Source organism: Apodemus sylvaticus, chromosome 5, assembly GCF_947179515.1.
Source record: "Apodemus sylvaticus chromosome 5, mApoSyl1.1, whole genome shotgun sequence".
NCBI classification, from domain to species: domain Eukaryota; kingdom Metazoa; phylum Chordata; class Mammalia; order Rodentia; family Muridae; genus Apodemus; species Apodemus sylvaticus.
In genome coordinates, this window is record NC_067476.1 from 112,100,770 (window position 1) to 112,172,395 (window position 71,626).

Sequence of the window (71,626 nt, forward strand, 5' to 3'; positions counted from 1 at the left end):
CTTCCCTAGGGACCCCACCTAAGCGTCTTGGGGTTCACGCTCACTCTATGCTTCCCTAAAGCCTTTCCTCCTCACCCACTGGGCACAGACTCAGGGGCCGTGCTCTCACGCAGGTGCACACACAGCCCATGGGTGTCCCCTCCCTCCTCTCCCCACTCTGGCTCCCACTCCTCATGCGCTGTATCCCCTGGTGTTCTGTGTCCCTTCCCAGATGGGCCCGAGGCAGGTTATACTCTCTCCTCTCCTGGATCATGTTGCTATTTTTGTAGCAGGAGCTTTGGAGCTGTTATGGGCTACAAGCCATCAACTCCACTAAAAAAGAGATGTTAACTGCTATGTAGTGGGTGAGGAGGGGGTAAACTAGAGAGGAGATGAGCTAGCCTTCCCTAGCCTGTCTAGATCTGTGGGTGAGGAGAGGTAAGCCAGAGAGGAGATGAGCTAGACTTCTCTAGCCTGCCTAAATCTGTTTTGTCTCCGTTCGTGCCCAACCATTTGATTTTCCCCAGCTTTGGCTAAGTGCCTCCTGACCTTGTCTTACAGCGCCCTCTGCTGGATATTCCACTGAATGACGGTAGTATGCTCTAGTGGAAGGGTTGCAATCAAGTATTTCTTGCCTCTGGCCCCTCAGTCCTCACCATGAATGCTCTCCAGATATGCCTGACTGCTGGACTGAGCCTCATGCGGCTGACTAGATAGATAGCTGTTATGGATGTCTGGGGTCAATGGAGAAGGAGCCTGAGAAGATGGGATTCTGGGTCAGTGACCTGATGGGTCTTGGGAAAAAAGAAAAGAAAACATTCCCCTGTAGCAGACTGAGCAGTGAACCTGGGAGATTCCCACAGACCATTCCAGCCAAGAGTTACAGAAAACTATGACAATCTCAGGCTCAGCTGGATCTTGGCAGAGGTTTATAACGCTTAAGGTGACTGGCATGTAGCCATCTGAGTGGTCCCTTGGTCTGGTCAGGCCGGCTGGTAGGATCTCAGAGTTTTACAGATGAGGTCTAGAGATAGGAAAACTGTTCTGAGCCAGCTCTCTAATCTGAAAACAGGATTTAGAGGAGTCTGGGGCAGCGACTGTAGGGCTGGGCCTGTGGACCTTGCCTGGTCCTCCACAGTCTCAGCCACGGCTGATGACTCTTTTGAGCCAGGCAGGTTACACCGGCGGAAGGCTGGAGCAGAGCCTGTGTGAAGTGGAGCAACACAGGAGGCTTGTCTAGCATGTCTGACGTCCTGGGTGCCCGCCCAGTACCAAAAATAAAAACTATAGAATGAGCCCTGGTTATGATGCACAGGCCTGGGATCCTATCACAGAGTGCTGAGGCAGGAGAATCACAAGTTCTAAGCTAGCCTGGACTACATAATTGAGATCCTATCTCAAAACAAATACCCAAAGAAACAAACCAACCAGTCAACCAACCAGTCAACCAACCCCAAATACCCAAACTACTTGTATGCAGCCTGTGGTTTAAAAAGAGGCAGCTTCTTTCCTGCAGGGATCAGTCCCCAGAGGGCTTGGACACTGGCAGCTCTGACTTGTCCCCATCAGGGGGTCACCCTCAGGGTGCATGCTCATTGGCACAGGTGGTACAGGAGGGCCTGTTTTAGCTCAGACTTCCCTAGTGACCCCCACTGAAGCCTCTTGGTGGTCATGCTCACTCTGTGCCTCCTTGAAGCCTTTCCTCCTAACCCACAGGGCACAGCCCACGGGTGTGCCCCCTCCATCCTCCCCCCTCTGGCTTCCAACTCCTCACGCACTGGGCTGGGATCTGTATTCATGTTTCCCTCTGGCCAGAGGGTAGCCAGGGAACTGGACCTGTGCTACATCTCCAGGGGCAGCCTTCCACTGTGGCCTCCTCCAGACCCTCTTCTCCAGTCAGCTGATGCCCTGTGCAGACCTTCAAACCACCACCAGCCTCAACTTCCTCACGTTGCACTCGGCTTCCTGTTTCGAGCAGTCCCTGAGCTGCTGACGAGTCGCTGCTGCATCTCTCTTAGCAGCTCTGACTCTCCACCCAAGTAGGACAAACTGGTTTCCCACTCACCCCCTCAGGACTTCCCAAGGTCCTCAGGCCCATTAACCAATGGGGTTAGACATCATGGGGTCTTAAGATGTTTGCTCACAACTCTAAAAACAAACACAAGAACAACAACCAGGAGTTAGGATTGTACAGAGAAGGCGCTGCTACGTAGCAAGGCTGAGAAGTCCAGGACATTTTGTTAGGTGTCATTGCATAAGGCAAAGCCAGGTCTAAGTGACAAGGGGACAATGAAAGAAATCTGACCTCTTGGCCTGGGGATTTTGAGGAAACGAAGCGGCCAGAACCTTCCTTGTTCAGTGCACTCTGGCTCCTTCTACAGCAGATGTGGCCAGGAACCAAGCGCTCTCTCTCTCTCTCTCTCTCTCTCTCTCTCTCTCTCTCTCTCTCTGAGTGGGGGGTGGGGTGGGTTGGGGGGGTGAGGAGGGAGACTGCATATCTTAGAAGCCTTGGGGGTTCATCTACATCCATGTTCTTCCCAACAGATGCCTCATGATTTGCTTGTGGAATAAGAATGGGCTAGCCTGGTCTCTGCCTCCTGATTCCTCCCCTACAGTCAGAAGGTGAGTGCCTGGAGTGCTGTGGGCTTTGCTTTTTGTAGCAGAGCTGGGAGGAGCCATTCACGGTGGCTGAGAAACTCTGTGGCTCTATGGGGGAGAGCAGTAGGGACCCACACAGAGGCACTGGGAAATTCACAGACATTTTATTTCCAAGTACAGTAATCCATATTTCTGTAGAAATGCATACAACTATGAATTGTCTTTATTTTTAATTTCCCTGTTTGATTTTGATCAATCAGGGTGTGAGAATTGTTTTGAGTTTTAAAATTATGGAGATAACGATATTGTTCATGAATTCCAATTCAGGTTAGTCTTGGGACTTTGTTTTCAAAATTAGGGACATTTGGGTTTTTGGTTCCACAGGATCTGCTCAACAGCTAACTGTTGGTGTCCTGTTACACCATACAGATACAGTTACAGATAGCTGTTGGTTGGTTCATCATCCAAATCCATCAACTGCACTCTGCAGGAGAGGGCAGAGAATTCACTCTCCTGAGTGGGAGTCTTTGGATACCAAAGGTCAAGGAGGAGGTGATCCTTTGACCTCATGGCTGAGACGCCCCCACCCCCGCTGTCATGAGGGGCCTTATTTCCACCTTGATACTTGTTGCACTTGCTTGTTAAAATGTCCTGTCAGGTCCTCCTCTGCTGGGCGTGAGCAGATGGAGTGTGTGTGTACTGTGTGCCGAGCGTCTCCTGCTTGGTGTCGGTATGCAGCAGGAAGGAACTGTAAAGTAGCCTTGCTCAGGGACACCCAGGTGTGCTGGCTGGTTCTGTGTGTCAACTTGACACAGGCTGGAGTCATCACAGAGAAAGGAGCTTCAGTTGGGGGAAGTGCCTCCATGAGATCCAGTTGTGGGGCATTTTCTCAATTAGTGATCAAGCAGGGAGGGCCCATTGTGGGTGGTGCCATCTCTGGGCTGGTATTCTTGGGTTCTATAAGAAAGCAGGCTGAGCAAGCCAGGGGAATCAAACCAGTAAGGAACATCCCTCAATAGCTTCTGCATCCGCTCCTGCTTCCTGACCTGCTTGAGTTCCAGTCCTGACTTCCTTTAGTGATGAACAGCAATGTGGAAGTGTAAGCGGAATAAACCCTTTCCTCCTCCACTTGCTTCTTGGTCATGATGTTTGTGCAGGAATAGAAACCCTGACTAAGACAGATTGGTACCAGCATAGTGGGGTATTCCTGTGACAACCTGACCATGTTTTGGGGAGGACTGTAGAAGGACTTTGGAACTTTGGGCTAGAAGATCCATTCAGTGTTAAGAGCTCTGTGGGATGTTGTGTAGGAGCTTGGAAGATAATGTTGAGAACAGTGCAGAAGATGGAGGCCTGGCTTGTGAAAATTCAGAGGGAAGATTAAAGACTCTTATCAGGGCCATGTTTTGATTCTGAAGATTCTGTGGTTTTGGTTAGCTGGGGCTGAAGAATCAGCTATGATTAACAAGATACCAGAACCACTAAAGCAAACCTTTGTGTTACTGAGACTATTGAGCTAGAGCTAAGAAATTAGCGGTGATTAAGAAGAGACCAGCATCACTGAGGTGAAATCTTCTAGGAAGTGTTTTTTGAGAGCACAGAGGCTGTGTTCCAGAGATAGCCAAGGTTGTATTTTGTGCAGTTGCTGGACTTGGTGATGTGTGTTGAAGGGATCATGAAGAGCAGCTGAGGCTCGGCACTGTGAGAGGCTGCGAAAGGCCATTGGTGAAGGTGCAACCTCAGTTGCAATTGATGGCCCAGGACTTGAAGGGGTCATGCACAGGAGTTGAGGCTTGAAACCATGAAGACAGCCTATGAGAGGCTATTGGTGAAGCCTAGTTACAGCGGAAGGCAGCAGTGTTTTGGAGATGCCAGTGCCATGCATGAGATGACCACCAAGAACAGCAGCAGCAGTGGAGTACAGGCAGCTGGAGCCTAGAAGACAAGCTGTGTGCTACAAAGAGCAGAGCTGGAGGAGTGACCCAAGGCCTTGGAGGAACCTGGAAGATTGTGAGTTGGATCCCAGACGTTGAACCATTGGAGTGTGAGTTTTGCTTTTGATTGTGACTGTATCCTGATATTTCTCTCTCTCTCTCTCTCTCTCTCTCTCTCTCTCTCTCTCTCTCTCTCTCTCTGGATTTGGTTTTTTTGAGACAGGGTTTCTCTGTATAGCCCTGGCTGTCCTGGAGCTCACTCTGTAGACCAGGCTGGCCTCAAACTCAGAAATCCACCTGCCTCTGCCTCCCAGAGTGCTGGGATTACAGGCGTGTGCCATCACCGCCCAGCAATATTTTTCTCTCTTGAAGGAAGAAAGTATTTTAGTGGACCCCACAGTTAAGAGACATTGAATTTTTTTTAAGATTTATTTATTTTTATTTATATGAGTACACTGTAGCTGTCTTCAGACACACACTAGAAGAGTGCATTGGATCCCATTATAGATGGTTGTGAGCCACCATGTGGTTGCTGGGAATTGAACTCAGAACCTCTGGAAGAGCAGTCAGTGCTCTTAACCGCTGAGCCATCTCTCCAGCCCCGAGACATTGAATTTTTAAAAGACTTTGAATTTTAAAAGATATTGGACCTTTTAAAGGGATTGAATTTTTAATATGTAAAGACTGTGGGACTTTTAACGTTATTTAGATTTTGGGGATAAATAAGAAAGTAAGGGCTGAGGCTTAATAGTGATGTGTTTGTGTGTCAGTTTGACAAGGGGCCAATTGTACTGGCTGGTTTTGTGTGTCAACTTGACACAGGCTGGAGTTATCACAGAGAAAGGAGCTTCAGTTGGGGAAGTGCCTCCATGAGATCCAACTGTGGGGCATTTTCTCAATTAGTGATCAAGGGTGGGAGGGCCTCTTGTGGATGGTGCCATTCTTGGGCTGGTATTCTTGGGTTCTATAAGAGAGCAGGCTGAGCAAGTCAGGGGAAGCAAGCCAGTAAGGAACATCCCTCCATGGCCTCTGCATCAGCTCCTGCTTCCTGACCTGCTTGAGTTCCAGTCCTGACTTCCATTGGTAATGAACAGTTGTGGGGAAGTGTAAGCAGAATAAAGCCTTTCCTCCACAACTTGATTCTTGGTCATGATGTTTGTGCAGCAACAGAAACCTGACTGAGACACCAGGGCAGTCCTAGTCCTGAACCTGTGCTTTGCCCATCTTTTCATAACTGACTCGGTCCTAGACATGGACCACCCCACCTGCTTGAGACAGTTTTTAGATAACTGAAAATCTATGGAAAAAGAAAAGCATTGAAAACTTTTTGTTGCCTTTTTAAAAAAATTTTTTTTTGAGACAGGGTTTGTCTATGGAGCCCTGGGTATCTTGGTACTTGCTTTGTAGACCAGGCTGGCCTTGAACTCATGGAGACTGGCCTGCCTCTGCCTCCTAGAGTATTGGGGTTAAAGGCACGTACCACCACATCTGGCCACATTGAAAACTCTCAATGAACTGATTTGCAGCCCGAGGATTCTCTCGGGGGGCAGGATAGCTGTTTCCTCAGAAGGCATCCTTGGTAGCAGTTGAACCTTTGGAAAATGCGTGTAACAAGAAGAAACGGAAACCTTCTAACCATCCCTTCCAGGGTTGCATCATGTCCACATATGATTTTATTTCTAAATATGTCTTTTAAAAACAGTATTTCTGTGAATTTTGACTGTGTTTCAAAATTTCTAAAGCCTACTGGGCTGGATAGTCTTGCTAAGCTGGATTGGATTGTCTCATGAACTGTTCTGGCATCCTGAGTCACTGTGACAGATGATTCAGACACGTGGCAAAACACACCAAAACTCATAACTGGATTATTTTGATAGGAACCCTGGAGCCTCGGAGTTCTGAGTCCTGACTTTAATTCTCTCCCACTGTTTAGTGTTTGTCTTAGTGGAGATGACTGTCATTATGCAGTAGCTCAGACTGACCCTGCGTATTGGAGGTGACAAAGTGGACCTTTGAAGGGATGGGTCTAACAATGCAGCTGTCCAGGTTTGCTCCTGGGAAGTATGAGCGTTTAGAGTGAGCATGGCAGTTCCCTGTATTCCAGAAGCACCCGGCTTTGGCACTGGTAAGGCCTCTCCTCAGAGTGCATCTGGGCCCCAGAGTCTACAGGGTTACGCTTTTCAGGCATAGCTCAGGCACCACTGGCATTGTGTCTTTGGACACTAATTCACTCCTCAGGGACTAGTGATATTTCTTCAGTTATATTGTTTATCCCTTAAGATCCACACTTTTCTGGAAAGGTCCTGGAATACATTATAAAGCCAATATTACAAAACCTCACAGAACTTCCTTCTTGGGCAGAGGACAAAGGTATAAACCATCAAAACACTTGAGGGGCTCAGGAAGAGAGGAGGAAGGGAAGAGAAGGGGAACAGAAGAGGAGGAAAAGAGAGGAGAGGTGGCCAGAGGGTCTTTCTACACTCTGCCCAGGCTTTCCCGAAGCGTCCCCCTGACTCTCCAGTTATTCCTGTTCCTACTTAAGGCTTCAAGGCATTCTGCTTCCCTGGCTATGCCTCTGTGTTCTCAGCAACTGACCATAGACTCTAGTGGGGCCTTAAACACATATTTGTGACTCTGATTACAAGTCACCACTAGCTCCTCAGATTCTTGGGGTCAGGCCCCCAGGAACTTGTCTGGGACAGGATAGGGTAGGACTTAACTTGAGTCATATGCTGCAGGCTTTAGTTTAAACCCGCTGCACCCCATTTATCTGCACTTTGGAGATGTATGGCATCACTCCCAGGCATATGTGGCAGTCACCTCTCCCACACATACATACACTTCAAGTTCATAGATCTGACAGACATTGCCAAGCTTTCTTTGAGGATGAGTAGGGACATGTGACCTTCTCTTCATCTTTCCCATGGCTAGAGCTGGTTGTGACCTGACATTGACCACCTCCATCAAGCTCCCAGACAGGTGACAGAGCCCCAGGATGGATATGGACCATGCCTGGTACTGTCTTAGTAACACACACTTTCACTGGGCCTGTTGATGTCAGAGCTGAGTCCCAGTAACTGAGCCAATACTCAAATTCTGGCTCCGCATCTCCAGCAGCAGGAAAAGCGAATGGCCTAACCACTGTACTTAAAGAATAAATGACAGCGCTTCCTCCACCAGTGACCCTCTTTCTACCCCACCCACTTTTGGGCACGCATGCATCTGTGTGTGATATGCATAGACATGCGAAGGCCAGAGAGCCTTGGGTGTCCTGCACTATCACCCTCTGCCGTTTAGACAGTCTTTGTGGGACCAGCAAGTCCTAGAGATCTTGTTGTCTCTGCTTCACACAACTCTAGGGTTGCAGGTGCCCTTAGGACTCTGCTCAGCCTTTCTTTTCTGTAGGTGTTGGGGATCAGAAAGCAGGTTCTTATATTTATGCAGCAAATGTGTTCACACTGACTTGTCCTCTCAGCCCAGGCGCCTCTCACTTGCTAAACAAGGAACAGTTCAGGCTTTCTCAGGTTTGCTATTTCTTGATCATCAGACTCTCACTCATCTCTGGTAGCCAGGTGTTGAATGTTCTGGACCTGGAGCCAGATGGCTTGGAGATAGATTCTACCTTTTCACTTACTGTCTCTGTCTTACTTTTCTATTGCTGTGACAAAATACCATAACCAAGACAACTTATAGAAGACAGCATTTAATAAAAGGTTACAGTTTCACTGGGTGTGTCTGTGACCATCATGGTAGGCAGCCACCACAGTGGAAGCAGCAGCTGAGAGTTCACATATGATCCATGGAGGGAGTCAGAGAGACAAACTGCGCATGGCATGGGCTTTTGAAACCTCAAAGCCATCCTCAGAGAGACACCTCTTCCAATAAGGTCACACCTCCTAATCCTTCCCGAACAGTTCTATCAACAGTGGACCAAGCATTCAAATATATGAGCCTATGGTTTATTTTGCTATTTTTTTAAAGATTTATTTTTACGTGTATGGTTATTTTACTTGTGTCTATGTGCCCACAATGTCCAGAAGAGGGCATTGAACCTGGGTCCTCTGGAAAAACAGTCAATGCTCTTAACCCCTGAACCACTGCTCCGGCCAAGGCCTCTTATTCAAACCATCACATTGTCTAACTGTTGTTTTCCTCTCTGTGTCACAGTTAGTGAGGGATATAGTGAGTGGATGTGTGGGAAGCAAGCTCTGAGGCAGGTCCCTGTCCTGTGTGTGTGTGTGTGTGTGTGTGTGTGTGTGTGTGAGGCCCGCTCCATGCATAGCATTAACCATATTCATGCTACTGATATGAAGTGACCTCATTTATATTGTGCTGGAACTGTTTTCTTGAAGGTTTTGTCTACACAGTAAATAAGGCGCCTATCTTTAGACCTTAGACCTTATGTTTTCAGCAACTTCATTAGGATGTCTCTTTCCAAATGATTGTGGAAGGGTATTTCATGGTTCTGACTCCCTCCTCCAGAACGTGCCCCTTGTCATGGCAATGCTGAGTTCTCGTTGTTCAGGTGTGGGTCACATATACGCTGCCAGAAGAGTCTATTCCTCTTAAACTATTTAGATTGGGGGTGTGAAAGATGACTGAAAAAATGGAGCTCTTCTTAGAAATAACACATTCTGAGTCTTTTCTAGTACGTGGACGACTTGGCAGAGTTCCTTGGCAGCAAGGACTGGTAAGTGCATCTCCCCCTTGTCTTCTGGCTCAGTCATTCTGTACAGGGATAGAGTGGCGCCATATACAATCTTAGCTTCTAAGAGTCACTATGATAGTTCCCTCTAAAATCCATCCCTTCACCCCATGAGCTACGCCCACACAAAGGCCCACATTTCCGCCACAGTTTCCTGTACACTTGCCTCCCAGGTGGTTAAAGCTTGTCTCCTCCTTTCTTCCCGCTTTCTCCTTGGCCCTCTATCAGGAAACACCAGTAATGAGAACTTTAATATCTAGCAAGTAGTTTGCTGCAGGCATAGCCTATTAACCAGAAGGCTCTATTTAGTGTGATCTGGCTTTGAAAACACTCCAATTAGTCCTCTGGAACATTTTCATATACTAACAGTTCAGCCCACACTGAATTGTCAGTGTCTGGGAGGGGTGGCCAGACATCTTGCAGGGAACTGGTAATAAAGAGGGAAACTGCTTCAGCAGCAAATGATGGTTCTGATAAGTAAAGCCAGTGCTATAGCAAGCTAATTCTCAGGCCTGGGGAGGAGAGGGCCCAGACAAGGGGGCCATTCCAGCTGAGTCTGGCACTGCAGGCCCCACCCAAGGCCTGTGAGGACTGAAGCTGGAACCTGAGGTCTGAGGCAAGCCCCTTCTTCGATGGAGGGCCTGGCTTCAGACTCTAGCTTGCTGATTTTAATGCTTCTGCAAGTCTTGTGGTCACTAAGCAACCATCTGAGCTGGTAGCATTCATTCCGGCATGCTGGTGGATCGAGCATCTTTCTCACAGAGGGCTTGATCTCTGGCAGGAAGACTTTCTGGGTGAGTTTGATGAATCTCGGCGGTATAAGCCTGATCTTGAGAGGTGGCTCTGCTTCCCTCAGCTAAAAGTCTACCTCCTCCATTATCCAGGGTAATAATGTGCCTCTTAGTAATAATGGCTTCCCTCAGTGTTTTCCCAGAGAAGCCCCCATGTCTTACTAAAGCCATCACCTTGATAATGAAGAGAACAGGCAGAGATGAACAGTCAGTGGTTTTTATTTTAGATATTACTTAGTACTTAGTAATCATAGTAACAAAGCTAAGATTTAAACATGTAACAACTAGGCTTTTCTGTTATATTTACAAAACAACTGTTTTTCCTTTCTAAGAGCAGTTGCCCAAATCCCCTGCTGTAGTCTCTGGGGTGCTTGTGGCTTCCTCAGGCTGTCAGTCCTCTGGCAGAAAAGGGATGGATGCAGCAAGTTCTGTGCCCACTTTGGTCCTTACTTGAAGCATTTCTCAATAACATGTGCAAAAGGAGGATTGTAAATAAAACCTGGGCTGCCGCCTCAGTTCTGGATTGTGCTTCATTAGAGGAAACCCACCAAGAGAGGACAAGTGTCACCCTCATCTCTAGGGTCACTGTGATGGAAGTCAAAGGTCTCTACAAATATCTTCTGGGATCTGAGTGGAGATGTGGCTAGTACAAACTTCTCTGTAATGTCTGGAGTTTGACTTTCCAGCCTGGTGAGCTGGTGTCAAAAGTCAAATCCTTGTACTCTAGGAACTCGCCCTCCAGGGTAGGGTGGATGCCAAGAGTCAGTCCATCACACCACAGTACCAACCTTTGGGTACAAAGAATAACTACAATAGGATTATAGAAGATCAGCAAAGTGTGAACTTTTTTTTCCTATTACACTTGAGATAAATTAATATTTGATATTCTGAAATTTATGTGTACTGTAAAACTATCATAAAGTATATAACAAATACATGAACCAAAAGTTTTCTCATGGGAATATACAATCTGAGAGTAAACGCAATGCATTACTTCTGACACCCAAGAGTCTATCATCTGTGTCAATGTGTCTCAGTACACATTTATTTCAGGTTATCTTACAAACAAAACAAAAACCACAAATATCAAAAGGTCATGATTCAAGGATTTCAAAGCCCAGTGTCACAGGCAAAGCCTCATTTTCACGGAAGATGAAGCACTCTGTTTTGTCCACTTCCAGGAGCTCGTTAAGAGAAGCCACGACCACGTCATGCTCCTGCAGCATTTCTGGGTAGCGCGCCACCGTCCGCTCGATCCTCGCTGAGCGCCTCACAGGAGTGATGAGCTTCATGTCCTGCACTTCTGGCATTCCACATATTCTGAAAGAGACCAAAGGATGTGTTCACAACCTTCATGGCTACAGGGACGCTCTGTTTTCCTTCCTTGTTTCTTACTCCATAGTAATGCACAGTGTGAGCCTCCGCTGGCTTTTCCCTGATGAATGAAGGGGGAAGTGGTTTTTACGTAAGTCAACTGCTTTACAGTTGCCATTTGTTTATCTTATAACCATTCACAGGCTGTGAGGAAACCGGCCCACCACCAAGCTTGACTGTATTAACGACATCTAAGATTCCTTCTTCTGTTGACTGTCAATTACTTAAAACCTAGTAAGATGCCACTCCAAACCACATATTGAAACAGGAGCAACTCGGCATCTATCTTCCTTGTAAAGTTGCCAATGCAATTAGAAACCTTTTCACAACTGACCCAAAATTCACGAAACCACCAGCCGCATTAGCTTATGTGAAACTAGTAGGCAGGTCAGCTAAAAAGCTCTTATAATAGTGCATTTGGAGCCAATGGCAGTGAGATTTGGGCTGACTGATTGCTTTCATGAGCTAACAACAGAGGGGCAAATGATGTCTAAGGGTCAGGCTAGCCGTGCTTTCGGGTGGAGGAAGGACAGAGCTGCTGCCTCGGCACTCCTGGGTACAGCCCTTCCAGAAGCATGAGCAGAGGAGAGAGGAAACTTTTTTTTTGGAAAGAACACTGACAGACCATCTTACAGCTTTAAAACGACTGCAGTTCTGCCTTGAACATAGCCCTCTTAGAGAACAGAAGGCTCTGAGCAGTGGGCTCTGATTTTAACAGACTCAGTTGACCCCTAGATGTTTTCCCAGGGCTGGTCACCACCCCTTCTCTCCCACACTAACTTGGGAGATAGCACTAGCCAGCTCCCCTTGGTGTCAGGCTAGTAGGACAAGTAAGAGTGGAGAGGAGGTGCTGGATGCAGGAGGGGTGTGGATCCAGGCCAGTACCAGCCTGACTGCAACACCCACTTCACAGAAGTCTCAGGGTGGCAGGGAGGGATGGTATACACACAGAAAAGAAATGACCCTGCTTGGCTGTCCAGTTCTAACCTCTACTTACCCTCAGCCCCTTCCTGAGTGCCAGAGACTGGGATTTGGGCATCTCTGCCAATGGAGGCTGGATCCTAGATCTCCTTTCAGCACTGACCGTTTGCAGTCCCAAGATCGTTCTGACACTATCTGACACTAATCACTAACCTACCCTTTCACCACACCTGAAGCAGAGGTCTCTGAGCTGCTTCTCTGGATATGTAGAAGAAACAGAACTCAACCAGAATCAGGTCTGTAGTCAGAAGTCTGCTGGAGTCTGCTTACCTGGGGATGGGGGCAACCTGTAATTTGATACCAGGGTTGTCCCACTCTGCCTTGGGAATCCTTGCTGTTGCTGCCACCTGCTCCGTTTCTGTTAGAGGTGGGCAAGGCTGCTCAGATTCCTCCTCCTTGGCCAGCTCTTCTGCCGATGTGGTATTAGTTCCAGCAGCTGAGGTGTCAGAGGTGACTGCTGTGCACACAAGGCCAGGAAGGGAAGCAAGGTAAGCAATTTAACAGTTAAACTAGAAATCAATAAAGCAAGGCAGTGTGAGCAGCGACTTGCCAGAAACCCTCATGGACTCTGCAGAGCAGATAAAGAGGTGTGATCCCAGCTGTCATTTATATGGTTTTCTTCCATGCTATATTTTACAAAATAGTATTTTTATTTTTTGAAACTTTCAAACATTTATAAAACATATATGATCATATCCATGCCCGATACTCCCCCCCCCCCCCCCCCTTTCTTACCAAGCCCTACTGCAATGCCCTGTGACACCCTTTTGGGCATATTTGCTGAATGAAGATGTATCCTCAATCCTGTCACAGCACTGACCACATTCTCTTCTACTCTCATGAGCGCTCTGAGAGACCAATCACTCTCCTTCACCATACCCTGGATCATTTTCTTGTCATTATTAGAATTAGTGTATTCAATCTCTCTCTCTCTTTTTTTTTTTTTTTGGTTTTTTCGAGACAGGGTTTCTCTGTGTAGCCCTGGAACTCACTCTGTAGACCAGGCTGGCCTTGAATTCAGAAATCTGCCTGCCTCTGCCTCCCAGAGTGCTGGGATTATAGGTGTGCGCCACCACCGCCCGGCTGCTGTATTCAATCTCTTTTTTTTTTTTTTAAGATTTATTTATTTATTATATGTAAGTACACTGTAGCTGTTTTCAGACACACCAGAAGAGGGCATCAGATCTCATTACAGATGGTTGTGAGCCACCATGTGGTTGCTGAGATTTGAACTCAGGACCTTTGGAAGAGCAGTCAGTGCTCTTAACCACTGAGCCATCTCTCCAGCCCGTGTATTCAATCTCTTAATCCCTCCACAATATTAGGTTGTGAATAAAAAAATGTCATAGTAACATTTTTATGAGAGCTCAACAACACATTAAAGGAAGTGAATCAAGCTAGGACGGCAGACACTGAATCTAAAGGCCGAGGTCCTAAGGAAGGTCAGAAGGGTCAGCACGTGCAAAGGCGGGTTCCCAGTCCCCTTACACTATCTGAGCTCTAGTCTCGCCTGAGTCCACATCAAATATTCCACTCTGCTCCTCAAAGTACTAGCTATCTGTGTTTCTATGACTTCATGGTTCCTAGTTAAATCTATTCTCCTTCTCCCCTCCCCCCCCCCCAAAAAAAAAACCCCAAACGAAAAGGTCTTACTTTGTAGTCCAGGCTAGCCTTGGATTTAAGACAATTCTCAGCTAGGATTATAGGCATGAGCCAACTTGGCCATCTTAAATCTATTCTTATGTGACATCTTGGGTAAGAACCTATTTTATCTTCTAAAGACACAGCATATTTTACCTTTCCACTCATATAAAAGGTTATCTTGAACATTTATTATCTGTCACTAAGTTTGACCCAATTAATCTATAGACAGATTTTTAAAAAATTTTTTTAAAGATTTATTATTATATGTAAATACACTGTAGCTGTCTTCAGACACTCCAGAAAAGGTAATCAGATCTTGTTATGGATGGTTGTGAGTCACCATGTGGTTGCTGGGATTTGAACTCAGGACCTTTGGAAGAGCAGTCAGTGCTCTTAATTGCTAAGTCATCTCTCTAGCCCCCATAGACACATTCTTTAAAGGTTCTAAATAGTGACAGTGACGTCTAAGTAAGGAGAGAGACTCTTGAGAGAACATGAACCTAGATGAGTGACAGTAACTCACTGTGGTGGTTTGAATAGCTGTGGACCCCATAATTTCATGTGCTTGAGTGTCACAGTGAGTGGCAAATTAGGAGGTGTGGCCTTGTTGGAGGAAGTGCATCACTGTGGAGGTGGGCTTTGAGGTCATATACGCTCAACTCACGCCCAGTGAGACAGTCTCCTGCTGCCTGTGGATTAAGATGTAGAACTCTCAGCTCCCTCTCTAGCACTACTCCTGCCAGCACACTGCCATGCTTCCTGCCATGTCGATAATGGACCAGACCTCTGAAACTAAGCCAGCTCCAGTAAAGTGTTTTCCTTCCTTTTTAAGAGCTGTGGTGGTCATGGTGTCTCTTCACAGCAATACAACCCTAACTAACACACTTATGATGATTAAACATATAACAAGTCACAACATCTCTTCCTTTTGTCTCTTTTAATAAACTGTTATTTTGTTTTCCTGGAGGGTTCCAGGAAAGCAGGACACACTAGTCTAGGCTGCTGTGGTGAATATAACCTTTGCTCAGAATTGAGCACATATTTAAGTAGTAATTATAGAAGTGAATCAGTGGATGATTACAGCTCTAAAGGCCAGGCCATGGAAATCAAGAGTGGGGGTGTTTCATTCTTCTGATCTACATGTTCCACAATGATTTTTACTTGTGTTATCTCAAGGTGGTGAATTGAAATTAAGAAGTAACCATACCTTCTGTGCTTCTGCTTGTATCTTGCATAATGTTCAGAACTTCCTGCAGCTCCTGTATTGGCTGGAGGCAACAAAACAAACAAATGGTATTAAAAGCATTCATGCAAAAACTGAGCTTAGCTTTGCTTAGCATCAAATAAACTTTCTGCAATAAAAATGTTTTCTCTTGGGGCTGGAGAGATGGCTCAGCGGTTAAGAGCACTGATTGCTCTTCCAGAGGTTCTGAGTTCAATTCTCAGCAACCACATGGTGGTTCACAACCATCTGTAATGGGATCTGTATCTGGGCTCTCTTCTAGTGTGTATCTGAAGATAGCTGCAGTGTACTCATATAAATAAAAAAAAAAGTAAATAAATTTTTAAAAAAATGTTTTCCTTTTCAATCCCATATTCAGTGATAAACACTTAAAATGATTCAATTTTAAAGATTTGTAAGGGAAAATGAAGAAACTGAACATGTCGATTTAGTACTGGCAAATCCAGTTTCAGTGAAAAGATGTGTTCAAAGTTTCTTTAAACCAAATTCTTTTTTTCTAATAATTTATATCATATCATTAAAAATGTGTTCCTACATAAAGATTTTGCCTCTAAGATATAAAGCTAGACAGACAGAAAATCTGGACAGACAGTGCACCATGTGCCTCTGTTGTCTGTTTAGTTCTTGTTTTCATGATAACATTTGGGCATTGTATTTCAGAAAGACTGAACCACAGGTTCAACTCTAGGAAGAATTTCCCCCCAGTCCCATCATGCTGGCTTTTTAAAAGTTTTTTTCTGTATCTTCCCTGGCCTCCCTCTTCTTTCTCACCTTTATTTAGTTACTGTATGTAAAGACAGGAAAAGAGAGGAAAACAAAAGCTCCACTGCAAGAACATGTAAACCATACAGAGCACACAGAGGGAGGGCAGCTGCTGTTTCACTGTGGGGATGCTATAGTTAGAATCTCTTTCCTGACTTGGAACTCTGTATCAAATTAATAAAGCACACACGTACACTTGTACACACACACACACACACACACACACACACACACACACACACACGGCCAAGCATGGTGGCACACACCTTTAATCCAAGCATTTGGAGGTAAAGTCAGGCAGATCTAGGAATTCCAGGCTAGCTTGGTCTACATAATGACACCATACATTTGTCTCAATAAAACAAAAAAACCCTACTCCAACCTAAACAACAAACAAAAAACAAACAAAAGAACCAAGCCAACCAAACAACCAATTAAGGTGTGTCTGAAGTTAGAAATATACACACATACTGTAATGAATGTGTATAAAATACTTGCATCAAGCATATTTTATCATTAATTTTTTAAAGACACGGTATTACTATGTACTCTAGGCTAAGCTAAGTAAGTCAGGCTATGTAGACAAAGCTAGTCTCAAACTCATGGCAACTCTCCTGCCTCAGCCTCCCAAGTGTTGGGATTGCTGGAGTAATCCCAGCTTCATGAAGCAGGTTTTGCATTTGTATAGGTTTCTGTTAAAAAATGACAGACTGAATCTCACTTACTTCTAATCTCTACTGAGATTCTACTGAGACAAGAGTCAAGGATTAAGGAGCCCAGGAGAGACTTTGGGAGTGGAATGCTGGAGAGGCCTGCCAACGGCCCCAGAGAGCCCGATCTTGGGTGGGAGTGAGGAAACTCCTGACATGTGGACCATAGAGAGCTGTTGAACTCAACAACAGGAGAGGAGGCTCCTGGAGCATCTACTGAGGAGTCAGATCTGCAGCCAGACCCTCTACCTCTGACCCTATGCAGCCTGGTGACTGTGCCCTGCCCTTCTCCATGCTAACAGAAAACTGGACACATTCTCCACATTTCTGAGGGAAGACTAGGGTGGGTGCCTCCTTGAAAACAGGATAAATCAGCATCTCCAGGCTAAGGAGATTCCCAGGTCTCTTCTCCCCAATGTCTATCCTCTTCAGCACAGATCCTAGCTCACAGGAGGGAGTCTGGCATATCTCCCAAATACTCTGACCAGCTAAAGAGGAGAGACCTGAAGATACTGGTTCTGGTAGAGGGCTCTCTATCAACCACTGTAGCTAGATCACCCTACTGGGTAGCCCACAGCATGTGGCCAGAGCCTTTGCTTGTTTTGTATGTACAAACATTTTAAGTGTGTATGTATCTTTGTGTGCGTGTGTATGTATATGTGTGTGTGTGTATGTATGTATATATGTATGTATGTATGCCAGGGGTCAACCTTTGCCATCTCTCAAGAGTCCACCCATCTTGTTTTCTGAGATAGCATCATCCATCAGGCCAGGCTGGCTGGCCAGAATATGCCAGGGACCCACCCATCTGCCTAACCAGGGCTGGGGTCTAAGTGTGTTTCACCACTACCAGCTACTTTATATGGGTGCCAGAGGTCAAAGTCAGCTCTTTTTGCCTGTTGAGCAAGCACTTTACTGGCTGAGCATCTCCCCGGCCCCTGGTGCTTTTGGTACTCCTCTCAAGTCTACCTGTGTGGGTGTGTGTATATCCCAACTTCACCAGCATCTGAGTAAATCCTTCAGTGAATAATGGAGACTGAAACAACAATACAAGTGGAGGAAGAGTCCTGGAGAAGAGACAGGTAATTCAGGAAACAAGACACAGACCTTCCTCAAGAACTGTGGAAACAGTGTCTGCGGTGCTGGGGGCCAGAGCCAGAGGACATCTGGTAAAGACAGAGCAAATCTTTGTCCAACCTGGAATACACTAGAGGGGTCTCTAAGAAAAATAAACCAACAGACTATCTGAAATCTTGACATGATTTAGAAAATTAAAGACTATGAAAAGTAGTTATATAAAAAATACCCAGAAAATGAAACATAGGCAAAGTAAACAACTAATTAATTCTAGGAAAAGTAGATGTGTTTGAAAGGCAAAGCAACCATAGTACATGCTCCACTGCTCAGTACAACCATGTGTTTCTTACACATGAATAACAGTAAAGATGCTGAAGTGATCAGGGTTTTCACATGGTGCTAACATGGAAGACGGCAAAAGAATAGGCGGGGCTGCCGGCATGTGTGTGAGATCTGGGGATGGGTAGATCTGTGGACGAGAGGGTTAAGGCCATGTCCTTATCTGCAAGTTCACAAATTATGTCTGAAAGAGCAAAATCAAGAAAGAGCAAAGTAAAAATGTCTTTTGAAACTACAGAGATAAAACCGGAATCAGTTTGCTCTGGGAAGTAGGAATGTGAGGGGTGGATGAGGAAAAGTTGTTACTGAGGGAAACTGAGCAAAATGCACAGTGCAGCACCATGAGCAGTCCTGGGAGTGAGTGCCACGGGCGGGAGGGAAAAGAGGTGTGAAGTTACTTGATATTCTCTTTGTAAATAAATCTATCTGCAGAAGGTGGTTTCTCTTTGTTTTTTTTGTTTTTTTTTTTTTTTGTTTTTTTTGTTTTTCCCAAGGCAGGGTTTCTTCTGTGTAGCCCTGGCTGTTCTGAAGACCAGGCTGGCTTCAAACTCTGAAATCTGCCTGCCTCTGCCTCCCAAGTGCTGGGATTAAAGGTGTGTGTCACCACTGCCCAGCTCTCTTTGGTATTAGAATTAGAAAGGTAGGTACTTGATGTAATGACTCTGGATTAGTGATGTTCTGAATTTAATGCATTAAGTTCTTTTTAACTGTTGGATCTTGTACTATATTGTAACTTTCTACATTTATTTCCCAAACTACTTATTTCTGTAATTAGTGTTAAGTGAGATGGGTACATAACAAAAAACAAAACAAAAAAACCCAAATTCTACTGGTATAAATGTAATTTCTAAGAAGTAATTGATGCATTAATAAAGAATACATTCTACAGCTAATTGCCTTTATTCCCAGTATTTGGGATGAAAAAGTGGGCAGACCCTGTCTTGAAAAAAACAAAACAAAAAACAAGGCCAATACATTCTACCTCAGATTCTGTGAGGTGAAGTACGTTTCTGCTAGTGTGTTAATTGTACAAAGCACTGGGCTTCACTGTGCTATCACCAGGTGTGCGTCTAATGCACTTTGACTACACTTACCCTATTACCCCCTTACCCCTAGGAATGGAAGTTTAACAGTGCAGTATAGACCCATACTATTGCATGCAACAAAGAAAGCCCATGAAAGAGAATTTGACGTCAGCCATCCAAGACAGATACTCACTGCTGCCCCATTCTGAATGGCCTCTTGGTACAGTCCAATAGCATCAAAGGAGCCTTTACTTGCCAATAACTTTGCTTTGCACACCCAGAACTTGGCAAATTTTTCAGCCTCAGGAATACTGGACACTATGGCAAATATTTCATTAGGAAGTACACCCTGGAAAAAGAATTGCCAGATATAATTTTTACCACATCACTGTTAATGCTTATATCTCTGAATTATAGCCATTCATTTTTCTGAAGTTAAAATTTCAATTTTGCTGAGGTATAGTAAATATATAATAAACATATAAACACCCCCATCTTAATTGTACAGTTCAATATTTTTAACTTGAACTTTTAAATTTTAAAGAATTTTAAAGATTTATTTATCTATTTCATGTATGTGGGTACACTTTCATTGTCTTCAGACACACCAGAAAGGGGCACTGGATCCCCATTCCAGATGGTTGTGAGCCATCACGTGGTTGCCATGGTGTGAGCCACCATGTGGTTGCTGGGGATTGAACTCAGGATACCTGAAAGAACAGTCAGTGTCTTAACTGTTGAGCCATCTCTCCACCGCCCCCCTCAACCTTTAAATTTTAAGACAAAAAAAAAATGTACCATAACATAAGGTAAAGAATATGTTCTCTATCTTTATGTGATGAAAGACACAAACAGAATCAAGATCTAGTATAATAAACACTTCTTACATATTAAAAATATTCAAAGTACCAGGTATCAATAGAATTGTGAACTGTGATTTAAGGCTACTTTCCACATGATTAACCACAGCATTCATGAAGAGCCACAGAAATATGCAAAAGGGAGTGCAGTGTACTGGAGATTCAAGCAGGCAGATATAAAAGAGGGTAAATCTATGCAAAGGCACTTAGAAATGGCTTCTGGCTTAGGCCATGGCAGGGCTGTGACAAGGACGAGGAGGAAAGGTGATCCAACTAACTAGAGGTCCAGGCCCTGCTACGCTCAGAAGCTCCTCTGGTGATGAAAAGACACAACTATATACTCCCAATCAAGAATCACCAATGGCCCAGGAAAGCAACATGATATAAAAGGTACAATCAACTCAACAAAGAATGAACACAGCACAGTGAGAGGCAAAGAAGACAGTACCAGCAAAGTGGCAAACTCCCTACCATAGAGCAATCATAGGTGGTTACAAGGAATTCAACCAGAACCCAGTGAGACACAACAAAGAAACAAGCATTGCAAAGTACAAAGTCAGAGTTCCCAAAGTCACACCTACTACTCAGTAATTTTAATATCCACAGAAAAGAATTTATTGAACGTTGAGAGCAAAGTTAGACACACACTCAAATAAGCCATACAAGAATAAAGTTTATGGACTAGACAAATAAACAATTGTTTGCACTGAAGATTCTTGGAGAATTAACTAGTATATATATATCTATGTATGCATGTGTATATATATATTTAGAGTTAACTAGTATATATGCATGTATAGTTGGAGTTAACTACTATATACATAGATATGTATAAATATATGGATATTTAGAAAACCAAGATAAAAAAATATAAGTTAAGGCCAGGCAGTAGTGGTGCACACCTTTAGTCCCAGCACTCAGGAGGAATAGGTAGGTGAATTTCTGTGAGTTCAAGGTCAGCCTGCTCTACAGAGTGAGTTTCAGGACAGCTAAGGCTACACAGAAAAACCCTGATTTGAAAAACCCTAACGAACTAACTAACTAACTAACTAACTAACTAACTAACTAACTAACTGAAAAGCATCTAGAGAAGTACAGGAAATAAAGGATTACTTATAAGGAACGAGACTCAGAGAAACATGACTCAATAAGTCAAAAATTCCAGACAAAAGAAAAACAATAAAGCAGGAGCTTCCAAATTTTTAGAGACAATACCTTGTAGTTAGAAATTCCTCCCAAACTATGAATACAGCACGAGAGTGAAATCATGGTGCCTTGCCAAGCATAAGCACTCAGTTTGCACATGTCATTAGTAAACACATTTGAATTTACATCTACCGTGTTATTTTGTTTCATCAATTTATAATTTTCTTTATGAAACATGAAAACAATAGTAAATACAGAAATAAAAGAATGTGAACACAGGAGAATCCTGTAAGTGGCATTACAAAGTCAAGTGTCAGGAATAAGTTTAGATATAGGAGCAATTGCTAACTACGGAGGGCAAGACCTGCTGTTTAAAGCAGAGTGTTTCAGTCTGTATACACCTGTGTTACATCCCTAATATAAACCAACCCAGGGATTTAAAACTAAAGAGATGGAAAAACTCACAAATGAACAAACAAACAAAAAGAGAAAGAAAGAAAGAAAGAAAGAAAGAAAGAAAGAAAAGAAAAGAAAAGAAAAGAAAGAAAGAAACAAAGGAAAGAAAGAAAGAAACAAAGGAAAGAAAGAAAGAAAGAAAGAAAGAAAGTTTGGCAGTATTAATATCAGAGAAATCAAATCAAGTCATGAATCTGTAATCTGTGTAACACTTAGAAAAGTAGAGAGCAAACACTGACAAACATAAGGAGAGACTATCATTAATTCATTCTTCTGGGTAATTCCATCAGAAAGGAAGACATTGGGTAACAAACAGAAAACACTGTTTTAAACACTTTTCAATGGTTACTAAAAATGATCAGTCATTAAGACAACAAGAAAAGCTCAACCAACAAATTCTACTAAGCAGAATCCAGAGATACCAACCACAATACAATTAAAAACTAATAACAGCAAGAAAAAGGTCACTGGGGCTGGAGAGATGGCTCAGCAGTTAAGAGCACTGACTGCTCTTCCAGAGTTCAATTCCCAGGAACCACATGGTGACTCACAACTATCTGTAATGGGGATCTGATGCCCTCTTCTGGTGTGTCTGAAGACAATGACAGTGTATTCATATACATAAAATAAATAAATAAATCTTTAAAAAAGAAAAGAAAAGAAAAGAAAAAGATCATTGTAAGTATGGAATAGAAAGACACACTTCTAAGATAACATTTGAGTTAAAAGAGTATAAATAGAAATGCTAGGGCTGGAGAGATGGCTCAGCGGGTAAGAGCACCGACTGATCTTCCAAAGGTCATGAGTTCAAATCCCAGCATCCACATGGTGGCTCACAACCATCCGTAAAGAGATCTGACACCCTATTCTGGTGTCTGAAGACAGCTACAGTGTACTTACATATAATAAATAAATAAATATTAAAAAAAAAAAAGAAATGCTAGGCATTTAGAAACGAATGTAAAGTAATGAGAACATGTCGGGCATTAGCCAGGCACTCAGCCAACGACTTCAACTTAGCTCAAATGCACCTTGGACCTGCACTGTGATGCTGGGGCTGGAACTCTGGAAAGCCAAAGCAATTAGACAACAAAAGGACGTCAAAGGGATTCAAATTGGAAAGGAAGAAGTCAAAGTATCACAGATGATATAATAGTATACTTAAGTGACCCCAAAATTTCCACCAGAGAACTCCTAAACCTGATAAACAACTTCAGCAAAGTGGCTACATATAAAATTAACTCAAACAAATCAGTAGCCTTCCTATACTCAAAGGATAAAGAGGCTGAGAAAGAAATTAGGGATGACACTCTTCACAATAGCCACAAATAATATAAAATATCTTGATGTGACTCTAACCAAGCAAGTGAAAGATATGTATGGCAAGAACTTCAAGTCTCTGAAGAAATAAATTGAAGAAGATCTCAGAAGATGGAAATATCTCCCATGCTCATGGATTGGCAGGACTAATATAGTAAAAATGGCCTTCTTGCTTAAAACAATCTACAGATTCAATGCAATCTCCATCAAAATTCCAACTCAATTCTTCATTGAGTTAGAAAGAGCAATTTCCAAATTTATCTGGAATAACAAAAAACCAAGATAGTGAAAACTATTCTCAACAATAAAAGAACTTCTGGGGGAAATCACCATCCCTGACCTCAAGCTATACTACAGAGCAATGGTGATAAAAACTGCTTGGTACTGGTGCAGTGACAAGCAGGTAGATCAATGGAATAGAATTGAAGACCCAGAAATGAACCCTCACAACTATGGTCACTTGATCTTTGACAAAGGAGCTAAAATCATCCAGTGGAAAAAAGACAGCCTTTTCAACAAATGGTGCTGGGTCAACTGGCAGTCAACAAGTAGAAGGATTCAAATTGATCCATTCTTATCTCTCTGTAGAAAGCTCAAGTCCAAGTGGATCAAGGACCTCCACATAAAACCAGATACACTGAATCTAATAGAAGAGAAAGTGGGGAAGAACCTGGAGCACATGGGCACAGAGAAAATTTCCTGATCAGAACACCAATAGCTTATGCTCTAAGATCAACAATAGACAAATGGGACCTCAAAATTGCAAAGCTTCTGTAAGGCAAAGGACATTGTCAATAGGACAAAATGGCAACCAACAAATTGGGAAAAGATCTTTACCAATCCTACATCCAATAGAGGGCTAATACTCAATATATACAAAGAACTCAAGAAGTTAAACTCCAGAGAACTAAATAATCCTATTAAAAAAATGGGGTACAGAACTAAACAAAGAATTCTCAACTGAGGAATACCGGATGGCTGAGAAACACCTAAAGAAATGTTCAGCATCCTTAGTCATCAGGGAAATGCAAATCAAAACAACCCTGAGATTCCACCTCACACCAGTCAGAGTGGCCAAGATAAAAAACTCAGGGGACAGCAGATGCTGGAGAGGATATGGAGAAAGAACATTTCTCCATTGCTGGTGGGATTGTAAACTGGTAAAACCACTCTGGAAATCAGTTTGGCAGTTCCTCAGAAAATTGGATATAGTACTACCTGAGGACTCAGCTACACCACTCCTGGGCATATACGCACAAGATGCTCCAACATGTATAAGGACACGTGCTCCATTATGTTCATAGCAGCCTTATTTATAATAGCCAGAAACTAGAAAGAATCCAGATGTCCCTCAACAGAGGAATGGATACAGAAAATGTGGTACATTTACACAATGGAGTACTACTTAGCTATTAAAAACAATGAATTCATGAAATTCTTAGGCGAATGGATGGAGCTAGAAATATCATCCTGAGTGAGGTAATGCAATCACAAAAGAACACACATGGTATGCACTCACTGATAAGTGGATATTAGCCCAAACGCTGGGAATACCAAAGATACAATTCACAGACCAAACAAAGCTCAAGATGAAGGAAGACCAAAGTGTGGATACTTTGATCCTTATTGGAAAGTGGATCACAACATCCATGGCTCACAGCCAACCAATAGAACGAACATAGGGTCCTCAATGGAGCAGCTAGAGAAAGGAACCAAGGAACTAAAGAGGTTTGTAGCCATGCAGGAGGAACAATAATATGTACCAACCAGTATTCCCAGAGCTCCCAGGGACTAAACTACCAATCAAAGAGTACACATGGAAGGGACCCATGGCTCTGACTACATATGTCGCAGAAGATGACCATTTTAGACATCAATGAGAGGAGAGGCCATTGGTCCTGTGAAGGCTCGATTCTCCAGAATAGGGGAATGCAAGTCAGGAAATTGGTGTGGGGGTGAGCAGGGGGAGGGAGGATGGGATAGGGGGTTTTAGGAGGGATAACTCAGAAAGGGGATACAATTTGAAATGTAAATAAAGCAAATATCTAATTTAAAAAGATGAGAGACAAGCAGAATCAGAAGGTAGGGGCTTCAGTCCTACTCACAGCCTCTGGGGAGGGACTGAAGAGTCAGCTGACCACTAATGGTCTAACGTAGATCAAAGTAGTCAATTATGCCTATGTAATGAGGGCTCCATAAAATCTCAAACCAGGCAAGCTGGATAGAACACAGGAGGGTTTCTGTAGGGCCGTGCTGGACCAAGCCATTCTGTTTTTGTGACCTGACTTGGCTGATGAGTATTTGTTAAATATGGCAGATATTAGACAGCAAAACCAGGAGGCAAGTTTATAGCATGCACCATATTCATGAGAAACTAAGACTGATTAAATTGGCCAAGTTTTTAACTAAAAGCTAAGAAAGTATCAGCTGATGGAACAAGCATAGATACTGACAAATGAGAAAAAGTTACTGGAATCTAAAAGATTTTACAACCTTTAAAAAGATCTTAGAGAAATCTTTAGCAAATCTGATCCCCAACCTCGCCACCCTTTATTTTTTTGAGATAGTGCTCACATACCATACATTCGCCCAAGAAACAAAAACCAATTATTGACAACAGGAGAATGTGAAAAGATGCACAAGCTATTTTCTGAGTGTAGACAGAAGGGAAAATACCCAAGTCATTTGATCAAGACTAGGAAAACATATAAAAATGTGAAGTCCTGCAACTTGCAAAACAAACCAATCTGCCACATTGCTATCTACACTGTATACACATACATAAAGACTGGAGGGATAGCCAACAACGGGTGATCACCACCCTTCAGGCAGCAGAATGGGTTGGAGGTCTGGTCACTAATCTGTATTATTTCTTGAAATTGTTTTAATATTAAGAAAGTACTAATTGGGGGAGGGGTGTGTGCAGAAAGAGTTCAGTCAGTAAGTGCCATTCTGCAAATAAAAGGACATTGTGTAATAGCCAGAAACCTACCAACAGCTGAGACTGGTAGTGCATGCTTACAATTTCAGCCCCAGAGAGGTGAGATTCTTGGGGCTCATTAGATAGTCAGCCTCCTGCCTAACCTACTAGGGAGCTCCAGGACTGTGAGACCCTGCCTCAAAACAACAAAACCAACCATCACCATCACCACCACCACCACCACCACCACCACCACCACCACCACCACCACCACTAAAACTCAATCCAACCTATCCCCCCTCTCCCTAAGCCAACAAGGAAGCCAGTGCCCGAGGAATGGCACTTGAGGCTGTCCTCTGGCCTTCACATAAATGAGCATGTAAGTCTAAGGGTACCCACCCCTGCCCCACACGCAAAATAATGTATTCATGTATTTGTTTTTTAAATGAAAACAAAATAAAATCAAAGAAATAAACTTCTGAAGCTTAATTGCACAAAGGAGAAATATTAAAAGAATGTCCCCTGCGTCTCCCAGTCCAATATTAGCAGCTGGGCTTACTTCTACTGCAGATATGGATCTTCCTGCTAACCTGGAGGTTAAGCACATCAATTTATTACTGCACTGTTTATTAAGGCAATCACCAGCCTCATATCCTTTGTCTACTATCTACTTTATCCTACTGTAGACTCCAAGAAACAATTAGGATGCCATTTCTGGTTACCAAAATTACTCAGAGGTGCTAGAGAGGGTTCACTGATTAAAAGCACTGGGTGCTCTGCCAGAGGACCAGGGTTGCTTTCCAGCACCTACATGGTAGCTGGCAACCATTTGTAATTCCCCAGTTCTGGGGATTTAATACCTTCTGGCCTCCTTGGGCACTGCATAAACACGATGCAGATTTATCTATATCTATACACACACACACACATATATACATACATATACACACACACAGACACATACATACACATACACACACACACACACATACCCAAAGTATTCATATGCAAAAACTAAAAATAAATAAATCTTAAGGCACCCCTCAAACAAAGGTTAGAATTTAGGATATGATTCCAGTGCAAATGTCACTTTGTGGACCCTTATGGCAAAAGAAAGTTCCTGTTCTCTCTCTCTCTCTCTCTCTCTCTCTCTCTCTCTCTCTCTCTCTCTCTCTCTCAGATTTATTTTATGTATATGAGTACACTGTTGCTATCTTCAGACACACCGGAAGAGAGCATCAGATCCCATTACAGATGGTTGTGAGCCACCGTGTGGTTACTGGGATCTGAACTCAGGACCTCTGGAAGAGCAGTCAGTGCTCTTAACTGCTGAGCCATCTCTCCAGCTTCTCCTTCTGTCTCTTTATGGAGCCAAATGGTCTGGGTTAGTTTCCTAAAATCTGAGCAGCCACATAGGTGCATGTCATCATGTTGCTGCTGCTGCTGTCACTGTGCTTCTGCATTTTAGAGTGGCTGGGTTTCTGGAGAGGTGAAGGCTCCTGAGGAACCTGTCTTACGCGCCAGGACTGAGTGCAGCAGAGTTCTGCACTGTCTCCCTCTCACTCACCTCTTCAATGAGCCTCAGACACTCAGTCAGAGTGCTGTTGATTTTTTTGGACAGCTCCAGCTGAGCTTTCTTTTCTTCTTCTTCTCTTTCAATGCTCTTCCAGAAGGAAGTGTTCATTTCCTCTATGACTTTTCTTTTTGTTTTAAATTTCATGGGAGGTCGTTTGTAAGTTTTCCCTTTAGATTTCTTCCATTCTTCCAGCTGTTTCCTGTAATGTGATGGGGGAAGGGCGGGGGTTAGTTCTTTCCTTCTTAACATGTGTGCTTCTAAAACACGTGACTGGCAGTGGCTGTATAACTAAACCTTCTACTACAGACAAGGTCGGGGGACAGAGTGAAGGACGATGCAGAGAGGGGCAGTGTCCACGCTGGCTGACCGCGCATTTAGGACTGCTTCGATTACAGAGGACTGGAGCTTCAGCTTTTTTTTTTTTTTTAAGTTTTTATATTATGAATATAAAGTTCTACCTGCACTTGTATACCAGAAGAGGGCATTGGATCCCATTACAGATGGTTGTGAGCCACCATGTGGTTAGATGTCTGAAAGAACAGTCAGTGCTTTTAACCTCTGATCCATCTCTCCAGCCCAAGGGTCAAGGAATTTAAAAACTGGCAGAGGGGCTCTTCCAGACGTTTGACCTCACGGTGGCTCACAAACACCTACAGTGGGATCTGATGCCCTCTTCTGGTGTGTCTGAAGGCAGTGACAGTGTATTCACATATATAAATAAATCTTAAAAAAAAATTCCTTGACCCTTGATTTCTTTTCATTGTTTTTTTCTAAGTCTTCATTTCCTCATGTGCTGCCTTGGGTACCACCTGCCCTTAAGACACCTCAGCACTCCATTTCTGTCCCCGGAAACTTACCACTCACACCTATCAAAGGGGTTGCAACTCCCAGGTTGAGACCCACTGCTCCAGTCCTTAGCCCTCTTATCTCCTCAGTCTCCTTCGAATCATAATGAAGAAACATTTTCTTTTCTAAAATCAGTGTAGTTCTAGGACTTCAATGCTATAACTAATTTCTCTAAACTTTCCATGTATACTCTAAGACTTCCTTGCTCTCTTGAGCCTGGCATGATTGTGGATGATGAGGAACACTCATCATGAGTGACGGATCTAAGTCTTTCTACAGACTTCATTCTCTGTGCAACCACGTGGCACACACTGCCACAAGCCCATCTGTGACCCAGGCTGAGAGTTCTAGAGCAGGCACTCTCCCTTCCCCTCAGGTGTTGTGCTCCTCTTCCTCCTCAGCTGCCTGGGTCTCAACTGAGTCACTGTTAGAAGAACTTCCCCTGACCCTCCTGTTCAAGCAGCCATCCTGGCCCCATCGTCTCAGTCACACCACCAAACAGTAAGTTATTTTCTGGTAGGAAGGCAAAGAGCTCTGTTCTGAGAGCAAATGCTTCCCTTCCTCACTCCGCTGCAACTTTCAGCCACCATCTAACTTTACATTTCTTTCATTGTTGTCAGTATATTTTCTACTCCAAGCAGGTATGTATGTATGTATGTATGTATGTATGTATGTATGCATATATGTATGTATGTATATATATATATACTCTAAGGAGGCCCATTTGCATTCTGGGATTGCACAAAGAGGACAAAAATTCTTTGGCTCATCTTTTAAGTACCACATACAGCTTGAGCCCCAGCAACCCCATGTCCCGATTTCCACCATCTGCATGCCACATCTGAACCCCAGTTCAGTTTACTTTCCCCAGCCTGGCTCACTCACGCTCATAGAAGCTTCCCATTCCTTCTTCTGATGACTCTGCCACACTTCATCACTGGTTCCGTACTTTCTAGCTATGTAAACTTAGGACTCTGGCTCTCAACCTGCTCTGTTCTGCCGCTCATTAGTCTTTACAGGACACTTCTTGGTGAGGGGAAGTTTATATCAGCAACTCCTATTTCCTGCTCATCCAGTCTGCTCTACTTTCATTTTTACAAAACAATTTTATAATCTATAAAACACTTGTGAGGCCCCTAGTTTTAAGTATTAGTATTTACTATAACATCATATCTTCATTCTCTTGCTAGATACCACTGAGGAGCTATCTCTCAACCATGGATACACACATATAAAACTGTGTGTGTATGTTGGTGGTTATGGGGGTTGAATTTAGGGCCTCACACATGCTAGGTAACCGCTTTATCACTGAGCTATAGCCCCAACCCCAACCACTATCAGTAATATCTTGGAATTAAAGCACAGTACCTCCGATCCTCTGCTTCTGGTTGTTTAACACGTGGGTGAGTCTGGGTCGCACTCGGGGCTCCCTTCCTACTTGCAGCTGCTGTGCTGGCTTGAGTCCTGGGAGCAGTCTTATTCAAAAAATGGCTTTGGGGAGGAAACTTTTTGAACTTGGAGTCCAATGTCTGTGCTTTCTGTTGAAAGATGTTATTATACTTACTGTTAAGTGTTTTATTTGCTCTTATATTAGGCGTGCTTGGAATGACTGAATTTAAGTTGCTAGCTGTCAAGTTAGGCCTCTGGCTTATGGCTCTTGATTTTTGCAGACTGCATGATGTCTGGGGTCCAAGACAAGGCTGTACAGGCTTCCGATCCTGTTTCAAGTTGGGATGTCTACTGTTATATCCTCCCTGAAGCACATTAAGATGGGAACTAGGTTTAGTATGTTTTACTTTCTGTTCAATAGCAGGACATGACTGTACCTTAGTTTCATTTGGTTTTCCATATCTAACCCTGTTAACCGTTATATCCTGTGTGTTCTTGATCACTGGTTTCTTTGATGTCTGAGTCTTATTATGGACTGGAACGGAGTGAGAGGGACCTGTTTGTGGGGGTTTTTCTCTTGGTCGTGCAGAATCTGCAACTGTAGGGAGTCGCTGAGACTTTGCCGGTTGAGCTCTGATTTGTGTCTTTCTAATGAACTGTTGGTTAGCTCTGTCTTTCAGAGCAGTATGAGTAACTGAACTCTTACCCACGATCTGTTTAGGAGCCAGACTTCTCTGAGTTTGATTAGAAGAGCCAGTATTTGGCTTTCTTACAGAATGTAAGTCAGGATCTGGCTTCTCAGGTTTTGGCAAGGTTTGGGGTAAGTTTTCTTTGTTCGTTTCATCTAGAAAGCCATCCAAAGATTGCTTTTCAGCATGGGTATTAGCCACGGGATCTGTACATTTAGCATTTCCTCGATGTGCTTCCTGTTGCTTTTTGGTTTTGAATTCCTGTGTATCAGGGGCCTGCCTGGGTTTTCTTGACAGTCCTGCAGTGGATGACACCGCTTTATGTTGCTGCTGAGGCTTGCTGGACTGTTTATAGTCTGAGTTAGAAGAAAAACATCTTGACGTGAGCCCGTTGCTTGGAAGTTTTGGTGCCTTCAACTCTGGCTTCTGGGACCCTGTGATACCGGCTGGTTTAGTCTGGAATTTAATATTGATGGGTCTTGTAGTTTTGTCAGGTAAAACAACATGATTGGAAACATCTTTTTTAGGTCCAGGAGTCTGAAAACACAAAGAGAAAAAAATGTTTAAAAATTTATAATAATAGCTTATTTTTTTGTGCATGTTAATGATTCTTTTTTTTTTTGTATTTATATTTTACACTCCATAATTTATTCCCCCCACACCAGTCCACCCTCCAACTGTTCCACATCCCATACCTCCTCCCCATCTCCATGTCTCCATGTCCCCACCCCCCACCCCACCTGACCTCTAAATTCCCTGGGGCCTCCAGTCTATCGAGGGTTAAGTGCATAATCTCTGGATGAACAAAGACCTGGCAGTCCTCTGCTGTATGTCTGTTGGGGGCCTCAAATCAGCTAGTGTATGCTGCCTGTTTGGTGGTACAGTGTTTGAAAGAACTTGGGGGTCCTGATTAAATGAGACTGCTAGACCTCCTACAGGATTCTTCAGCTTCTTTCAGTCTTCTCTAATTCAACAACAAGCGTCAGCGCTTCTGTCCATTGGTTGGGTGCAAATATGTGCATCTGACTCTTTCAGCTGCTTGATAGGTCTTCCGGAGTGAGGTCATGCTAGGTCCCTTTTTGTGGGTGCTCCATAGACTCAGTTAATAGTGTCAGGCCTTGGGACTTCCCCTTGAACTGGATCCCACTTTGGGCCTTCTTTTCCTCAGGCTCCTCTTCATTTCCATCCCTGTAATTCTTTCAGATAGAGTTCCCTCTTTCTACTGTTGTGCATTTCATCTAGAGTCCCTCCCTTTGAGTCTTGGGAGTCTCTCACCTCCCTGGTCTCTGGTGCATTCTGGAGGGTCTCCCCAGCTTTCTATCTCCTGAGGTTGTCTGTTTCCATTCTTTCTGCTGGCCCTCAGGGCTTACTTTTTAAAATGATGAAAACGACTGAAGCACATGCTGGAAACCAATCTTAGAATGTCATTTAAGAAAAATAAATGTGGAACACAAAAGTTCACCTTTGTGTATAGGTGACTTTTGTAATCTGAATTTCTATTAGAAGTATGCTAGTCTTCTTAACTTATCTGTTAATTAAAAAAAATAGTTGTTTCCAAAAAGAATTTGCTTCTTTTGAATACTCCTCATGTTCTAAGGAAGAATATTTCTAATTTGCCTGGACAAACATACTACAGTATGATAACATAACTTATAGTAGGTATCTCAGCAAGTCCTCCCTTGTACTTTCAGCCACACAAAAACATTGTTTTCCTTTTAGATACTTTCCTGGGAAACTTTTTAACCATGGAAATCAGTGCTGTCTGTAATTATCAGTGGGTAAACACAGGGGGAGAGAATATTGCAACACAGGGAGTCTTCTCCAACCTTCAACAATTGCCAAAATCCAGAAAAACAAAATAAAACAAAAAAAAATCTGAGGTCACTCTTGTAAAGTCAGGATAGAATGCTTTCTTCTATCGAAAATAGATTATTTGCATATAATAAATTCTAATCACAGTTTCCTTATCCCAACTCCTCCCACATCTTTCCCACCTCTCTTCCCATCCAACTCTTTACCATTTCTCTCTTGTTAGAAATATCAATAAAAAATAAAAATGAACTAACTGGAATAGGATAAGGCAAACAGATGAAAAATAGCCAAAGAAACACTCAGGAAAAGCTCTATGTGCAGAGACACACACAAGACAGATCCTTTTTTTTTTTTTCCTTTTTTTTTATTAGATATTTTCTTTATTTACATTTCAAATGTTATCCCCCTTTCTGGTTTCTCCTCTTAAAAACCCCTAGCCCATCCCCTCTCCCCCTGCTCACCAACCCACCCACTCCCATTTCCCTGTCCTGGCCTTCGCCTATACTGGGGCATTGAGCCTTCTCAGGACCAAGGGCCTCTCCTCCCTTTGATGCCCAACAAGGTCATCCTCTGCTACATCTGCAGCTGGAGTCATGGGTCCCTCCACGTGTACTCTTTGGTTGGTGGTTTAGTCCCTGGGAGCTCTGGGGGTACTAGTTGGTTCATATTATTGTTTCTCCTATAGGTCTGCAAACCCCTTCAGCTCCTTGGGTCCTTTCTCTAGCTCTTCCATTGGGGACCCAGTGCTCAGTTCAATGATTAGCTAAGAACGTCTCCCTCTGTATTTGTCAGGCACTGGCAGAGCCTCTCAGAAGACAGCTATATCAGGCTCCTGTCAGCAAGCACTTGTTGGCATCCACAATAGTGTCTGGATTTGGTAACTGTATATGGGATAGATCCCCAGGTGCAGCAGTCTCTGGATAGTTTTTCCTTCAGTCTCTGATCCACACTTTGTCTCTGTATCTCTTCCTGTGGGTGCTTTGTTCCCTCTTCTAAGAAGGACCAGAGTATCCATACTTTGTTCTTCCTTCTTCTTGAACTTTGTTTGGTCTGTGATTGTATCTTGGATATTCGGAGCTTCTGGGTTAATATCCACTTATCAGTGAGTGTATACCATGTGTGTTCTTTTGTGATTGGGTTACCTCACTCAGGATGATATTTTCTAATTCCATCCATTTGCCTAAGAATTTTATGAATTCATTGTTTTAATAGCTGAGTAGTATTCCATTGTGTAAATATACCACATTTTCTGTATCCATTCCTCTGTTGAGGGACATCTGGGTTCTTTCCAGCTTCTGGCTATTTTAAATAAGGCTGCTATGAACATAGTGGAGCATCTGTCCTTATTACATGTTGGAACATCTTCTGGGTATATACCCAGAAGTGGTATAGAAGGGTCCTCTGGTAGTACTATGTCCAATTTTCTGAGGAACTGCCAAACTGATTTCCAAAGTGATTATACCAGCTTGCAGTCCTACCAGCAGTAGAGGAGTGTTCTTCTTTCTCCACATCCTTGCCAGTACCTGCTGTCACCTGAGTTTTTGATCTTAGCCATTCTGATTGGTATGAGGTGGAATCTCAGGGTTGTTTTGATTTGCATTTCCCTGATGACTAAGGATGTTGAACATTTCTTTAGGTGCTTCTCAGTCATTCGGTATTCCTCAGTTGAGAATTCTTTGCTTAGCTCTGTACCTTATTTTTTAATAGGGTTATTTGACTCTCTGGAGTCTACCTTCTTGAGTTCTTTGTATATCTTGGATATAAGCTCTCTGTTGGATGTAGGATTGGTAAAGATCTTTTCCCAATTTGTTGGTTGCCATTTTGTCCTATTGACAATGTCCTTTGCCTTACAGAAGCTTTGTAATTTTATGAGGTCCCATTTGTCAATTCTTGATCTTAGAGCACAAGCTATAGGTATTCTGTTCAGGAAATTTTCCCCTGTGCCCTGTGCTCGAAGCTCTTCCCCAGTTTCTTTTCTGTAGGATTGGTAAAGATCTTTTCCCAATTTGTTGGTTGCCATTTTGTCCTATTGACAGTGTCCTTTGCCTTACAGAAGCTTTGTAATTTTATGAGGTCCCATTTGTCAATTCTTGATCTTAGAGCACAAGCTATAGGTATTCTGTTCAGGAAATTTTCCCCTGTGCCCTGTGCTCGAGGCTCTTCCCCAGTTTCTTTTCTGTAAGTTTCAGTGTATCTGGTTTTATGTAGAGGTCCTTGATCCACTTGAACTTGAGCTTTGTACAAGGAGATAAGAACAGATCGATTTGCATTCCTCTGCATGCTAACTGCCTGTTGAACCAGCACCATTTGTTGAAAAGGCTATCTTTTTTCCACTGGATGGTTGTAGCTCCTTTATCAAAGATCAAGTGACCATAGGTGTGTGGGTTCGTTTCTGGGTCTTCAATTCTATTCCACAGATCTATCTGCCTGTCACTGCACCAGTACCATGCAGTTTTTATTACCATTGCTCTGTAGTACAACTTGAGGTCCAGGATGCTGATTCCCCCAGAAGTTCTTTTATTGTTTAGAATAATTTTCAATATCCTGTTTTTTTTTTTTTTGTTTTTTTTTTTTTGCAGATTAACTTGAGAATTGCTCTTTCTAACTCTATGAAGAATTGAGCTGGAATTTTGATGGGGATTGCATTGAATCTGTAGATTGCTTTTGGCAAGATACTTTTTTTTCTATATTAATCCTGCCAATCCACAAGCATGGAAGATCCTTCCATCTTCTGAGGTCTTCTTCAATTGCTTTCTTCAGAGACTTTAAGTTCTTGTCATACAGATCTTTCATTTGTTTGGTTAGAGTCACACCAAGATGCTTTATATTGTTTGTGACTATTGTAAAGGGTGTCATTTCTCTAATTTCTTGCTCAGCCTTTTTATCCTTTGAATACAGGAAAGCCATTGATTTGTTTGAGTTAATTTTCTATCCAGCCGCTTTGCTGAAGTTGTTTATCAGGTTTAGGAGTTCTCTGGTGGAATTTTCAGGGTCACTTAAGTATACTGTCATATCATCTGCAAATAGTGATATTTCGACTTCTTGCTTTCCAATATGTATCCCTTTGACCTCTTTTTGTTGTCTAATTGTTCTGGCTAGGACTCCAAGTACTATATTGAATAGGTAGGGAGAGTAGTAGGCAGTCTTGTCTAGTCCCTGATTTTAGTGGGACTGCTTCAAGCTTCTCTCGATTTAGTTTGATATTGGCTAGTGGTTTGCTATATATTGTTTTTACTATGTTTAGGTATGGGCCTTGAATTTCTGATCTTTCTAAGATTTTTATCATGAAGGGGTGTTGGATTTTATCAAATGCTTTCTCAGCATCTAATGAAATGATCATGTGTTATTTTTTTTTGAGTTTGTTATAAGACAGATTCTTAAAGTTATATATTTTTTTAAGGTTAGTAAGTACTTTAGTTAGTTTTTATTGTTAACTTGAACTTGTTAGTTTTTATTGTTAACTTGAACTTGAGAAGAGTTGAAAATTGCCCAAATCAGATTGACTGGTGGCCATGTCTGTGAGAGATTGTCTTGATTGATATGGGGTGGACCAGCCCTCTGTGGGTGGTACCATCCCTACACAGGTGGTCATTAGTGGTGTAAGAAAGCTAGCTAATAGCCAGGTGTGATGGCACATGCCTTTAATTCCAGCACTCTGGAGGTAGAGGCAGGTGATCTCTGAGTTCAAGGCTAGCCTGTTCAACAAAAGATAGAAAGAAAGAAAGAAAGAAAGAAAGAAAGAAAGAAAGAAAGAAAGAAAGAAAGAAAGAAAGAAAGAAAGAAAAAGGAAAAGGAAAGAAAAAGGTGAACTAAGCATGATCCATGGTTTCTGCCTCAGTGCCTGGCTTGAGTTCACTTACTGATGAACTATGTCCTGAAGATATAAGCCAATTCAGCCTCAAGGTGTTTTTGGGAAAAATGTTTTCATCATAGCAACAGAAAAGAACTAGAACAATAAGCAGATGTTTTAGTCAAGTGACTTAATTTTGGACAAAAAGAGAATTAGTTACAGGAAACTAAAAACTAGGGAGGGGAGAACTTCCTAGAAAATAATGGGAGGAGGGCACTGGAGTAGCCATAGTGGAAGCAATTACTCAGGAAGGAGAATTTGACAAATTAAAGAACATATATCTCCACAAGAAGATACAGAAAGGTTCAAACTACCACTCTCTTGCTCATATCATGATGAATCACTATATAAACACATAAAGGAAATCTCAAACAAGAACCACATGGCACTGGGACAAAGAGACACCAGTCAGACATGCTGTCAGTGTGCAGTGCTGCTGAGGAAGAAGGAGAGCTGGAGATGGGAGGCAGAGTGAGATGGTAGCCCATATGGCTGGATTTACATTTGGGTTACAACTTGGACCTAACATTCACTTCAGAGCTCTACATCATCCTTTACTGAGGAAGTGGGGATGCTGGTATAAAAATGTCTAAATGTATTTTTATGGCTTATGTTTCCTATATATTTAATAACTTTGAGATTTCAAAGTTATTAACATGCCATACAATTTAGTATTTTAAAGCCTCCAATTGAATGGGTTTTAGAATGTTTACAAGGTTGTACAAGCATCCCCACAGACTGCCAGGCATTTTTATCACCCCAGGAAGAGATTTGTTAGTAGTCACTATCCATTTCCCTTTCTCCACAGGTTTTAGCAACCACTGAGCTATGAGTATACATAGGTATACTCTACCTATTAACTAGGTGGATTCATTGCATGCGTGCGTGCGTGTATGTGTGTGTGTGTGTGTGTGTGTGTTGTATGGCTGTATCTGGCTTTTTTGTTTCCATCCTAGTATAACATTCTCATGACTCAATCATGTTGTACCGTGCACCAGTTTATTACTTTTGTTTTGAAAGAGTCTCATGTAGCCTAGGCTACCCCTGAATTTGATATGCAGTCAAAGATAACCTTATACTATTAATCCTTCCATTCCTTCTCCAGAGTGTTAGGATTACAGGCATGTGCTATCACATCTAGTTTATGTGATGCTGGAGTTTAACTCAGAGCTTTGCATGTGCTGAGCTGGCAATCTACCAACACCAACTGAGTTATACCTCTAGCTCAGAACTTATTTAAAAACAACAACACACACACACACATACACATACACACACACACACACACACACGTATATAGGCTTCTTTTTAGAGAAGTTTTATGCTCACAGGTTAAAAAAAATGAGCATGAAGTACAGATAGTTGCCCAAAACCTTACTTCCAAATATGTTCTCTATTGCTTGCTTAGGGTTGAATAATATTAAATTGTATGGTTATACATATTCATCCATTAGTTAATGAACATTTAGGTTGCTTCCCCATTTATGAATATTTGTACACAATTTTCATGTGTGCATATATTTTCAATTTTAGGGGTATATACCTTTCAGAATCATTTGGTAACTCTATGCTTACCTTTTAGGAAACTGTGAAAGGTTTTCTCCAAAGTAGCTGCTTCAGGTTAGGTTCTTCTCTACCATGTATGAGGTTTCGGTTTTTCCATATCCTCCTAAAACTATCATTTGTTTTGAATGTAGCTATTTTAGTAAGTATGATGTAAATTCTCAGTTTTTGTTAATCTGTTTGCTTTGCTGTTGCTTTGAGTATACGTGTGTGCGCATGTTTGTGTATGTTCATGTATAGGTATGTGTGAGAGAGAGAGAGTATGTGTATGTGCGCGTTTTACTGTGAATTAAACCTAGAGCCTGGTACATATAACATTTTTCTACTGATCTATATTCTTCAGACTTACTTTTACTTTTTATTTTGAGGTAGGGTCTTACTAGATTGCCCATCCTGGCCTTGAACCTTCAACTGACCTGCTTTTAGCAGGGATTATCAGCCTGGTCCACCAGCCCCACCTCTCACTGTTGGATTTGCATTTTCCTAATGGATAACAGCATTGACTGCTTCTTCTTGTCTTCAAATTTTTTTTGAAGAAAAAAAGAAAATCTTTTTTGGGTAATGTCTACTCAGACTCTGCCCATTTCAAAACTGAGTCATTTGTCTTTTAATTGTTTGAACTGCAAGAGTCATACATATATCCTAGGTACTAGATCCTCACAAGATATGCGACTTGTAAATGTTTCGTTGACATGTTTTATATCTTAATTTTCGATCAGCCTGACCTGACTAAAGTATTACAAGTGGTAGAACTGGTCATTCAGTTTCAAGCCTTCCAGTGGAAAGAAAAGCTATATTATACTTGAATAGGACATTAGAACTGAGGGCAGGGGTCGGGGAGGGAGGAGATTTTAGAGATAAATTCAACTCCTTCCCTAGGAGACAAAGTGAGCTATCCAAGCAAGGCAGGGAGGGAGGTAGACCTGGGTTAAGGTTAGACCTTCAGTTTCTGACTCTTAATTCTTTTTAAGTCACCTCAGAACTGTCAGATCAAGTTGAAAAGAAAATAAAGCAAGTAGGAATAATTGTTTTAAGCTAAATTTACTTTTACTTACTCTGGGCATCTGAAGGAAGAAAATTCACAAAGGGTATAAGGAGGGCTTGGCTCAAGAGAGGTTTATTTAAGGTTAACTAGAGAAGGCTCTGTGCTAGACTATAGGGGATGATTCTGAGGACTTTTAGTAGAAAAGACACAAGCAAAAGAAAATAATGATACAATGAAACAGGCTCCATCATAGGGCTGGGAAAGATATTAATGCTTATCTCATTGATGATTTAAAACTCCAGAATAATTTCTAAAAAGTCGGTATATTCTTTAAGTGGCCTATGTAATCAACATAATTTATTACTAGAATGAGAAAGGACTTGACTCTTACTGGTTGTATAATTAGGCCAAGGACTTAATCTCTTTGAATCCCACTTCCTATATATAAATGGTCACAACAGTAATAATACTAGTAATACTTATTTTTTGTAGGAGTAGTATCCCAGGCACTTGGGTTCCACCAGATAGTTTTGATTTAGGCTTCTTGTTCCAGCACTTTATTTTATTCACAAAGCATTCTGGTATGAATGTTAAATCGTACAATATAGGGCTGTTTACTTACATATTTAGACGATGGTGGTTTGGGGCAGAGATTCTTGGCTTTTAGATAAGGCCTATGAAAGATAAAAATAAAATTAATTCTTGGTACAGAAGGCTCAGGAAAGCTTGGCAAGAACAGTGGTTAAAACATTCTGATGAGGACTGCAAACCAACAAACTTTCTATACAGGTTAAAAAAAGTCAAAATTCTTACTTAATAAGAAATACTCTGTTCCTTCCTCAGCCCTGTACTCCCCTCCCCATGAGCACAGCTATTCTTCCAATTCCTTTTGTGACTTTTTTGGGGTTATCCTATAAATTAATGAAATTTACATGGCTTCTTCATAGATTCAGTCTCATTTAAGCGTCGGATCTTGAATACTGAGGGATATGAGAGAGAAGACTGCAGACTGCTTTGTTAAGAAACTTACTTCCACTGGGCGGTGGTGGCGCACGCCTGTAATCCCAGCACTCTGGGAGGCAGAGGCAGGCGGATTTCTGAGTTCGAGGCCAGCCTGGTCTACAGAGTAAGTTCCAGGACAGCCAGGACTACACAGAGAAACCCTGTCTCGAAAAAAGCAAATCCAAAAAAAAAAAAAAAAAAAAAAAGAAACTTACTTCCTTGCTATGTATATCTTCAGTGTTTTTCAAAGGTGGAGGGGGTTGTACATAATCAACTCTCTAGATCATGGGTATCACGCTTATGATTTTAACAAACATTTGATAATGAGATAGAAATAAAATATAAGTATTTAATTAATAAAATAACAACATAAATGTTAAAAAGTAAGTATAAATGAAAAATAAAACTACATTCCTACTGAACATGTAGACTTTCTTCCTTATTCTCTAAACCAAACTATTTCCATGGCATTTATATTGTACTGGGAATCCTAAGTAGTTTACAGATGATTTCAAGTCTATAAAAGGATATGCATAGGTTACATGTAAACACTATCATATTTCATGGAACATCTGCAGATTCTGGTACCTATGAGGATGTAACCTGAAGTTGAAATCTAGCAGGCGAAACAAAAGGAAAGATACAACAGAGCACAGTTTAGAAGGACTCCATCTCCATGGAACAAAACCCAAGACTAACAGAGACTTGGATGAGATAGGGCACGGGCGGGCAGGCATGTCTCTAGCTTAGTAAGCTCCGTATCTTTATGCATTAAGAGTGACTGACAGGCCTGGGGAATGTATCTCACAGTGCTTGTTGTCTAGCATGTGACAGGCCCGGAGTTCCACTCGCAGGACAGGGGAGGGGAGAAGAGAGAAAGGAAGAAGAGTGAGAAGAAAAGGAGACAGAGAGGGAGGGAAGAGAGAGACATTATAGGTACTAAATGAATTTTTGTTGAGAAAACAAATTCTGGTTCATTTAATCCAAGAAGTAGAGGTGAGGAAAACCCAAGGTAAAATTACCTGGGCTAAGAAGATCTCTAGCATCCACACAGAATTAGGCATGGTGAGTATGCCTATAACCCTCAGCACCAGGTGGTGGAGATGAGTGGATCATGGGAGAGTGCTGGCCAGCTTGCTAACCTAAGCAGTGGTCAGTGAGCAATCCAGTCTTACTGGAATACGGTGGAGAGTGTGAGAACAAGACACCCAACATCCCCCTCTGGCATCAACACACGAAACTGAGCCACCCACACGAGAGGCAAACACACCCACGCTAAGCAAGGGAGAGACATGAACAGGACAAAGCTGGTACGGTGCTGAGAAAAGCAAAGGCTGCTCTGTCCACCTCAACAATACGCCAAGAGATCTTCAAAGGATGAGTTGGGATGCTGGCGCGCCTCTGCTGTGGACTGACCATAACCTGTCTCAGTCAGCACACACCAGAGTCAGGAGTCCAGCTCCTCGAGCAAAAACTGCTCTGCTGGGAACCAACTTTTCCAGGAAAAAGAAGGACCCAGACGAGCTTCTGGAGATGTAGCTAACAGCGTAGAGCCTTTCTTCCTTTAGAGACTGTTAGGGAAAAAAAAGCTTAAATCTCTGCCAACAGGCAGCACTGCCTAGGGTTTGTTTGTTTTTTCTTTATCATGTCTGGACTGAAATGCTTCTTTTGTTATTACAGGATCACCATGCAAGTCAAACAGACTGGAAACAAAAGGGTTGGTTCGTTCACTGTTATTAGCAACCAGGGCAACAAAGCCAGCTAACTATGGCAAGGTAAACTTACTTGGTGTTGGGGTCCTTGAGCTTTCCCTTGGCTGCCAGGTACTCCTGGAGCTTCTGCCACCGTTCTTCTGTAAAACACAGACACGAACAAACACCACAAAGGTTACAGAAAACCCTTTATGTCTTTAAATATGATACTTTCCTGTAGCTATTTCAGCTTTGGTAAAGTCACCAGTCCTGTTAGGCTGGCTTTCAATACCAACGGTATCAGCTTGGTGCCAAGCTCTTTACTAAGCTGTTTACACTAATACAACAATCAATCCTATGAGGTATTTGGCTGTTTGAAACTCAGGTAAAGTGACAGGCTGAAATTTACCCACTAATGTGCAGCAAAGTCAGGATTCGAAAGCAAGATATTTTTTTTAACCCTTGAGTTAAAAATTGTGTGCCTAGGACGGAGTGCAGAACAACAGGCCCATAAGTGAGGACAGAGTGTGCAACTGGAAGGTGACACGAGGGTGGGGCATACTGCAGGTCCCTCAAGATACCAGGGTTCCCAACATCCTTAAGCCCCAGCCCACATTGTATGAGTCAATCTGCAGAGACTCGGACTGGGGCCGAACCAGATACCTGACAGCTGTCAAAGTTCTGGCCATAACTAGCAATGCAGGGGTGTCCCCATGCGGTAACGGAGCGCGCCGCTCCTCGGTGACCCGGGCCCAGCGTCCTTAATCTATCTGAGCTCGGGGGAGACTGAAGCATGCGGGGGAGGCCTGGCAGCTTCTGGAGGCTGCCGACCACACTTACCCGCGGCTGCGCTGGCAGCGGGGCCGGGCCCCACCATGACTCTACCGCGACAGTTTCTTTCTTCAAAGGGCGCGCCTAGTTCTGGTGCGAGACCCGGGCGCCCGTCTGGACGCTCCTATTGGCTTCCGCGACTTTGAAATTCGCCAATTGAGAGGCGGAGAGGGCGGGATCACAGGAAATAGACGCTTCGCGATTCTCACTGGGGCCCTCCCCTGAGGCTCTGCGATTGGAGCGTTTCTGAGAAGGCCCGCCCCTGTAGGACGGGTCACTTCCGCAGCGGTGCTCTGGGGTTGGAGCGGGTGGGTAAGGCCAGAGCTGACCGGCCAGACGGCCAAGGAGTGGATCTTATTGTTGCCAAATTTGGGCTAAGGACGGTTGTGACCCAACTGGGGAGAAACAAGTCGCAGACTAAGTCTCTGTGCTATCAGTTAGGCTGGCTTTGGCTGCAAATAATAGCATGCCAAATGAAAATGGTCCATATTAGTTATTGTTTTCATTCTTGTAGCTGAATACCTGACGGAAACAACTTTAAAAGACTTAACTCCGTGTAGTCCCCGAGCAGCTCGCGGGAGCTGTCAAAATGGCGGCATCTGTCAAAAGTGTCTCAAAGGAAGGGCATCCTAAGACACAGGAGCCCAGGAGCCACAGAGCTCTGAGGGAAGAAGGTATTCCTATGGAAGAACACCCCGAGACATCAGAGCCCAGGACCCACACAGCTTTGAGAGGAAGCCTCTTCTGCAGAGGCATTGCGGTGCCCAGGGGAGGGGATCTCCAGCTCAGCTCAGGAGCTCAGGATCCTCTGCCCGCTCTCCTTCTTCGCTTCTTCCCTTCCTCTATTAATTTTGCTTCTTGGCTTCTTCCAACGAGAGAGTCATATGAGGCAGCAAATCTCATAGAAGACATTTATTGAAGAAGGATGTTATGGTGGGAAGAGAAAAGAGAAAGGGGTTCGAAGAGTTTTAAAAGGAAGAACAAAGATTTCCAAATAACGAGAAAATAAAATAATATAAATCTAAGAATGGAAGCAAAACATGGAAACATAATAGTTTATTTAAACAGGAAAAACATCAACAAGGTAAAGTTAAAATGCTAACAAAAGCCAGCTAGAGAGAAAAAAATCATGGAGAAAAGAGAAGAAAAAGTTACCACTGGCATACCTAAACATCACGTGAATGAAGGAGAGTAAAAAAAAAAATCACAAAAGTTTTTGTTTTGTTTTTAATATGATAAAAAGGGATGAGACAGCTGGGGTTAAGAGCATGTGCTGTTTTCATAGGCCACCAGCTTTGGTTCCCAGTACCCATATTAGATAACACCACTGCCTGTAACTCCAGCTCCATAGGGTCTGACACCCTGACATCCACTTGTGTGACAAAACTTTCCCTGAGGAGATGTAGCACATGGCATTTACTCCATTCAGAGATTCCACAACAGATCAAAGTATGAGTACCAACAAAGTTCAACAAGTCTTATTGGGGTTACGTACTAGAATCTGGGTGAGGGGTTACTGCACATTTCAGCTGTTCAATTATTATTTCTGTGAATTTCCAACCCCCCCTTTCTAAAATAGAGTCCATTGCTCCTCATTCTGACTTTCCTTTTCAACAGGTCATAGGAAAGCAGCTTCTAGTCTGCTGTATTGCCTCTAAAGCTACGACGTGGTTTTGGGGGTAGATTAGATGGTCAGTTTGTATGGACATCTCCACTGGCACACACATGCATTGAATATGGATTGTGTCCTTTAACTGAGTCTGGGAATATTATAATTTTCAGTGCTAGCTATCTGTGAATACTTGCAGCTAGCAAAAAAACAAAAACAAAAACAAAAATCTATGGAACTTGTATTTTTTTTAAATTCATTTTTTTTTTGGATAACAACAACATGTAACAAAATAAAATAAGATGAAACAAAATCCCATCATATATAAGTTGGACAAACCAAACCGACAGAAAAATAAAAGAGCTTCAAGAGAAGGTGGAGGAATCAGAGACCTACTCATTTCCATTCAGGAGTCCCATGAAAGCACTAAACTGAAAGCTAGAGTATGTATGCAGAAACCTGTGTAGGCCTTGTGACTGCTTCTTCAGGCTCTGTGAACTCATATGGGCTTTGCTCAGTTGTTTTAGAAGGCCTTGTTCTCCTGGTGTGCTCCCCAGCATCCCTTCTGTCTCCCTGACTCCTGTCTCTACTTCCTCAGGGTTCCCTGACCTCTGAAGGGAGGGATTTGATGGCAACATCTCCTTTAAAGCTGTGTAGGATCCTGGTTGTATAAAGTGATGCTAGCTTTAGTGAATTATGTGAGTGCCAACCAGTTGTCCCTAACTTCTAGGCAATGAGGTATTAAAGACAACAAATAACAACAAAAACCCATTCATAGTATAAAAACAAACAGACAAACAAAAAACCACCCCCTTGCAAAAACCAAACAAAAATATGTCAGCTCAAATTGTTTTATTTAATTATGATCAATAATAATGAAGTGATTATTATTGTTGTTATGTAACACTGTGGTTTGAGAAAATATTTGGAATCCAGAGGAGACACTGATTACTTCCTAGAAAAGAAACTTCAGGTAGCAGTGATGTGGTTGTCACAGTTAAGTTCTTTCCATCTTTAGATGGTTGGCTTTAATTACAGGTCAGATTGAGCAAGATTGATGTAAGAATACCCAGACAGCTTTAAAGACAGGAGGGCACAAGACTGACCCAATCATCATTTTAAATGAGCAAAGTAAACAATACAGATCTGTGATCATGATTACAGGGACTCTCAAGTACGAAAATGTAGAGAGAGTTTCATGGCTGTGGAAAAAGTGGGCTGTTGATAGCATGGTGCTTTAGAGGAAACTACGTCTAACTGACCACTTAGAGAATCCTGCTGCCGAGGATGCCTGCCAAGCTCAGAAGATTTATGGATGTGCCATAAATAATATAATTATCATAAATATATTTATAAATACATATATAAAATAACTTAAAAATAACATTCAACAGTCTGTCTCCTTCTTGAGGTCAGGAGGATTTCATCCAAATGATCTCACTGGAATAAAACCCACTGAGGTAGGAAAGATGTAGCTACTGTCCCCTTCCTTTTGAAAATGACAGCATTAAGTTCTTATAACTTTATCCTACTCAACTGGCTTTTTAGAAGCAGAAGGTGCACAGTGAGATTGGCTTCATGGGTCTGTGAATTCCCATTCCAAATGCAATTGTGTGTACTTTTCAGTTGTCTTATCCCTTAGTTAACCCATCTGTAAAATGGGTAGAGTCTTTTTGATCCTCCTAAGATTGTCATGAAGAATAGTAATTAAAATGATTAGTACTGAGCAAACTATAGGGTACTCTTTAAATAACAAATAGTATCATATGTTGGGAGGTTCCATTAGGCTTCGCTCTTCTCTTACAAAGAGGGTAAACATTCATTTAGAATTACAGAGACTCAGCATATGCTGTGCAAGTGACTCAGGGTGAGGAACATTCCTGTACATGGTACATACAGATTGTCAACACTTCTCAAGTGAGTAGACTCCCGAAATAAGGCTGCTTTTATGATATCTGGAAGTCTGTCATGGAGGGCAGTCCCCGTGCCAGGTGCACCTGACTTTGTTCTTTGGTGGCGATTAACAGCTCTGGATAAGCAGCTGATGTGAAGTAGTTCTTAGAGTTGATACTTTTCCAGAAGAAAATGAGGTCGGTCTCACTACCTGTGATGAGCTTTGGTGGTTCTGGAAACTCCTGTGACAATCAAAACAGAATTCTTTTAGTGCACAAGAAGGCATTGGGGGAAAAAAAAACAACCTGAAGGGCAACCCTCTGGTATCTGGCCTTCATGAGAAACAGCACTCTAGAGCCTGAGTCTGTGATCTGGGTTCCTTCACTTGGTCATTCGTCAAGCGTTTACCACGTGCCTATTTGATGTGTCAAGATGATCCATAAGAGTTGATTTCCTTAGTTAATTGCAGAGAAATCTCAGTGAGTCATGAAGACTGTCAATGATACCCGAAATGACCTAAATCTAGACTAGTGGGGGCAAAACACTGTGTGTGTACATCATGTTTTTAATGCTGGTACGGCAAACTCTCATCAAGTCTGAACACCAATGATTGCAAGACTTCTAGACAGTCTGACCCCTAAATATACAAGTTAAACCTTTACAGAAACAGTGGAGCATGGGATGGTGCCTACCTTTGCATTTCAGTTGGAATCAGAAAGTTAACCACATACATTCACACAAAAGCAAATAACAGGAACTCCATGCTGCTTCCCTGATCTGAGCAGCTGACTGCTCTCGGGACAACCTTTTTAGACCGTATTCTTCCTCTGAGTATGAATACAACTTAATAATAACCTTCGTGACAAAATACATTTCAGATTTCATGTTTGTTGAGACCCTCTTTTGTATTCTTTTAAATCTAAGTAAACAACCTGATTAGCTTCCTTTGGGTTTTGAATTTCAGCAAGACCTGTAGTATCCAAACCTCTTCATCTCTTCCCTTTACCCCTTCCTTTGGTCATTCTACCTCCAAATGACTAACCAGTCCTCTTCCTATCATGGTCACTGTATACTTCTGCCTTGCTTCTTCTCTGACATCCCAGCTGGGTTCTGTTTTCTTTTGTGCTTTTGTTCTGGACTATTGTCCATTTAAGAAATATAAATGGTACTAGCACCTTGCACCCTCTGAAAGCCTTTGATGGCTTTCAATTGTATACCAAATGACTAGGACCAAAGTGCTCCACTGATACTGGTCTGTGGGCTCATGAATCTCTAGGGAACTCAGGTCTTTATATCTTCTGTTAGGATGCCCCATCCCTACCTTGTATTATCTGGTCTGTCTCTCAGAGGGCTCTGCTCTTGTCCCTCCCTTTAAATAACACACCACCATTTTTCTGTCTTAGTATCTTATGCATTTTCTTTTGTTGTTGTTGTCTATTTGACTTATTTACTGTCTGTGTACTAGAGGACTATGTTTCATAAGGTTAGGGATTTTGGCCCACCACTGTTCATAGCTTTTAATGCTGTGCTTGGAAATTTGAAGACTTTCAGTAAATAATAGTTGAAGGAATTAATGAATGAAGCTACTGCTCTACTCAGTAGATAATACTTTCATTTGATTCTGACAGAGAAATACAGATACCCACATACATTTTAGGTGGTAATGGAAGGCACTGGATTACATGTTTACTGAGCAAGAGTCACATTCTTCTCCATGGTAAAAATGTCTAATGCTAAAATGTGGATGTGTGTGTATAATTGAGAGAGATGGTCATGGAGAATACAGGCATGGGATGAGAGACAACAGTATTATCAATGGACCACTGAAGTGGGAAAGCTAAGGTTTGAGTATTGTGGCTCCTAGTTTTTGGCTTCATGTGTACCAGCAAGTGGTTAATCTTCTGTGATGTCAGAGAACTTGTTTGAGATTTTCAGAGGCTGGATCCATTGTCATAATGCTCTGTACCATGTAAATCAGATGGTGGATGTCATATTAAAGATCAACAGAACAAATAGATACTCTGGGATGGGAGGCATACAGGGTCAAGGTGGAAAGGCGAGCATGTGGCGACTGTGGCTTCAAGGAGACTGTGCCATCCTAGGAGAGACTTCTGCTTACTATGATCGTTCACAAACAGTGGGAGGTGAATGAGGGCAAGGTTGTGATGGAAGTCAACTGACCTTCAGCAACACGGCCTGGTCTTCACCCTGAGCACTCACAAACAGCTGAGAATTTGAGATCTTCAGAGTAACAGGATACCTAGAGTCATCTCCTCCCGATGAGTAGGCGTACATGTCAAATTTTACTGTCAAAGAAAGAGTCAGAAAGAAAGTAAATACAAATACACAATTATTTGTTTATATAAAAGAGGTGCTTAGATAGAGGCAGGTGTGTGTGTGTGTGTAAGATTAGGCTCCCAGCTCTGGTATATGAATACACCATATTTATTTGTGGAGTTCAGGAGTGGGGCATTATGCATTACTGCATCCTTTACCATGCCTGCTGCACTTACTAGGTGGATAAGTAAAATTTTCTATATGAGTAGAATGCTTAAGGACCAAATCTTGCTAAATTTCTTCTGGTTACAATAGTGGAATAAGACATTTGTTGGTTTATGAATTCCTAATGGCTTGAAATAGAATGATCTAAGACTCTCTCTCTCTCTCTCTCTCTCTCTCTCTCTCTCTCTCTCTCACACACACACACACACACACACACCCTGCATAGTAAAATGACTGACTGCATTGGGTACCACCAGAAATGTAATGTAAATAATAGGAATGATAGTGGGATGTGGGTAGTGACACAGCATTGCTTAGTATGTGTATGGTTGGGTTTGATATCTAGTACCAAAAAGCAAGAATGTGTGTGTGTGTGTGGAGGGGGGTTAGAAAATATGAATTCTAAAGTTAGTATGTAGAGGAAATCATGTGAGATAAGCAGGGAATAGAATACACAATAATTTGCAAAAGTCAGAGAATCTGATAACTGAAGTGTGCACAATGTCTCTATTCAGAAAGAACCCTGCCTGCCTATAAGAAGTTTCTTCTGTGGGTTTCTAAAAACAACTTTGTATATTGATAATGCATTCTTCATCTAAAACAGGTTTATTATGGAAACTGGATCTGTGTAACAGGAAGTATTGGGCACTGAACTCCATCCTTCAGATCCCATGGCGGTAGGGGCTTTTGGCTTTCCTGTTACATTATGAAGAAAGCTCTTTCTAGATGAATGCTAGCCGTAATTCTGATCACCAGTCTCTCTAACAGATAGGGACTGGCTGCTCCCTGTCCGCTTTACTAAATATCTGTGGTGCCCACATTTCTCTTCTTTAAAATTAGTATAGGGAATGTCTGCAAGCAGCAAGGAGAAGGCACACCAGGAAGCTCTGCTCCAAGTAGTGAGCTCTCTTTTGGAACTCATTCTGTCCTTTCCAAGGATTCTCTGCGGGAATAGAGTGCTTTATTCTGATCTAGAAGAACTGTGCAAAGCCAGGGGTGTAGATAACTTTGTGCTTTGAAAACAAAGTTTGAAAGAGGCAAAGAAACTCAGAGAGGGGAAGAGTGACAGACTGGCCATTACCTTCATGTTGCAGGTCAGTCAACGAAGCAGCTTTGAGATGGATCCCGTCCACATCCCGGTATATGTTTTGGTTGAGGGAATCATTCATGGCGAACCCCTGCTTGACGAGCCTCATCAGTTTGTATCTCAAATCACTCTGGAAGGTGGAGGGTGCTGATCTTGGTTGAATGGTCTCTAAAAATCATTATCACAAGTTCAGGTTATCACCTAGTTACATAGATGCCCTACACATGCCCGTACAAGCACGAGATGTGGCTCTGAGAGGGACTGTAGGGCAGCTAATGCAAGTGGAACACCAGAGATGAAGCTAGTCACCAGATGGCTTGATCCTACCTGGGGTCATACTATTGGTTTTTCTTTTGTAAATCAATTCATCAGGTAATAGTTTCATTTTACTTTTTAAAAGAAAGTTTTTGAGAAACTTCAACATTTTTTGTTAGCCATTTCCATTTCTTTTTTTTTTTTTTCTAGAGGGTCTCATTATGGAGCCCTGGAGGACTTGGAATTCACTCTAGAAACAAGAATAGACTTGAACTCACAAAGATTCACCTGCCTCTGCCTCACGCTGGGATTAAAGGTATGACCCACCATGCTTGGCCCTATTACCGGTATTTTCAATCTATATTTTCAGATGAGTATATGCTAAGATAAAAGTAAATATGCTAAAACTATATATCACAACATGTCACCATTATCTATAAATAATACATATGTCATATACACATATATGTATATATATGTATATATAGATATGACCAAAGGTACAGGTCTACCTTAGAAGTAGATATCTAAGTAGCTTCTCTAATCTCCAGGTTCTGACTAATTTTACCTCTAGCATGCTGCTCTAAAGAAGCGAATGGTGACAGAAATTGACATATTCACTGTCACTCCAATGCTGAAAAGTGTGCTCTGTAATATATCAAATGAAAAAAATGTCTGGATATGGGATTTTGTGTAGTATACTGCAACGGCACTGGACATTTTTGCTCCTGTGTGCACCTGTATGCACAAAAGACTTTAAGGAAACATTCTGTGCTGTTGGTAGGGTTAAAATCTGGGTGACAAAGTGGACATAATATTTTCTCTTACACTTTATTTTAAAATATTCTAGGCAGGGAGGTATAGTTGTCTAGGTTTAATATTAACTTGAGTACTTGGTTTGTGTTTCCTGCGGAGGAATGTCTAGCAAAGATATGAAAGAAAAATCCAGGGTTCTCATAGTCCGAGTGGACTGAATTAACTGTGAGGGCTTCCCACTAAGAGACTGAGCCACATTTCCTCATATGTAAAAGGAGAGTGGAAGGTTGTTTTGGAGCTTAGAGAGAAATTAGTAGTGCTACAGTGTTTACAAAGGCAATGGGGGTAATAACAATGGTTGACGGTTCTTGGGTAGTGACGTCACACTAGGCTTTTTTGTAGTCTAAATGTTTTGAAGTATTAGCTTATTTAATCTTTATAAGAACCCAGTGAGGGGTTGGCCAGTTGACCCAGACTTGGTCATCTCTACTCACAGTATGGGGAACTGAAGCCTAGAGAGATTAAGGAACATGACTAAAGCGGTAGCAGCTAGTAGAGGTCATGAGCCAATCAACTATGACTGCTTTCTCTCCAACAGAAGACCTTTACACGACCTTTGCAAGACAGCCAAGAAAGGAGCCCCTGAGCAAGTGTTCTAGAAGCAGGCTTCTGCTGACCTCTCCCCTATAGTCATCGAGCTAACATTTGGTTGTTATCTTGGCTCAGGCTTTATTTTCTTTCTACTCCATTCTTACCATTTACTTAAAACTGAAAAATTTGATCTCATGTTTACCTCTTACCTTCTAAATTATGGGTTATGGCCTCTAGGTCATCTTCAGCAAAGGCCTGATTGAAACTCAGCCGTCTCTTCTTCAGAATCTTCCCTTTGTTTGATGTTGCTGACACCATCACGCGGCTCTCCTTGAAGGTGAAGTTGGACATCTTTGACATTTCAGAGGTTCTCAGAGATACAAATGTATCTGTGCAAGTCTCTTGAAGTGAGCCATAGCTTGCATCATAGAAGGATTTCTGTAAGGAGGAAAAGTGGAACCTGAGAGGTTATCTATGCCCTTGGGATGAGATTCTTCAGTAGGATCTGTATCCTACATGCTCAGTGAGAGTGATCCCCATTGTGCTCCCTCCCTCTCTCCCTTCCTCCCTCCCTCCCTCCCTTTCTCATCCTCCCACTGTCCTTCTTTCCCTCCCAACGCCATTCCTTCCTTTTCCTTGCTTGGGTTTCCCTGAAACCATGTGATTTTTGGGGAGGAAGGTAATTTCATCCATCTTTGGGTTCAAAAATAAAACATTTTAACAAAATAGGTTAATATGCAATCCTGGTAAGTCAGATCCTTCCATTAAGAGGTCTGACATCTACTTGAGAGTGTTCAAAATGTTTTAGAAAATACATTTGACCCTCTGTTTTTCCTGCCCACATCCTCAAATTCAACTGACCTTAAGATTCAAAATATTTTCTAGAAAGAAATGACATCTATATTGAACACGTGCATTTTTATTTCCTAAACAATTTAACCATCACTTCATAAGCATAAGAATTATCTCCATAACATCTGTATCGTGTCAGGTATTGTTAGGCCATCTAGATATGATTTAAAGTCATTTGAGAATGCATACATGCTTTATACAAATAGAAGGTCATTTCATATATGGGACTTGAGCATTTGCAGAAGGTGGTCTATCTTGATTCTAAGCTCCTATGGATACCTTTAGTATGGCCATTCTTCTGGAAGCATCTTTTAAAGCTAGTATCACAGATGCACAAAATGATGTAACCTGGTATGTGGCTATAACATATTTACTTTCTCTTGACTATCCTCCTCTGCCTCAGCTCTGTGGGCTATCTGGTTATGTCTAGCCTCTGGTCTGTTAGGAGACAGACTGAAGCAACTGGCTAGGGAGGACAAAATTAACATTTTGAAGGAGCCTGGCCCGTTCTTAGGAGTACAGATAGTTCTCTGTTATGGAAAAGCCAATGAGCATGAAGAATTCCAGTTAACTACTAGTATGGAGAGGCAAGTGGTCTCATTTATATATATATATATATACAATAAATGTATTCCTCCTTTAGTGAGGGTGAGACACAAGTGTGTACTACTCAACTCTCACTGTGCTTTTCTGGTAGAGGAACTAGTATGAAAAAATGAAAGAAAAAGAGAATCCAGATCTATAAGAATGCTAATCATGTACTTACCTGATTCAGAGAGAGATGGTCAATGGCAGAACTGTATTCTTCATTTTCACTGTCAAAAAAAAAAAACATACAATGAGATTATTTTTGTCCACTACTTTACTGTGGTCAGTGGGTATCAGATCTTAATAGCCACATTAACTTTGGGTAACACAGACAGCATTCCTAAAAACTGATTTAGGCATAAGCATTATTGAGTTCAAATGCTTAAACACAGTAATGACTTTTAGTGGACCAATAAGAGCTAATCCATCCTTGGGAGAACTTGGTTCCTGCTAGGATGAGAATAAACTCTACAGTAACTGAGTATGTGAACACACACACACACACACACACACGATCATTACTATTTGAAAAGTTAAAGACTTCTGTACATTCATGTCTACTATACACATAGTAATTCATTTGTCACTAATTTGAAATTAGTAATTATTGAAACAGCTTTGTGCTTTTAAAAAAATCAGTCATGACTAATAAATCAGAGCCTTAACTGAACTTCAGGGAAGATTTAATTAAGCTCTTTAAAAGAAAAGAAAAGCTTTTGATGTACCACAGGTATACTTTGTCATACACTGCTTCCATGTACTCACTAAAACAGATTTAATATTTAACATTTTGTAGCCTTGTTAGCATTAACATTAATCGTAAACAACAAGAACATCATATTGGTTAAGAATGTTCTAGAATTTCAACGCTCTGTTCTTTTGTCTTTTATATCAGGGAAAGGTGACTGTGAGTGTGAATTCATATGCCTGAGAGCTGTTTTCTCCTGTTGACTGGAACAGGTTCTATTGAGAACAGATTCTCTCTCAAACAACTCATTAAAACCCACTGCTGACTCAGAACACACAAACTCTTTGGAATGCCTAAGTTGATGTTGATATAAAATTATGTAGGATTCAGTATACCCCAAAAATATCTTTCTACAATTCCCATTTTTTCCTGCCAATGAAATATTCTTTTAGCACAATGGGTGCCTGGTCTTTCTAGGTCTTCTCTGTCCTCTAGAACTTCAGGGTCAATGTATACCTCCATAGCCTCTGCCAGTCTGTCCCCTGGCCAGTCACATTAATTATTAATTGGATTCAAAGGAGACTTGAGCCCCTGTTTGAATCAAAAAAAGGAAGACTGCATTTCTTACCTATAACAGTTCTTTAGGTCTTCAAACAAGTCAGGAACTTTGGCCATCTTGATTTCTGCAAGAGAACACCAGTGGCTGTCAGCTCAGTCCACTCTAAACCCCGTGCTTGCCAGGGTAATGACCCTGCTTGCTCTTCTTGAGAAATTACAGTGAGTGACTTATCACATGCCCAGAATTTCCTCTATTCTTCTTTGTACTCCCTTATACTTTTCCTGTATGCTTCTATCTCCTCCACTAGCTTGTACTTTTCTTTTAGAATGCTTTCTCTATCCTGGTATTTGTGTCCAGTCTATTGCATCACACATAGTAGGCATTTAATAGAAGGTTAATAGAATAAGAAAAAATTAAAATAACCTTATATAGAGTCAAGGGGGACACAGACTGGGAACCTGATGGTCTCTCTCATTTTTGTCAATAGAGACGTCCAATCTCCAGAAAAAGATTCAGCTTTGCTGATAGATTCCCTCACATGGATCTTGTTCAGCTGCTCCCTAAGTTCCCTATCACTAGAACGAGAATTCTTTTCTGAAATATCTCATTCTAGCCCCTGTACTAAATCAGGAGACAGAAGAAGAAGAAGAAGAAGAAGAAGAAGAAGAAGAAGAAGAAGAAGAAGAAGAAGAAGAAGAAGAAGAAGAAGAAGAAGAAGAAGAAGAAGAAGGGGAAGGAACCATAGCTTTACACAAGGTGTCTTGAGAGAGGACAGTCAAGGGACAAACAAAAGACAATTTTCATAGCCTCAGACATGATAAGGACAATACCTTTGCCGACTCAAGCGCCAATGAGCTGACTCCCTCTCTGCCCTGGAGACTTAAGTCTGAGTCAGGCTTTACTGTCTTTTATAGTCTTCCTCAAGCAGTAGGTGTGGCCATGAATGTGTCACTGGGAATTTACAGGAAACAATTCTGCTTTGTATCTTTCTATGTTACAGTGATACTGGCTAGAAGGACAGATTATACACTTGGTAATAATGTTGCTTGCAAAGATTCCATGGGCTGTTGACTTGATCCACTCATTTCTTGCTTGCTCCATGTGATTATAGACATGTAGTCTTACAAAAAGGGAAGAGTGGCAGGAAGTTCACCAATGGAAGAGGAAGGAAGAAATCTTCAAATCAGAGCGAAAATCTAACTAGGACAGGCGTTCCATAGTTGTACTTTGTGTTTTGGTCTTATTTGTTTATTGTGCCCCAGGACTGAATATGGATTGGCAGGATAATTGTCAGCTGAGGCATGGCATTTGAGGGAAAATGAGCTTCACCACCCTTTTTGAAGGGGAAAATTTGCTTGACTAAGTGAACAGTCCGAGTATGAAACCTTACGGTTAAATGTGGAGGAGGAAAAAGTGACACTGGCCATAAAGATCTGGGGCATCTTCTTCCTTGAAAAATATAAACACACTTCCTACAGAGATGACAGCTTTAGGAGAGAGTTCTCATCCTCAGCCACGTTATGGCAAAGTAACCCTGGCCCACTACCTAAAGACAAAGTCTAGTGTCCCTCAGGATAGATCAGAGCTGAGTGAGGATAGCTGCCCACATCTGGAGGCAGGGACAAAGCTTCAGCCAGGGCAGTGTCTCAGCTCAGGAGTGGAGGCAGTGGGAGAGGAAGTTAAGGCTTCTTACCTGGAATTAACATTGCCCGGTTAGTTTTATTACAGAGAGTTTCAGTTCCCAGATGCCAGGCCAGTCTAAGTGGTAGAATATCAGACTTTCAGTAAGTCAGTGTTTCAGCTTTTCTAGTTGGCATTTAAGCCATGTAACTTTTAAAGGAAGTGGCTGGTAGACAAGGGAAGAAAAAAAAATGTCAAAGAGAGAAAAGCAAACCACTGAAACATGGGATAAAAATTAAACCAGAACAAAGCAAAGCAAACACCATGAGGCTAGTGGTAGAGCAGCTCATGTGAGTTGGGTGAACTATCCCCTCTGGCCCCTTTAAACCACAGAGTGGAGCTGTTTGGATGCTTGTTGGTTCTATTGCTTACGTAAACTCTCCAGTTCTAGTACGGCTGCCCAGCCTGTCCCTCCTCATGATGTATTTATAAACAAAACTCAAAGCTGAGTGATCCTAAGGCAGCACAAGCACAGAAGCAGACTGGAGTCAAAGCTCGGGTGGGTGTCTCTAACCAGATCTACGAGCAGTGACAGCAGCTGGCTAGCTCCACACCCCTGCTTAGTTCCCCTCTAGGCAACGCAGAAATGTTAATCTCGCCATCTTCTGCCTGTCGGACATCTTGTGAAGATAATCACTAAAACAATTGCAAGGTGTACTGTGAATGTGCGCTGCTATGGAGATGCAACTAAACACAAATAATGACACTAATGATGGCCTCAGTCACTTGAGAGTCTGTGGAGTCATCACCATGATGCCTTAGTTCACAGCAGAAAATAGAGTTCTTAGGAAAACAGGGCTTTGAAAGCTTCCTTGGGGAAGATAGTTTTGAGTGAAGGCCACTACCGAGGCACCGAAGCCGTTTGGTTTCTGAGAGCAGTTCACAGCACCTCTTTGGCAATCTGGGAAAGCCCCAGATTAGATTCGACCATTTGTAGCAACAGCCAACCCAGCTCCATCTTCATTCCTGTGTTGTAGAGAATTCCCCAAATCAGAGTTTGGTTGAGAAACAGCCAATTTGGGTCAGTGTATCTCTCAACCTACTCTTTCACATGGCCTTCTTGGAAACTGGTTTTGAGGGGAAAAGACAGTGCAGGAGGTTCAGAGAGGGAGAGCTCTGTGGTCTTAAACAACCCTTTTAGGGAAGAGAAAGAGGACAGCACTGGGCAGGGCTTTACTGGGACGGATGTGTCTGGCTCAGTGCTTCCTAAATAATCCAGAAATAAATGCTGTATATTTATTCTGTACCATAGGCTTTGCCATACATCAATATTTTCCTTTTAGGAGCCACAGAATTAAGTATGCAAGATGCAATGACATGTGTTGGTAGGTAAGTGGATTTGCTCTGTAAGCCTAGATGTTATGGCTCCAAAGGATGTCTCTGTCTGCCTCCTCCTTTTTCTCTCACTTTCCTTCATCCCTCCATCTCATCCCTCTCTTCTCCCTCTGTCTTTTGTTCTTGTAGGGTCTCACTCTGCATGTGAGTCTGCTCTCAAACTCTTGCTCCTGTTTCAGCCTCCTGGGGGCTGGGATTATAGGTCCAGCAGTGCACGGTCACACTTGTCCTAAGGGTCCTAAGAATCTCCGTGATGCTTTTCAAGTGATAATGCCTTAAGGTTAACAATATGCTCTCCCTTTAGCCTCCAGATGCACATTCTCATATGCCATTTTTGTGTCCTTATGTGTGGCTGAAGACCTTGAAAGAAAGAAATGACCAAGTGAAGGCCACAGAAACTGAGACACAGACAGATTCTGTCTGATTCATGGTCAGATCTCATTTACAGTTTGAATCCTAGAATGCTTTCTCACTGTCACTGGCAAGTCTTTGATGAAATGTGTCAACTTTGGGGTCTTTCCCCACCTGAGATACCCTGAGTGATTCTAAGATTTTATAAAAACAAAAGATGTTTAGGGGAGTTGGCTTAGAAGTTTAAGGGACTTCCAGAGGAGCAAGAGGACCAGAGTTCAGATATCTACAACCCACATAAATTCTGGGTGGCCATCGCAGCCTGCTTGTAATTTTAGTATCAGAAAATAGACCCAGGGAATCTGGAACAGCTGGGATAGCTAGACTAACTATATTTGCATGCTCTGGGTTGCATTAAGAGACCCTGCCTCAAACAATAAGATGAGTGACTGAGAAAGGTTTCTGCCATCAACCTCTGGCCTCAGTACTCACATGTATGCACATGTACTCAAACAATGCACTTATCACAACAAACAACAACCGCCCCAAAGATGATCTCTCTTCTAGCGAAATAATTTTTCTTTTCTTTTTTTATTCTGTGATACCCTGAAAATAGAAGGAAGGCTACCATTGGGCTGAGTGAAGTTTGGCAGTGGGGCTGTGGACTTTGGTATGGCTTGCCACTGTACCATGAAGGTGGGAAACATTTATAAATGTTTTCGGAATCAACCTTAAAATTAGCACATCATACCTGGATGTGAAAGGAATACTTGAATGTAGAAAGAAGCATAACTCTGGAAGAAAGTTTCTCTCTCTCTCTCTCTCTCTCTCTCTCTCTCTCTCTCTCTCTCTCTCTCTCTCACACACACACACACACACACACACACACACACACACAAAGGTTTTACAAAGAATGAAGGAAACCTAGCATGCTTCTGAAGTTCTTTCTGTCATTTACATCAAGTGAGTACAACCAGCTATGGGTGCTGCATTCCTAAACTGAATTAACTGTAGGCAGAAATACTTGGGGATTGGGGAGGAGAAATAGCCGTATTGAACTTAGGTAGACTTTCTTGTCATCACTCTGGAAAAAATACAGTATAATGGCTAGTTACAGGGCATTTACACTCTGTTAGGTGTTAGCAGAGATGTAGAAATGATTAAGGAATTCAGGGGGCTATATATTATATGAATGCAAAGCTGTTCCATCAGAAATATGAGTGTTTACAGAGTTTGGCATAGAGATGCTGAAATTAACAATTCGCTTGTCTACCTCAAGGGAGAGTGTGTTTCTCTTCAGGTGATACAGAGCCTGTTCAGAGGCACAAACATGAAGAGACAAGTGAGCCCTCAGTGTCCATTCATGCCCTACTTAGTTTGAATTCCATGACAGTTAGGCAGGAGGAAAGGATGTCCATAACACCCTACTAGCTTCCAGGTTTTACAATATGTTATCTCAACTTAATCCTCTCATCAGACCAGAGAGGTAGGTCATCCCATCACACATTACAGAAGAGGAAGCAAAGTTCTAGCAAAGTTAAGTAACCAGCCTGAGGTTGCAAGGTTAGCAGGTTACGGAAATGGGATTCAGACATCAGTCTATACTCAACCACAAAGCTGTCTCTGTGTCTTAATGTACTCTCTCTCTCTCTCTCTCTCTCTCTCTCTCTCTCTCTCTCTCTCTCTCTGTCTCTCTGTCTCTCACTCTTTGTCTCTCTCACACACATATACACACAAAAAATTTTACAAAGAATGAAGGAAACCTATCATGCATGCTTTTGAAGTTCTTTCTGTCATTTACATCAAGTGAGTACAACCAGCTATGGTCTCTGATCTCCTGAAAGCTGACAATAAAGCCAGTGCTGACCCCTGACCCCATGTAGATAATTACACTTTAAATTATCTCTGTAATAAAGGTATGAAACAGAGGCACTTGTGGGTCTTGGTCTTGGAGATGGTTATTCAGTGTAAAGAGAAAAGGAACATTCTGGACCAAGCAGATGCTATGAGGGTCAAGTAAATGAAAGCATGAAGGCTAGAACTCAGAGCCACTGGTGGAGGGAGTTGGTCTGGTAAGCTGAGAATGGAGGACTGGGGGAAAGAAGGACCCAGACCAACAGGGCCTCATGTAGCCCTTGCAAAGTCTTTTCTGGAGGGTTACTGTGAAGATATCCAAGCTCTGCTTGTTCATAACTTGATCAATTTTACACTTTTGTTTCTGTGCTGCCAGAGAGAGGACCAGGAGGTCCTAGTTTAGTACTCTACCACTGAGCTGCATCCCTAGCTATCTTTGTCCATTTAATGGTAACAGCTTTGAGTCTGAGAACTATTCTAGGTGCAAACCAGCACATAGAGAGATGACAACGTATCTCTAAGTGTATCAAAAGCAGTCTTCCTACCTGAACTCAAGTGTGTTTGACTATGATGTTCCCAGGAGCCCAGGAGCAGGGGGATAGCTGTGACTTGGAGATGACAGGAGATTCAAATGTGAACATCAGGAGGAACACACACAGATGAAGTCCAGCCATTGCATACCTGGCTACCTGGCTAGCTGTCCCCTCTTCTCCCTGCTTTAGCTCATTCTTTCGCTTACGGATGCTTTCTGTTTCTGAATTCCCTTTCTCTCACTTGAGATGCTGAGTAATGGAGGCTTTGCTTCTTCCTTGCCTTCTTTCCTGGATGCCCTTCTGAAATGAACTCAGCAGCGGGCTTCCTGTGTGGCAACCCTGGTGTCTGGGCCTGTTGCTTACTTTTCTTCTTCTGAGGTAATTGTGATTTTCTGGTCAAAAGTGCATTTCTTTCTTTCTTTTTTCTTTTCTTTTCTTTTCTTCTTCTTCTTCTTCTTTTTTTTTTTTTTTTTTGGTTTTTTGGATTTTTTTTTTTTTTTTGAGACAGGGTTTCTCTGTGTAGCCCTGACTGTCCTGGAACTCACTCTGTAGACCAGGCTGGCCTCGAACTCAGAAATCCGTCTGCCTCTGCCTCTGCCTCCCAGAGTGCTGGGATTACAGGTGTGCACTACCACCGCCCGGCTCCAAAAGTACATTTCTTAAAAGAGAATTTCTTTCCTTTTGAGTCTTCCTCTCATTGGAGTCATGGGTTAACTCTGGTTTGAATTTGTTTCTCAGTAAAAAAAAATAGTATGTTTAAAATGTTTATTATTAAATATTGCTGTATTGGAGAAATACATTAAAAAGACCAAAATAAAGCCCATGAGAAATATAATAACTAGAGCTAATTACTACTACTATTTATTTTTTGTGTAATTTCTATTAGCTGTTCTGTCTTTAAGACCTATGCAAATTCCTGTTTAGATAGTTGGAATAGTCTGAAATCTTTTGATGTATGCTTTCCTGGAATCGTGTGGTAGGTAGCTAATTGCTCACTAAATATCCATCTGCACATGTGTGGGGTTGCCTGCAGTTAAACTGGGGACACATGGCACACTCTGGCCAACAGCCTGTGAGCAGGAAGTGGATTGAGTTCTGCTGATGCAACCAGGACCAGCTAGTTCGTCATACTCAACTTCCCTTGATGCGGCAACCACAGAGGTCATGTGACCCAGATGCTGCACAGGGCTAGAGCACCTGCGTTAGCCTTGGTGGCCATGGGAAATGCATCTTAAGTTTTGGTAAATCACTGAGATTTCAGTTTGTTTCTGTGGTAAAACCAGACCTATTCTGACTAAGGCTGTGTGTGAGTCTCCTTCCCTCCTTTACCACAGACCAGGATGACATACATTCTCTCAAAATTCCTCTCTAACACAATAGATTCTGTCCGTGTCTTCATCAGCGTTCTTCTCATAATGCCCTCTGTCCTCTCGGAGAAGGATTTTCCAGTAAGACAAGACCTTAATTAGATGCTTACGGTGGGGCTGAATTTGGATTTCCAATGTAAAGATAAGCTGGCTGTGAGAGCAAAATGGATGATGATAAAGTTGGAAATGTCGTTAATATGTCAGACAGATAATAAAATAACCTAACACATATGCAGTGCTTTATAATTTTTCAAAGTATATAAATGTTTTTATGTATGTATAGTGCTTTCGTGTGTGTGTGTGTGTGTGTGTGTGTGTGGTGTGTGTCTGTGTGTGTGTGTGTGTTCATATATGCATGTACATGTGTATGCATACATGTGTGAATACTGCATGACTTTAAAAGACCAAAGGGCAACAGCAGGTGTCAGTCCTTACCTCACACCTAGTTTGAGATGGGTTTCTTTTCTTGTTTTGTTTCTGTGTTCTCCAGGCTGGCTAGCTTGTGAGCTTCCAGTGTTTCTCCCGTGTCCTCTCATCTTGTAGTCAGAGTGCTGAAATTAACTATATATGCTACCATATTCAACTTTATGTGAGTTCTGGGGCTTCAAACGTGGGCCTTTATGCTTGAGTGACAAGTACCTAACCCACTAAGCCATTTTCCCAGATATACAAGAATCTACTATGATGGGAAGCTGGATTTTAATGCATGCTAACAGTCCTATGATCAGTGTGTGCTTCTCCATCATCTTCTTCCTCTTTTTCCATCCTCCTCCAGTTTGTTCAAGACAACATCTCTATGTGTAGCTTTGCCTGTCCTGAAATTCATTTTGTAGACCAGGCTGGCCTCAAACTGAGAGATTTTCCTGCCTTTGCCTCTCTAGTACTGTGATTAAAAGGGTGTGCCATTACCGCCTGGCAAAATGTGTACCCAGGCTGGCCTCGAACTTGTGATCTTCCTGGCTCTACCTCCTAGAGCGAATCCTACCAGTGTGCACCAACACAACCAGCTCCTTTCTGATTTTTAATGTGAACTGTTGACTAAAGATGATGGGTTTCCAACTGAAGCAACTACTATGCAGGGTGGGATCAACAGGTGTGATATACAGTGTGGCCAGACAGGCAGATCTCCATCTGACTTTGATCTTGGCCACTGTCCAGTCTTAAACGATCCTTACATTTCTCAGGGCTTCCCTTATTTATGAGGTTGGAGATGGACTGGACAACTACCTGGAGTAATCTAGCTCTGGTTGTTCATCCTGGACTGCATGAGGATCCTGAACAAGGCCCTGTTCTGCTATGGCTCCCTGTGTTCCTGTTGAATGGTGTCCTTTCCAGACCCAATCCTTACCTTCTCTTGTAAATCTTTTGTTGTCTCACCTGAGTCACAGATGAGTGCCAAGTCCTCCCTTGCTTTTTTCCTTCATGATTTCGACGGCAAACTTGATATTTTGGCTCATAAACTAAACAGAGATAAATCCTTTCTTAGCATATGTCTATTTGCTGACAAGTTAGAAGGAATTGACTTTTCTACCATGACTGTGATTGATTCCTCAGTCTTGCTTTCAAGAAAGCCTGGTGTACAAGAAAGACCTTCAGGGCCCTTTATAACCTTTAAGGAAAAGAAATTTATGTTTCTGGGACTGAGAAACTGGACAAGTTTTAAAGTGTTTTGATAAGAAAACAAATATCCAAGGACAGGAGAATATTTAACTTTCTTCTTTTTGCTTTCTTTCCTAGGGCTTATGTCATCCTACACAGAGTTGCTCAAAGGGACTGTGGCTCTCTTGAAAGAGGAGCCACAGAGCTTGGACTCCGGAGTGCAGCAGTATGAGCCCAGGGCAGGTGTTTCTCAGGAGCACTGTGCAAATCTGTATGAGTCAGCTTGGTAGCTGGCTTGCTTCCTGGCTCAGAAAACAATGAAGTACTGGAGGAAAGCCATCCAGAGAGACTCAGCAAAGAGCCCCAATGTTTTTAAGTTTCTTAAGACCTAGGAACAAGGGAAGATGAGCGGATGCAAGAATAGGCAGACTGGAACAAAGACAGAAGGTGGGGATGGGAGGGTGGGGAGTGCCGGAAGTGGGTGGGAGCTCAGGGAAGCCTTCAGGGAGGCTACATTAAGTTGCCATTAGCTCGGGAACTTAGATTTGCATAGCGGAGAATGGCTATTCCAGGCTGAGGAAACAGGATGTGCAAAGGCATAATGCATGCATTTGTGTCTCCTATTGTGAGGTAATGGGTAAGCTGTTCACTCTTCAGAGCTTGGGTTGCTTCACTTGCAAACCTGCTCTAGTAATTCCTCCTGGCGTTTTTTGGAAGCATCACATTGGACTGTGTATATGAATGGTTAGTCAAGTTAGTGTTTGTCACCTTTCCTTCCATGGTAGATGCCACATTTTCCCAGCTTCACTCCTTGGTATAGTTTATTTTTTCCTTGGAATCTATTTTTCTTCTACCCCTGGAACTCAGACTTCTTTACTCATTGTCCAAGTCCCTCCCTGAAACAGGATGAAAAACATAGTGTTCTGAGAGTAAGGGCTGTCAAATATGGCTAGACAAAAACTGATCGCTATCAATCAATACCAATCAGGCTACGCTCAGTAGGATTCTACTTGTCTATAGCAGACATAACAGGCTGATGTAATTACTAAAAGTCATCTCTGTGTCTATTCACTCATGCATACACTCATGCACAGAAGATAGGGTCTTTGACTTGGGAACTTAGTGAGAGCTGAGGGCTGAGTGTAAGACAGACAAGGTTTTTAGGCTCATGAATGTCTGTCAGCAAAGAAGCCCCACCTTCTTTCCATAAATGTGGTGTTGTCCTAGTCTGTTAGCATGCTATAGCAAAACACCATGAATTTGATGGCTTATAAACTGTGGGAATTGTATTTTCCCAGAGAAAGGTCCTTCTGGCTTGTTCTGATGAGGGTCTACTTTGTGGTTCATAGATCCCACTTTTCTTAAAGCCTCATGTGATGGAAGGGGCAAAGAAACTCTCTAGGAGATTTCTTTCATAAGGTTATTAAGTAGTGCCCTCAAAAAAGAGATTATCTCTACCCAGTGCCTCATATCCCAATATCATTATGTTTGGAATTTGGATCCAACATGTGAATTTTGGGTGAGTTGGCAAAAACACTTTTTAGTCTATAGCAGGTGATCATTAAGGAAGGGAAAGTGTGGGGTGCTATGAAGATATCTGTGGGGAGACCTTGATACTCTGAACCCCTCCAAATCAGCATGATGTCTAGGTAAGGAAGGGAGAGACATAGGGAAAGTCACATCCCAGCTAACATGAACCTCATGCAGCACCCCGAAGCTGGAAGATCATGTGTCTTAGAAAAACTGATGGCAAGCCAGTGAAGAAGCACTGGGAGTAAGACGCAATGTGGATGGAGGGAAACACAGTTAGGTGTTTTCTTACAGGGGGTGGACAGCTCACCATAGGATACCAAAATCCTTGGTGGCAAGACCTTTCAACTCTGGATTCTACTTTTAGAAATTGATAGGAAAAAAAATTCATCCCCAGGATTACCTAAAAATTGGCCTTTGATAGCTCTTGGTGGTTTATAATTTAGTGTTCTATGTTTAAGTCTTCAATTTATTTGAGATTTAGGTATGACTTGAAATCCTGTAAGTTTGGCATTGAAACTTAGCCTTCTCTCTTTCAGGCAGCTTTTGAGGAAATCAGAACCAGGGAGTCAGCAGCTTCTATTTCCTCCCTTAGAGGGATGTGAATGTCACTTCCCCTCTCTATATATTGTTTCTACGAATTCTTTCTTTCCATACTGAAAGACTCACTAGTTCAGTTCTCTAAATTCCCACAGGCTGAAGGCAAAGCAGAACCAATGGTGGGGAAATCTGGGTAATGCGTCTGTATTCGCAAAGCTTACCCTACAATGACTCAAATGGTCCAGAGAGATCATCTGTTTCTTCTAGACTTCTCCATTTTTTTGGTCCAGACTCCAGTCATTGCAGCATCCCCTTCTACTCTCCTGCATACCCAGGTGACCTTGCATCAGTCCCCACTTCCTTCTTCCCATCCATTCCTTCCATCCCCCTGCCTCCACCATTAGTCTCATCACTGATTTCCTTCACCCACTCTTTCCTCACCGTGCTCCTGGAGGATGAGTCACATCTGGTGCTCATCTGTTATGCTTGTCACTCTTGGAATCTCTCATGTTACATTTATATCTTTGCTTCATTCCTAGGAATTCCTCATTGTTCATATGTCAAAGTTCAAATGCTAAAACCCTTACAGACACAGTAACCATAGAACCTCATACAGGAGTTCATCACCAAAACTAAAAGATATTGTTATTGTCCTTGGCTGGCCGACTGGCTGGCTGGTGTTTTGAGATAAGATCTTGCTACTATAATTTGCCTATACAATTTGGTACCACTCAACCTACATTAAATTTCATTAAATAAAGACTCAAGAAAACTGCTAGTATGATCTTTGGTGATTAGCGTTAGTTGTCAACCAGACACAACCTAGGATCACCTGGGAAGAGAGGTGAGGGACTGTCTCCATCAGGTTAACCTGTGGGTGACTATCTTAATTAAGTTAATTGATGTGGAAAGACCCACCCCACTGAGGGTGGCATCATTCCCTAGCCAGGGGATTCTGAATCGTTTAAGAGTGGAAAGATGGAACTGGGCACAAGCAAGCCAGTAAGTGAACACGTGTGCATTGATTTCTCTGTTCTTAACTGCCGGCAATGTGACCATCTGGCTGAAGTTCCTAACTTGACTTATTTGCAACGAGGGACTGTAAATCTGGATTTTATTAAGCCAAATAAACCCTTTCTTCTAAGGTGCCCTTTGTTGGGTTATTTTATCACAGCAACAGAAATTAAACTAGGGCAGCTCCTATTGTTGCTTCTTTTTGGAAATTTGGAGTGGTTTCTCTAATCCAACCTCCCCAGAAGAGTAAGTCATCTTTGCTCTACTCCTGTGAACATGAGGTTGCCTAAACTGCTGGGAAATACCTTATAGCCCACTGAGAAACTGTACAGTTCTGATACAAGGTGCTCTCCCTTCTGGTATAATGGGGTCCTTAACTCCCATCTATTTATATTAGGTGTTTCCTTACTGACGCACAGGTTTGGTACTTCTAGGGAGCCCCTAGAATCCTATGGTGTTTCTTTATACCTCTCAGAGTCTCTTCTAACTGGTCCTCCCAGAACTTTTCTGTTTGATCCTCATGGAGTTGATTGCTCTTCTTAGGGCAGGTTCAGTTTGCCAAGGCCCTTATGAAATGGGGTGGGGTAGTCTTCCTTCTTGTCAAGTATTGGGTTTCAGTCACACTTTCATGGAACAGAGTTGACTTTTACAAAGAGCTAAACTGTTCTTTCTTGACATTTCTTAATGAAGTTACCTCTTGAAGCAAGGCCTGGGCATGTAATTATTGTTATGCATTGGCTCAAGGATAAGTGAGATTATTGCAAAACTCTAATGCATATTGGGTATCATGGTGTGTGCCTGAAATTACAGCACCTGAAAGGCTGAGGAAGGAAAATGTCTAGCTTTGAGGCTAATCTGTGCTCTGTAGCAAGACCCTGCTCCTGTCTCAAAAAAAAAATTCAGCTATTTAACCACCCCTCCCCAAAGAAGTTTTGGCTGGGGCAGAACTCACATGTGTGACCCTAATGGAAACTAGTTGTCTCATTTCTCATTCTAGAAAGAAGACCCTTTGCAAGAGGATAGAAGAGAGTTTCTGTCATCTGGAATAGGATTAGCTTCATCTTCTTTCTAAGATAGTTGTAAACAATAAAATAAAATGTTCATTTCTTGGTGAAAATAAGAAAGATTTGATAATATTTAATTTTCTTTCTTATGTAACCTTAAAGTACTTTGAAACTTGCTGTTCTTGTAGAAATATCTCTAATCTACATACTTTTGACCAATTAACAATCCCACAGTTTTCATTATCTGGATAGGAAACCAAGCCCCTGGGAAGGTCGATGAGTTGGCCACGGACAGTTAGGTAATATTTTACAAGGTAAGAGCTAAAACTGGAGGCCCATTCTACCTGAATCAATCTTTGAACCACGCCTTGCTCTGTGTTGACTTTGCATAAGTTAGCCTGTCGGAACTGTAACAAATTCCACTTACTGGGACAGAGCCCAATCCTCTGAATATTTCCTCTAAGCTTGACAAAGTTTTGAATGCTAAAGAGAATGTAATGTAATTCAAGGCTCTAGGAATAGTCACATAGTTATCAGTGGACTCCAATTTAAAACTCCAATCTCCACTGAGAAAGACTGGAGTTTTTAGATGCTTTTGGTTGGAATGTAATGTGATACAATTATATTGGGAAACAAGTGGTAGCATTTTAAAAAGCTAAACCTGTATCTAACATGAAGTTCCTTCTCCCGTCCATCCCTAGGTCTTTAATTACTTGAGAGAAAGGGAAGTATATTTTTATGTAAACATGTTTATGGGGATGTTCATAGCAATATGCTTTGTCATTGCTAAAAATGGAAATAACACTAAGTCTTCAACAAGTGCCTGGATAAACAGCGGCTAAAGCATACAACACAGTACTACTCAGCAATAAAAAGGAATGAATTATGACACATGCCTTTAATGCCAGGACTCAGGAAGTAGAGATTGGCCAATCTCTGAGTTCAAGGCCATCTTGTCTACAAAACTATTTCTGGACAGCCAAGGCTACACAAAGAAACCCTGTCTTGAAAACCAAAATCAAAATCAAAACCAAAACCAAACCAAACCAAAACAAGGAATGAACACATGGGACAGTATGTATGTGTCTCAGATTGATGGTGTAAAATGCCAGGCAGAAAAAGAATGCATATTATATGCTCCACTTATACCAAATTCTAGAAAGTGTGAACAAGTCCATGGGGACAGCAGACACCAACACTTGGTAAAGGGAGTGAGGACAGAGCAGAGACAAGGGGTCCACCATGGAGCAGGAGGATAACAGATGTGCTCAGCATCTTGGTCCTGTCACTTGGTTTCACTGTACGAACTTCTGTCAAATTATTGAGTTGTGCATTTTAAATCTGCAGGTTTTTAATACTTGATGGTATATTTAACATTATTCTTTATATGACCAAGGACTTAAAAAAAATGGTGTGCGTGTGTGTGTGTGTGTGTGTGTGTAGCTGTGCATATGAACTCACGAATATGTGAGTTCTCGCCTTCTACCATGTGAGGCCAGGGGGTCAAACTCAAGTCTTCAGGTTTATCAACAGGTGCTTTTTACCCGATTGAGCCAATGCTCTGCTCTCTAAATTTGCATATTTTGTTTGTTATAGCACAGTAAAGCTGTTAAGAGAATATATCTGAGGATAAACAAACAAATGCTCACTCCTGGGTCTCCTATGTTTGTGGTAATCAAGGATACTTGGTAACAATGACTCCAGTCTCACCCACACACCATGACTGTCTTATAATCTGAGGCCCTGTGGTGGCCCCTCAGTGTCCTCTGTATCCCTGGGAAGGAGAGCTAGGCCTTGGCAGCCCTGAATTTCTGGACCTCATTCATGTGTTTACTTCACAGTCTTCGTTAAATCCCTTCTTTAGCCGCCTTTCTCTGTGATTTCCTATGGCAGAGCAGAAGTGGCTACTCAATAAAGCAGTTTGTCCAGGGGCCCCTCCTTCACCCGCTTTGCACACCCAACATGCAAGTCAGCTCACGCAGGGGCAGGTTCTGCAGCTGCCAGTCTGTGCCACTGGGCCCCTTCAGGTCACAGGATGTGCCTGGGTGGATTGGATCTTTGATCAGTGACAGGCTTCAGTGGGAATTCCCACCTCTTGTGCGGAAGGAAGTCGGGTGGAGCAGTCGGTCACCTGCACTCGCAAACTCCACGATCTGAAGACTTTCCATTTCTAAGGAGGAAGGAAGAGCCAGAGCAGGAAGGAGGACTTAAGGCAAGAGTTTGTCTCTGCCCAGAGACTCTTAGGTCGTTTGTTCTGCTCCAGTCTTTCTCATTTGCTGATCCTTGTAAGTGGTTACACTTTAAATATTTTATGTCAATAATTGGTGTTGCTTTTTATGATAGGCAGACATACTCAGACCCTACATATTTAGTCTATTAAGCACTCTTCCTGACCACTTACGCATTTTGTCTTTCCTGAAAAACTGTCTTTCTCATTTTCTTAGCTTTCTATGTATCAGTGGGGTGGTGTAGAATTTCTGTTGCTAGGCCTGCTTAAGAGAACAAACACATGCTGGGCCTGCTGTCACAGGCCTGTAATCCAGCTACTCAGGAGGCTGAGGCAGTAGGTTTGCTTATTCAAGGGCTGCCTGGACAGCCTAGTGACATCCTGTCTCAGAAACTGAAAGAGAGCTGAGGCTGTAGCTTCTCAGCTTGCCTAGCATAAGTAGGGCTCCAGTTCAATTTCCAGTAAAACACACACACACACACACACACACACACACACACACACACATACACAAAGAGAGAAAAAGACAGAGACAGATAAAGAGATAGAGAGAAACAGACACACACACACACACACACACAGAGAGAGAGAGAGAGAGAGAGAGAGAGAGAGAGAGAGAGAGAGAGAGAGAAAGACAGAGAGACAGAGAGAGAGGAGAGAGATGTAATCATAAAGGATCTTCTAACCAAATACTTGGAAATAAAAGATCCTAAAATTTAAGCTTGATCATCTTCACAGAAGATTCCTCCAGGACTATCATGAACTGCATTACAAACTTGCCAGTGCTTACTTAAGTCTGCCCGTAGAGTCAGCTATGTTAGGCAGCTTCTTTCTACCTCTCGGGGCATCCCTAGAGCTCTGAGGTCTGCATCAGTTTAGACTGTGGTTATTTGGTGCTGTTCCCAGGTTTTTCCTTTCCTCTCTGTCATCTCGTCCCCACTTGGGAGAAGGTGTGTGAGTAGTAGAAATCTCTTTAGGAACTTTCCTGTGTGGCAATATCTTCATTCTGACATATGCTTGATAGTATACCTGGATATAGAAGTCTAGGTTGGAGTTGGTTCTGCTTCCTGACTCGCAAGCACAGCTCCATTTCATTCAAGCTTCCGTTACTGCTATGAAGAGCCGGACTCCGTTCAAATGTCTAGTTCTTTTCATCTGACTATTGTTTTCTGTCTGGAATGTCATGTGACTATTGTTTTCTTATTTTCAGTATTCTGAAATTTTATGATGTAGGTACATTTTCATTTATTCTCTGAGGTATTTAATAGGCCATTGAATCTGAAAAACTGTATTCTTTAAGTTTTAAAACTATTATTTCTTCTTATTGTTTTTTTTCTTGCCTTTAAAAATTATGCATGCATTTTGTGTATGCATGCTCATATATGTGTGTGTGCGTGTGCGTGTGTGTGTTCATGTGTTTGTGAGTGTGTTCATGTGTGCATATGAATGCTCATGTGTGCATGAGTGTGTTGATATGTGCATGTAAGTATGTGCATGTGTGTGAGTGTATACATGTGTGTGAATGTAAACATGTGTGTGAGAGTATATACATGTGTGTGTGATGTGTGACTGTGTATGTGTGTGTTCACGTGTATGTGATTGTATGCATGTGTGTGTGTGTGCATGTGTGTGTGTGGGTGTGCACATGCCTGTGTGTGTGTGTGTGTATGCTCGTGTGTATGTGTATGCGCGTGCACATGTAGTGCATCCTCAGGAATGCTCTCCATCTCCTTTGAGACAAGGTCATTTATTAGCTTTGTCATTATTGATTAATCTAGCTGACTAGTGAGTCCCAGGAATCCTTCTCTCTCCTCTCTCATGCTGGGATCACAAACATGGGCCACCTTGCCTGTGATTACGTGAGCTCTAGGGATTGAACCCAGGTCCTTGTGTTTGCAAGGCAAGTACTTTACCAACTGAGCAACCCACTCCAGCCCTATCTCTAATCCTTTTATTTAGGATTAAGTTTTCAAGTCTTTATCCTTTACTTTCTGAGAAGTTTACTTAACCATTATTTCTCAGCTCATTTACTCTTCTCATATTTTATTGCTTGAATATTCCACCTGCTGAACATCATAGCATTTTATTGTTTCACAGTTTTACTGACTTTTTAGCATAATGTATTGCGTTACATACTGAGATACTTACCTACTTACTATATATTCATACTATTTTTAAACTTAAAAGATGGAGATAGGGTCTTTTCGTGGTTGCTCAGGCTAGTCTTTATCTCCCAAAACTCGAGTGCCCCTCCTGCCTCAGCCCTGAGCATCGAGAGCTACAGAAGCTTGATACCGTGCTTCTGTCTGACTCACGTCAGCTTTTGTTTGTTTTTCAAGTTTTTCCTCTTTGCATAATCTTTTTTTCTCATTCTGCCCTTGTGCGTTGGTTTATTTCTTGTCCTTGTGAGAAATCTGCAGGTTTTTAATAATCTTACATTTTTAGAATGGGTGTTTCCTGAGTGGATTAGAACATCTGCGTACATGGTGAGGCTTATCGGCTGTGGAGATCACTGGTTTATATCTTACCAGGGCTGTTGGGTGGTGGGGACCCTTAATAATAGTTAAGAGCATATGCTCTTTTAATTTTCTGCCTAGAGCAGAAAGGCCTTCCATCATAGTTACTTTTTCATTTTTGTGATAAGACACTGTGACCAAGAAAACTTATAGAAGAAAGAGTTTATTCAGGGCTTACAGTTTCAGGGGGTGAGTTCCTGACCATCATGCAGGAAGCATGGCAGCAGGCAGGCACAGAGCAGGAGCAGTCCCTGAGAGCTCACATCAATCCAAAAGCAGAGAGAAGACACTGGAAATGATGGGAGCCTTTCAGAACCTCAAAGGCTGCCCGAGGGGCACACCTCCTCTACTAGTGCCACAGCTCTCAATCCTTTCAAACAGTTCCACTAACTGGGGACCACACATCAAATACATATACAGGCTTATGGGGGCAGAGGCCAGCCTGTGTTAGGTATGGGGGAGCTGGGATTCTTCACAGAAGCCTTCTGCCTTCAGGAACCATTTTGTTTCCAAGACTCTCTTCTTTTCTTACCTGGCATCCTCCAGTATTCATTTTTCCTGATTATTTCATTTTTATTTTTCTACTATATGTTAAATT

The 71,626-nt window shown here is 42.3% G+C and overlaps 2 protein-coding genes across 6 annotated transcripts; both read right to left on the reverse strand.

The window, feature by feature from the left end:
* Nucleotides 1-10,208: 10,208 nt before the first annotated feature.
* Ckap2l (cytoskeleton associated protein 2 like) lies at nt 10,209-42,223 on the reverse strand. Of its 4 annotated transcripts, none has more exons than XM_052183593.1 (9): nt 42,108-42,223; nt 41,362-41,428; nt 39,197-39,248; nt 29,655-30,901; nt 27,432-27,639; nt 19,356-19,511; nt 15,214-15,274; nt 12,633-12,816; nt 10,209-11,327 (listed from the first exon to the last, which is right to left on the reverse strand). In XM_052183593.1, the coding sequence occupies exons 1-9, from the start codon at nt 42,142-42,144 to the stop codon at nt 11,102-11,104; spliced, it is 2,238 nt and encodes a 745-aa protein (XP_052039553.1). In that variant the 5' UTR covers nt 42,145-42,223; the 3' UTR covers nt 10,209-11,101. The 4 variants fall into 4 exon arrangements, with proteins under 4 accessions (XP_052039553.1, XP_052039552.1, XP_052039555.1 ...); XM_052183592.1 differs by having other exon boundaries at nt 12,633-12,819; XM_052183595.1 differs by lacking the exon at nt 19,356-19,511.
* A 2,321-nt stretch (nt 42,224-44,544) lies between these two features.
* Nucleotides 44,545-54,353, reverse strand: Il1a (interleukin 1 alpha). 2 transcript variants are annotated; one of them, XM_052183597.1, is made up of 7 exons: nt 54,309-54,353; nt 53,548-53,602; nt 52,410-52,458; nt 51,001-51,229; nt 49,184-49,357; nt 47,782-47,906; nt 44,545-45,842 (listed from the first exon to the last, which is right to left on the reverse strand). In XM_052183597.1, exons 2-7 carry the CDS (start codon nt 53,592-53,594, stop codon nt 45,654-45,656), a joined length of 813 nt encoding a protein of 270 aa, XP_052039557.1. In that variant the 5' UTR covers nt 53,595-53,602; nt 54,309-54,353; the 3' UTR covers nt 44,545-45,653. The 2 variants fall into 2 exon arrangements, with proteins under 2 accessions (XP_052039557.1, XP_052039556.1); XM_052183596.1 differs by lacking the exon at nt 54,309-54,353 and having other exon boundaries at nt 53,548-53,676.
* Nucleotides 54,354-71,626: the final 17,273 nt, after the last annotated feature.

Coding starts and splice junctions, on each gene's coding strand:
- Ckap2l (XM_052183592.1), bottom strand. CDS start 42,144: ATGGTGGGGCCCGGCCCCGCTGCCAGCGCAGCCGCGG. Junction 19,512..27,431: donor GTCTGAGGCTCATTGAAGAG/GTGAGTGAGAGG, acceptor TTCTTTTTCCAG/GGTGTACTTCCTAATGAAAT. Junction 15,275..19,355: donor CCATTCAGAATGGGGCAGCA/GTGAGTATCTGT, acceptor TGTTGCCTCCAG/CCAATACAGGAGCTGCAGGA.
- Il1a (XM_052183597.1), bottom strand. CDS start 53,594: ATGGCCAAAGTTCCTGACTTGTTTGAAGACCTAAAGAACTGTTATAG. Junction 51,230..52,409: donor ACCATCTCTCTCTGAATCAG/GTAAGTACATGA, acceptor TCCTCCTTACAG/AAATCCTTCTATGATGCAAG. Junction 45,843..47,781: donor ACCAGGCCGTGTTGCTGAAG/GTCAGTTGACTT, acceptor TGATTGTCACAG/GAGTTTCCAGAACCACCAAA.